Source organism: Quercus lobata, chromosome 2 (assembly GCF_001633185.2).
Source record: "Quercus lobata isolate SW786 chromosome 2, ValleyOak3.0 Primary Assembly, whole genome shotgun sequence".
Taxonomy (NCBI): Eukaryota; Viridiplantae; Streptophyta; class Magnoliopsida; order Fagales; family Fagaceae; genus Quercus; species Quercus lobata.
This window is the reverse complement of record NC_044905.1, coordinates 11,655,014-11,725,487: the sequence shown is the minus strand read 5'-3', so window position 1 is coordinate 11,725,487 and position 70,474 is coordinate 11,655,014. Positions and strand designations below refer to the sequence as shown.

The 70,474-nt window shown below is 34.6% G+C and overlaps 4 protein-coding genes, 2 non-coding genes and 1 pseudogene across 8 annotated transcripts; 3 read left to right on the top strand and 4 right to left on the bottom strand.

Annotated features, from left to right (window-relative positions):
• Positions 1–19,392: 19,392 nt before the first annotated feature.
• Positions 19,393–28,404, top strand: LOC115975045 (putative E3 ubiquitin-protein ligase LIN-1). The gene is given in 17 exon segments (XM_031095681.1): positions 19,393–20,339; positions 20,456–20,519; positions 20,664–20,781; positions 20,784–21,070; positions 21,142–21,217; positions 21,303–21,320; positions 21,415–22,636; positions 22,638–22,676; positions 23,285–23,429; positions 23,544–23,801; positions 23,897–24,427; positions 24,517–24,636; positions 24,762–24,893; positions 25,495–25,617; positions 25,705–25,815; positions 25,924–26,067; positions 26,179–28,404. Coding segments are annotated over 17 exon segments (4,620 nt in total). The 3' UTR covers positions 26,464–28,404.
• On the bottom strand, positions 28,084–28,155 carry LOC115978529. Its single transcript, XR_004088798.1, has one exon. It is a non-coding gene; the product is annotated as a small nucleolar RNA Z105 (small nucleolar RNA).
• On the bottom strand, positions 28,245–28,345 carry LOC115978447. Its single transcript, XR_004088731.1, has one exon. It is a non-coding gene; the product is annotated as a small nucleolar RNA Z161/Z228 (small nucleolar RNA).
• A 10,258-nt stretch (positions 28,405–38,662) lies between the features above and the next one.
• Positions 38,663–45,570, top strand: LOC115974499 (BRISC and BRCA1-A complex member 2). Of its 3 annotated transcripts, XM_031094892.1 has the most exons (14): positions 38,669–38,878; positions 38,987–39,077; positions 39,157–39,349; positions 39,451–39,541; positions 40,498–40,545; positions 42,540–42,575; positions 42,705–42,803; positions 42,900–43,030; positions 43,116–43,164; positions 43,245–43,334; positions 43,421–43,474; positions 44,441–44,506; positions 45,088–45,185; positions 45,264–45,570. In XM_031094892.1, the coding sequence occupies exons 1-14, from the start codon at positions 38,801–38,803 to the stop codon at positions 45,328–45,330; spliced, it is 1,191 nt and encodes a 396-aa protein (XP_030950752.1). In that variant the 5' UTR covers positions 38,669–38,800; the 3' UTR covers positions 45,331–45,570. The 3 variants fall into 3 exon arrangements, with proteins under 3 accessions (XP_030950754.1, XP_030950752.1, XP_030950753.1); XM_031094894.1 differs by lacking the exon at positions 45,264–45,570 and having other exon boundaries at positions 38,663–38,878; positions 44,427–44,506; positions 45,088–45,177; XM_031094893.1 differs by lacking the exon at positions 40,498–40,545 and having other exon boundaries at positions 38,672–38,878.
• A 1,505-nt stretch (positions 45,571–47,075) lies between these two features.
• Positions 47,076–50,206, top strand: LOC115974498 (tubulin beta chain). Its single transcript, XM_031094891.1, has 3 exons — positions 47,076–47,611; positions 48,900–49,169; positions 49,260–50,206. Exons 1-3 carry the CDS (start codon positions 47,212–47,214, stop codon positions 49,937–49,939), a joined length of 1,350 nt encoding a protein of 449 aa, XP_030950751.1. The 5' UTR covers positions 47,076–47,211; the 3' UTR covers positions 49,940–50,206.
• Positions 50,207–51,048: 842 nt separating this feature from the next.
• Positions 51,049–51,155, bottom strand: LOC115978494 (annotated as a pseudogene).
• Positions 51,156–59,728: 8,573 nt separating this feature from the next.
• Positions 59,729–61,395, bottom strand: LOC115977735. The gene is made up of 4 exons (XM_031099755.1): positions 60,882–61,395; positions 60,623–60,685; positions 60,395–60,469; positions 59,729–60,260 (listed from the first exon to the last, which is right to left on the bottom strand). Exons 1-4 carry the CDS (start codon positions 61,266–61,268, stop codon positions 59,802–59,804), a joined length of 984 nt encoding a protein of 327 aa, XP_030955615.1. The 5' UTR covers positions 61,269–61,395; the 3' UTR covers positions 59,729–59,801.
• Positions 61,396–70,474: the final 9,079 nt, after the last annotated feature.

Genomic DNA, 70,474 nt, shown 5'->3' with positions numbered 1-70,474 from the left:
TGTTTAATCACTACATTTAGCCAAATAAGAATAGCTTTGCTCTTTACCGGGAATATACTAGGGTTCAATTTTAAGTTTTGTAAAAGTTCTTGCTTATGAAATTGGAGTATTGTAGACTTGTAGTGGTCCTATTAGATTAACTTGGAACAAAATTTAAAATAATTTTGTCAACGGATCTTGTGTCAAATATGTGCTTGATCAGATTGTTTATATCATATCTTGTTTAGAAAATTATCAAAAAAGTCAATCATGTGATGTTGGAGTTGCTGTAAAAGATAAAACAAATGACAACTAGAATGATTGAGAAATGTATTGAGTGAAAATTTGTAGTTTTTCTAATATGTCGATTTGTCTACAATTTTATCTTACTCTTATAGTGACGATTTGTGTTATAATTCAAACATTATTATTTTCTAGGGGTGGCCATGGAACATGTACCCCAATATGATGGGTTTATGATTTCTTATTAGTCACATTTTGCAAAAAATTTCACACTTAGGGTGTGTTTGGATACCACTTATTTTGCTGAAAACTGAAAACATTGTAACAAAATAATTTTTAAATGTGTGAATAGTGCTGTGAGACCAATTTTTAATGAAAGTTTTGTTAAAAAAAGAGGTTTGTAGGTCCCGTAAACAATGCATAGGACCCACTGGAAAAGCCACCACAACCACAAAAACGTGCTTCTCAAAAAAAAAAAAAAAAAACAAATGTAGACGCATTTCATCGGTATCCAAACGGGTACTTACTCTTTTTTTTTTTTTTTATTCAGTGGATAGATATGCATAACAGAATTTTGATGATTATTCTTATTATTAGGCTAAGATATTAATCAATTTTTGGTGAAAGCGAGGTTTAAACTCCATATCTATTATTTAATAATAAGAGACTTTATCAATTGAGTTAATTAGAACCCACTACACATTCTTTTTCTTCTTCTTCTTCTTTTTATTTATTTTTTTATGACAATGCCATGGTGAAATTTTCTATACTTATAGAAGAGTTGTTTCTTAAAAGGGCTTGAGTTGGTTTTGTTTTAAAATTTTATAATCCAATAGAATTTGAGATGGGTTGTTAGGTGCCTTATAACTCAATTGGTTGGTACCTTTTGGTGTTTCCAATAGAGATAACTAGGGTTCAAATCCTCTCTCCGCCAACTACTGAATTATCCATAAAAAAAGAAAAAGATAGGTTTGGGTTTTAAGAGTTGACATCCTAAATTGACTTGAATATATAAATCAACTAAACATAGGCATTCAGGATTCAAATCCCCCCCTTCACCAACTATCGAATTATCCCAAAAAAAAAAAAAAAGAGATGGGTGTGGGTTTTAGGGATTGATATCTTAAATTGACTTGATTATATAAATCAACTAATCGCTAAACATGCCATTCCTAAAAAAATTTCACACATATATAATACATTTTAATTCATAAGCATTAGTAATAAATAAAAAGTCAAAATAAAAAATTTGTACAAAATAACTCTCCTAATTTAATTAGATTTTATCTAGAGACTATCAACCCTAATTCAGGGTTCAAATCCTCCCTCCCCCAACTATCGAATTATTCAAAAATAAATAAATATGAGATGGGTTTGGGTTTTAAGGGTTGATATCCCAAATTGACTTGATTATACAATTTAACTAAGGACAAAACTTAGGTATAGTACCTTAGGTGTTGTTCCTTAGGTTTCCCTTTTAAGATTCAGCCATATGGTTACTTAACTAAAAAATACACTTCCTTCCCATGAGAAAAAATCCACATGACAAAATCTTAAAAGGGGAACCTAAGGAACAGCACTTAAGTACTGTACCTAAGTCTTGCTCTTTAACTAATTGATAACCATGCAATCCTCACAAGCTTTGACACATATATAACACATATTTAATTCATAAGTATTAGTAATAAAAAAAAGTCAAATTAAATAATTTGAACAAAATAAATCTGCTAATTTAATTAGATTTTATCTAGAGTCTATCAAACCTAATTTAATGATAATTTGTTTAATGTTAGGTTATTTATTGAAAAAGACTATGAGTTCTAATTAATTTAAAGGCAAGAGTGAATTTACAGAGTGTAAATTTGATTAATTATCATTTTAGTTTATTAAGTTAAAAAATTATAATTTTAGTTCATTAAGTTAAAAAATTATAATTTTAGTTCATTAAGTTTTAAAAAATTGCCATTTTAGCCCACTAAAATAACTGAGTTATCAAAGTTAATGGACTAAAATGAAAATTAATCAAAGTTGTAAGGAGTAAAGTGTATTTTTTTTTCCTAATTTAAACTAATATCGCTTAATACTATTTGTAACTTTAAAAGCCTAATTAATATGAAATGACATCATTTACCACTATTAATTGTATTTAAACTCAATATATATATATATATATATTTATATATATTTATATATGACAACACTAAAAGAAGTAGTCACCAACATATGCAATGCACAGGAAAGTTTGATAAAATAATATTTTATCTTGAAAATTTGATTTTCTCTCACTTTCATTTTGTATACAAATATGAAATTTGACAATTACAATAGTTATTAATAAAAGTTTATTTTGAATATGTTTATGTATAAAATAATAAATATGAAATTTGATAATTATGATAATAGATATTTATTATGATTATATCTTTATATGGAACTATTAAATATATAATTATTGTAATTATGAATAGATATTTATTATGTTGTGTTTGCATATAAAACTATTTATTCTATTATTTTAAAGAAATATGACGTGAAAATATTCTTGTAAGGACCAGAAAAACTGGCGGCCCAAGCCCACTTAGAATAGTGGCTAGATCAGTTCAACCATGGCCCGAAACAATAAATTTGTAAGAGAGGGAAACAAACAACAAGAGGAAGGCTCTGCGGAGGATGAAAATAAGGAAGAAAAAGAAGATGTAATTAAATGGATGAGCTAATTTCTCAATACAAACTGGCCTGAGGAGGCCACAATTATACAAGAAATGTTACTGTTCGCTCTCCTCTCCTAGTGTTCTTGTTTTTTTTTTTTTTTTTTTTTTTTCTATATCTTGATACTTGTGTCTCGATCCCTTTCTCTATAAACCCTCTTTTTCTTGTATACTCCTCCCTCCCTCGCATCTCAACCTTCCATTTTTACCTAACAAATCTCCCCTCATGACACTTGTCTCTTTTTACATCTGAAGAAGGTGGTAGAAGGAGTCTGCTTAGCTGTGACTTACACTGTTCAGGTCACTTTCTCATCAGTGCAGCTAATAAAACTGTTGCCCACCATTTAATGTGGAGGCAACAGGTTACTCCAAACTAGAAACTTCCCCTATGATCACTGATTCTCTTTTTTCAGATCCTTCTTCCCACTTGGAGCACCTCAGAGTCCTTTGACTCACCCCTTCCTCTCCTCGAGCGACCTTCCTCCTCAGGCCCATGGCATCCCTACACCAATACATACATACATACATATATATATATATATATATGTGTGTGTGTGTGTGTGTGTGTGTGTGTGTGTGTGTGTGTAAATATATATATATATATATATATATATAAAAGTAATGGTGAAATGGAAAAACTATAAGTTTTCAAAAGTTTATTTAGTAATATTAGAAGAGGCCAATAAAAAGTCAAAAACTCTTTATATGTAACTCTAAATATAAAATTAAAAAATATAGTAAAATAATGATATAAAAAATGAGCTTTTAAAAACTTATGTCCTCTTATTATATAAAGAAAGTTTAAAAAAAAAAAAATCAAAGACTTTTGTTGCGGGACGCAAAGGAATAAAAGGTGATGGTGAACCACCTCCTATTAAAACCCGACAGGGCTACATCCGTAGCAGGACAAAGGAGAGGAAAGCAACCTTCCTTACGGCAAAATGTTTTCTTTGCCTGACTCAATGGCGACTCTAGAAATTTTTTTAGGGGGGTCATTTAGAAATTGAAATTAAAAAAAATTAATAAAAAATAAAACCTAAATATATTTAGTTATCAACCCAAAAAAAAAAAAAAAAAAAACAAAACAAAACGGTCGCAAATACATAAAATGTTACAATATCCTTTTATGAGTTTTCATATTTTGAAATTATTACATGATAATTCATTATCAATCGTTATTATCTATTTTCAATGTAGGTAGATATGACCATTTTATTTTATTGAGTTTTTATAATATTTTTGTTTTTATGCAATTGTCACTATCTATTTGTCATCGTTTTTATAAAAATATTTTAAACTAAATGGCAAAACCCATCCCACTTGTACTGTACGAATTATTGAATAACACAACCACACATCCATACATCAATAATACACTAAGTGTTTGCTTAACTAATCAAATGCTTGAATCTCTCTCATGAATCTCATCGAATCTCTCTTCTCTATTTGATTATCTTGATATCTTTAATTCTAAGAGTAAAGAGTGAGTGCTTGTTAGTTGTGTGCATGTGTTTGATTGCATTATTATTATTTTTTGTTATAAAGTAATTTGTGTGAATTGTGATGTGTGTGAATATGTGCATGTATAGTGTAAATATAATATAACTTAATATAATTTAATAATCAGGAAATACAGAGGGTTTGATACATGTATGTGTATTGTTATCATGTTATAATAATTTTTTGTTATAACGTTGGTGATTTGAGGAAAAGAAAATAGTAAAGTCAATATGTGATCAGGGTGTACAAGATTTAAGCCACGGTGTGTAAAAATATTTTTAATGATAGATTAAACAGGTTAAAATAATATTATATATATATATGTATATATTGTGGGGGCCATTTAGTTAGGAGGTACTGTTAAGGCTGTACTAATTGGGCCTAAGGCCCAATCCGAGAACTTTGGACCATCCAAGGATGTTTGGATGAAATTGTAAGGGGAACGGAGTAAAGAGAAGAATAGAGATAATAAGAGATAAGTCCAACGAATGTCCGAGGATAAAAGCCATCTCGGTAACAAGTGTTCGAGGTCAGTAAGACTACCATATCATCATGGACCTTCTTCGAAGTTACATCACAACTAAGGGTTGAACATTGGACCAGGGTTAAGAAAAGAAAGGTAAACAAATATCTTCAAAATCTGCTACCTTCGTATTAAATGCCTCTCAACCAACTCTCTGACCGCATTAATGTGGAAGTGATGTCTAAACAGTGATCAAGCAGCCTTACAGCTACTGGTTGATGGTTCTGGGAGGTGCTGGATGGGACAGGAAAGAGTTCCCCGAATCTAACCTACGCGTGTGTGGTAAGGATGACACCAAAATTGTAGTATATAACATGGGAAGATGTACTAAAAAAAAGGATCAGAAAAAATCAAGTAATTTTGAGAAGAAGATTGCGAACTCTTCTATAATCTTATTGTTCAACAAGATAATATCATATAAACACCTCGAGGACAGATTTTCTCATCTTACTTGTGCTTAACAGTCTTAAATTACCAAATTTAATCGTTTTTCTTCTGGAATAGATCTAGTTATTTCATCCACGCTCTACAAATTTATTGTTTGGGCCGCTTTGGCTAGAACCCAATCCTATTTTGGGTCCAATCCAATTTCAGTCCTTACATATACATACATACATATATATATATATATATTAATAAAAAATCAAGTTCATTTGAACCCCTTGAAATACATCTAGCGCAGCCATGTCGCCAGTCCTTGCTTTCAACAAATACATTTAGAATATGTAGCACAATACATCATTGTCATTTGGGTCAAGAGTGAGGAATGGAGGAGAGAAGTGAGGCGTATATATGTTCTAAAAAGGTTTGCCTTTATAGAACTCCTTTTTTGTGTAAAATATTTATGGTATTTTCAGATTTTTGGCATGGCTAAAAAACTTGGTTAGAGCGTAAAAGATTTTTTACGCTCAAAGAAGATAAAGCATTTAGAATAGCTAGAAATACAAGAGACTCAAGCCTTTTTGGTTTCCCTCTCCTCACAATTTCGATCTATTTCATGACAACCCCCTTCTGATGATTTTCGTTTTCCGGTGGCCACTACAAAAAAAGGGTTCTAACTCCTATAGCCGCGTTTACAAACTTGGCCTAAACAGCACAGCAATAGATCAGCTTTGATCCGCGTTTATAACAGTGAAAACGCGGCTATAGGTTTAAAAAAAAAAAAAAAAAATTTCAGGTGTTTTTTTTCCCCAAAAAATTCAAAATCAAACACAAACCCAGAAAATTAAAAATCAAACACAACATAATCACAATACAAACACACCTAGAAAATTCAAAATCAAACACAATGTGCTCCAAAATATAAGAACACAAACCCATGAATCTCCTCTCATTCAACAAAACCAACCCAAATCTAACACTAATTCCATTCAAGGAACACAAAAGCACAAGCTCAGAAACACAAAAGAACACAAACCCATTTAAACATAAGCACAATATCAGCAACACAATAGCACAAATTCAAGCACAGATCCAAAAAATTCAAAATCAAAACTCAAATCCAAATCAAGACATAGACACAAATATTGCTAGAATATCCACTTCATTCAAAATTTTCTGCATCTCCTCCATTTTCCTAATAACTAAACACACACACACACACACACACACACACACACACAAAAAAAGACCTAGATCTATAGACAAATCAGATTGCTTGAGATGAAAAAAAAAAAAGTAGTTGCTGCAAAGAAACAAAGAAAAAAAAAAGAGTTACCGAAATGTGAAGAACGAAGAAAGAAAAAGGAAAAAAAAAAGTAACCCAGATGTGAAGAAGGAAGAAAGAAAAAGGAAAAAAAGAAAAAAAGAAAAAGAGAAAAGAGCTACCCAGATGTGAAAAAAACAAAAAAGAGTTACCCAGATGTGAAGAAGGACAAATGAAAAAGAAAAAGAAAGAAGAACCTGAAAAATAGTAACGGTGGAATGAGTGAAGAAAGAAAAGATGAAGGCATATGTGGGAAGCTGAAATTTTTTTTTTTTTTTTTTTAAACGCGGCTATAGGTCGCCCTGTAAAAAAATTTATGCCACTGGACCTATAGCTGCGTTTTTTGTGTTTTAAAACACAGCTAAAGGTTACTTATAGCCACATTTTAAAAAACGCAGCTATAGTTCATGCTTAAAAAATTTATTTGACTGGGCCTATAGCCGCGTTTTTTAACCTTAAAAAAATTATTTGACTGGACCTATAGCCGCGTTTTTTGTAAACGCGGCTAAAAAAACACACCAGGGCTTTTGTTTCACAAATACCTTAATTATCTTCTTTGGCTATCTTCAATTTCCCTATTTATCAATCTTGCTCATTTTGGTTGTTAAAATTTGTTGAAAAAATTTACATCACGCAGAAAAATATGAAAGTACGAAATTTCACCTTTTCACAATTCCTTTTGATTGTTCATATTCATTGATCCTTTCCTTCACCAGAAAATTAAAGGACACAAAAATATACACAAACTTGTGGATTCCATTCAAATCAGAATACAGTTACACAATTAGTCCATTACAAATAGAAACTACAAATCAAAAACAAAAATTATGATATTTCTCTAAACTATATTTGTTTTTTTTTTTTAGCAATTCTGTTTATTGGTATTAGTAATATCCGCCCCTTACATAAAAAACCAGCAGGGGATCAAATTATGGAGTTCCATTTGCTCTAAGAACTGGCTTCGTGTTCAAACCTATTAGATTCACGTATATTCTTGGGCCACGGTATCAGAAGAAAATTTGAAAAAATCAAAAATTAAAATTTACCTTTATGCATCGTGTTAGCATGGCATTATAGTTCCATCTAATAGCAACTGATATTTTAACTTTGATTAAAAATTGAATACTTACACAGACATTTTCTGCTTTACACAGCAAATTATAGTGGTCTGAAGAACCCCAAACATTTTACCTTCTCTTAAAATATCTTCCCTATACCAAAAATGTAGGAGCAAACATAATGTGGCTATAATCACGTTTAAAACAAATCTACAATGATATATATTCGATCAGAAAGATTAGAATAGTATAAAGGATTGATGTGTTTGAACCACAAAGGAGCTCAAAAAAAAAAACTGTAACTATGGCAAGCTTTACTTCTTGCAAACCCATTTTCACAGCCTTCGCAATAAGAAACAATAAACCCCAAATCCCAAATCAAAAACACACAAACAGAGCACACATTACTCTCATTCACATCTACATACATACATGGCCACATGCCCAGAAGAATAGCAATACCCAAACCCATGGCCAAACAACCATAAACACATGCACACACGCAACACAACCGAGAGAGAGATCGCAAAAGGAAAAGAGAGGTTCTGACCTATGATGGCTAAGAGAAAGAGATTCTCAGCGGCGGCGGTGGCGTCGATTAGAGGCGGCGTGGTGTTGAGAGTGATAGAGAGCGAGGGTTTGTTTGAGAGTGAGAGTGATAGATCGATCTGAATAGGGATTAGGGATTTTTTCTTCAATATATATACCAAGGCCTAAAGCTGCGTTTTTACATATAAACGCAGCTCTAGGTGCTTCTATGGTTGTGTTTGCCAAACACGGCTTTAGGTATTTCTGTGGCTGTGTTTGCCAAACACAGCTTTAGGACAAAGCCTAAAGCTGCATTTTTACTCACAAACGCAGCTCCAAACACCCCCATAAAGCCATGTTTTCCAAATGCGGATTTAGGACATTTTTTTTTTAAAAAAAAAAATCTCCTAAATGGGTCTATAGCTGCGTTTTAAAAACGCGACTATAGCCCTTCTCACATAAACGCAGCTGGAACATCACTAAACGCAACTCCAGATCAGCTCTGGAGCCACGTTTAGTAAACGCAGCTCGGTGGAGCTGCGTTTTTATTAAACGCGGCTTAAACCCGCGTTTTTTGTAGTGTTTTGGTGGTGGTTATGCTTTGTTATATCCTCTGTAGGTTGGAATAGATTAGAGATACTATTGTTTTTGAATATTTTTTTGTAGTAATTTCCAACAAATAGTATAAAATATTTTCAACCAAAAATAAATTTTTTAAAGATTTTTTTCCCCTATGGAAAAAATACGTTGTTGTTTTCTTCCTCCATATATTTGGTTATACTCTAAAAATGATCTTGAAAAAATATGTTGGGTCATACGTTAGCTTTAATTGGCAAGTTTTTAGACTCGGGTTTATGAGAGGGAGTTGAATTCAAAGCTCCTTCATTTTTTGGTGCTTTAAGAAGGCTACCATTTTGTTCCCTAGTGAAAGTACAACAGTAGTACCACTGCACATCCTTGGTGCGGTGGTCACTCCACAAGTATAAATGCTTGTGGGGTGTGGGGGGTAAGGGTCGATGTTCAAGTCTATAGAAGGGAGTTTCACACACATATACACTTAGATTAGGGTTGAGTATAAATTCTATCTTGTAAAAAAAAAAAAAAAAAAGTACAGTAGTAGTAAAAATAGGTAGAGGAGGCGATTTGAGTTGGCATTTTCCATCAAAGTGTGACCGTAGTGACCAAAGGAGTTAATCTTGTACCGAAGGTTGTACTGGTTTGACCAGTGGAACGATATATTTTGGTACCAGTCAATACCAATGTACCGTTTTGGGTTTACCGCTATTATATATATTATAATAAAAATAAAAGTTTACCATAAAACAATACCTCAATTCATAACAAATTATTCATGATTTTAGACTTTATACTTTAGCATACTAAGAAAAATAATAATACTAATAAGTTAATGCAAATAAGTTATCATTCTATCCTTACAAAAATTCAAAAATTACAAAACTGAAATTAAAAAAAGAAAAAAGAAAAAAAAAAAAAGAAGCTTATTTATGTATCAGGCAGTACGGTCGGTACTAGCCAAAACACCCGCAATCGGCCAATATGGCCGGTATTTTAACTGATATGAAACGTTGACATTTCGGTACTGGTACATCTACTAGTACGGTACATACCGGCAGTTCACCTAGCCCCATCGAGAACACTAGTGAGCATGAGTCGAGAGCATAGAGTTATTTCCTAGGCACTTCCCATTGCGGGATTTGAACCTTGGACCTCCACCTCCTAAACCCTTAAGAGTGAACCCATAATTACTAGACCAACCACCCCGATAATGTAGTAAATGATAGTCATGATTGAGCAATGTGGGAAAGTAATATAAAGATTTATGGCAAGTGTTGGCGGTAGATTTAGAAAACCGAAATGGTTGGAATAGTATAAGGAAATTTATAGTATAAAAAAGTAAGGGTCATGCTAACGAGTGCCCTTAGGGCACTGGTTAAGAATCCAGTTAAAGAAAGTTTTGACATCACTTTTATGAGAAATGAAAAAAGCTGTCAAAACATTAATTGTTTTTTTTTTTCCCATAAAAATTTTCTTTAATTGGATTCTTAACCAGTACCCTAGGGGCACTCGTTAGCATTTCCCAAAAAGTAATAATATAAGAAAAATAGATTGCATGAATTGATAATAAAAATTAAAATAAAAAGAAAGAAAGAAAGAAAAAGGTGTTTGAGAGTCTTAACTTAGGTTGAATTTGAGACTCGTTGTTGCATCTTCAAACTGGAACTAACCATATTTGCGAACATAATGCAAAGTAAGAAAGATGTGATAATCAATACAAAAGCATAATTGTAAAAGACAATATGAGTAAGTGGGGAGAGGAGCCATGACTAGTTGGTACAAATCAAAGTGTGAAAAGATTATGTTTTTTTTTGGTGTCTTAATTGGATGCTTTAACATTAGTCTAGTGTAGTACAAAACATAATTGCAAGAAAGACAATGATGTTTAGGGGATAAGATTATGGTCTTAGATTCGTGAGAGTGGCAAAGAAATGACAATCAAATGGTGTTGCTTGATTAAGTAGAATCACTTTCAAACTCATAAATTAGGCTTTGTTTGGTTTGGATACTTGGACTAGGGGGGGGGACCATTGATGAAACTGCAGGGATGGAGGGATACTTGGACTTGGGGGGGCAATGGTCCCCCCCTAATATATTTTTTTAAAAATAATATATACATAGGTACTAATTTTAGTTGTTTTATAAAATCACATTTTGTCCCCCTTAACATTATCATTGATTCTTTTAAGAGTACTACTCTAGCCACAAACTTTTCTATAACATTTTTACAAACTGTTGAGGTAGTAAATTTTTATTGGTTTGCATCTGGACCTATCACTTACATCACATTTTTACTTACTAATAACCACTCATCACATTAATAATTTGTAAAAAAGTTTATAATTCTAGCATTTTCCTCTTTTTAAAGGTCAGATCTAAAATCTAAAGCAAAATAAACAAGCCCAAAAAAATTATTCAACAAAAAAATTACCAATAGTAAAGCTAAAAACAATTAAACTCAATCAATCAATTTTACCAAAAACAAACAACCCGACCCTTTAAAAAAATTTGTCCATACTTGGATGCACATATAAAAAAAATTAAAAAAATAAAATAAAAACCATTAGTTGTTAAGTAATCGAGCCAAAAGCTAAAGCCGCTGCACGCAACCAAAAGCAAAACTATCTCTCCTAATTTTAAGTCTTGGCTCCGTCTTTGGATGAAAGTTGATTTTCAAAATATATTTTCTATATTTACAGGTGTTTGAAGAGATGAAAAATATTGGTTAATTGGAAATTATTTTACGCTTTCATTTTTTGTAAACCACTGTTCGTTTCAACCAAAACTTATTAACCAAACCTCTATCTCTCACCAAAATATTACAAAAGCCAATTGATAAGTAAACGTGTATTACAAGCACAACTCTAAACAAAATATTACAAGCCAACCTGTTAAAAACAAAGGAAAATGTTTTTAAATTTTTTTTAAAAAAAAAAAGGTAAATAAGAGAAGGCCTTTTTTTGAACTATTTATTCCTTAATAAGAACAAATAGACATTTTTTTAATGGTGGACCAAAATTTTATACACCAATTGATAAGTAAACATATAAACGATAAAGCATTACGTATACTTCATCTTCTTTACTTGAGATATAATCAATGCAAATATAAATATACCTGGAACTTTAATTAAAAAGAAAAGAAAAGAAAAGAATAAAATAAATAAAAGACTTCCGAAGATTCCTGTATCATGTAATGAGGATATACCTTACCGATGACCAATGCGGTCAGAACCGGATTTATAATATTGTTCCTTGAGTGGTCGGAGAGAAAGAGATGGGTGCTACTGGTCAGAATTGTAGTACGTCAAATTATTTCTATAATTCAACCCCTCTATAATGACCCATTGTTGTTGGCTGACATGTTTGTACGACATTAAAATGTCAATTCACCCAAAAATATTTGGATTTAATTGACATATTATGATGTTTTTAAGGTAGAAATTTTGGATTCAAATATCTCATATTTGTTATAATTATTAAATTAATTATATTTTAATTGACACATTCGAATATTTTCAAAGACAAAATTTTGAGTTCAAATATCTCGTCCTTGTTATAATTATTAAATTAAAAGTATTTTGATTGACACGTTCAAATGCTTTTAAAAAAGAAATTTCGAATTCAAATCTCTCATTTTTGTTATAATTATTAAATTAAAAGCATTTTTCTGATTCACACAATCAAATGTTTTCAAGGAAGAAATCTCGGGTTCAAATCACTCATCTTTGCTATAATTATTAAATTAAAAGCCGTCAAAATTGTAGTAGGATGTTCTATATCTCTCTCCGTATATATAAAAATGCTCAAATGTTCACTGTTCCGCTTAAAAGGATCTAAGTCTATTTCTCAGTTAGATCCAACAGTAAATATGATAATGCCACATTGTCATCTTTAAGGGTTGTTTGGTGGTTAAAACTTTGACGTTGGATTTGTCATTTTGTTATTTGTTTCCTAGTAAACTATCTAGCCACGGGGATACTCTCGTGGCATACTCTCTTTGAAATGGTTAATGGTAATGGAAATGGAAGATTCATGCTACTTATTATTTTGTCCCTTTGGCCTATGCTCATAGGCAGTGGATTTCGATCAAGGAGGTCAAAGTACGAATCAATTTTAAAAAAATAGTAAATAAATAAATGACAAAATTTAGTTACAATTTTCAAAATTAGTTGTAGTCTTAGGCTACAAACTTATTTAATATTTTTTTATTAGAGCCTTTAGAGGTAGAGATGGAGTCAAAACTTTGAGTTAGGGGGGCGGCTTTGTTGTTGGCTGAATGTGATAGTTTTAACTTCTGACTTTGCTACTAATTACTAATTAGGCTTAGCTATTGAGTTTGTTTTGTTTTGTTTTTTTTTTTTTTTTTTTGTAGGTAAGAACAAAATTATTTTGGTTTATAATTTTTTAAAGGACAATGTTATTTATTTTGGATAAAATTTGTTAGTGTGGGGCCCAAATGATTTATGGGCCAGGCGCATCTACCCGGGGAGAATCCAAAGGCCCAAACCGAGGAAGGCTATGGCCCAAGCTCGACAAAATAGCCTATGGATACCGCCGAGGACAGCTCAGTCCTCGGCAAACCCAAAGTCCCCCCTGAAAGAGGGGTAAAAACGGTATAAGACTGAAACTTGGAAGAAAGATCTAAAATATCCAGGGAAAACTGCCCTTACTGCCATTCAATGCTCTGAACCTGACAGAGCCGCATTCTTTGGCTTTTACAACCACCCCCAACGACTTTGAATATGGGCTGATGGGACAAGTATCAATCTTGGAAAGGTTGACCCTATACGTGGACGAAGGACAATGAACGCAGGCAAATATAAAAGGAAAAATAAGTAACCTAAAGAAGAGGCGGGGAAAAATGGCCAAAAACCAAAGCCTCCCAGCCCACCTCCAGGAGAAAGACTCCAGGGGTGAAGGAAAACTTAACCTTGCATGAACACCGCGAAAAACCCACCGCCTGTCGATCAAGGCCTAGCCTTCCAAACCCACGCTCTACAAATGATATTGTTTGGGCCTTTTTACGTGCGAACCCGACACCGTTAAGGTCCGCCACGAATCGCGTCCTTACAGTTAGTTGAGCTTAAATTTTTTTTTTTTTTAAGTTTTGCTATTGATAATTTTTGTTGTTAAGCTATTTTTTAGTTTTACTAACTTTTTTATAAATTACTGATATTATAAGTTATTACTAGTAGGTAAAAAAATGATGTGAGTGGTGGGCCCATTATGCAAACTAATAAGAATTTGCTACAAAACAATTTATAAAAATATTGTAAAAAGTTTGTGAGTATAACATTACACTTAAAAGAATCAATGATATTACCCCCTAGTCCAATGATACCTTCGTCCCTAATTGGAGGTGAATTTTGACAAATCCACTATTGGATTACATCTTCTTCTTATATCCTCTATGTTTGTAAAATTTCAAGAAAATTAAAAATTAATAGCTATGTCATCAATAAATTTATTAAATTGCAAGCTTTTGTAATTTAAACTTATACACAAAATATAAGCTTATATATCATATAGTAAATAATATCTGATTGACACAAAATTTAACATTACATTAAAAGCGTAAAAAACATGCGATTCAACGGTTAGATTTTCAAAATATGTTGTAATATTTATTTTATTGAGTGAGTTTGTAGAGTTAAGTTACAACTAATTTTGTAACTAAACTTTATCCATAAATAAATATCCAAACTATGTATTAACTATACATATAAAAGACACAAAAATAACTAATTTTTAATACATTGAAATGCAATTATATATTAAAATGAAATCTAATGATTGTTTTTGTAAGGGCATTGTTTTGATTCCTAAGCCCAAATGATGAATGGGTTAAGGCCCAAATAGCCCCACACAATGAATTTGTAGAGAGTGGGCTTAAAAGCTAGACCTCAATAAACCAAACAATGCGCACAATGGATCAAAGATATTAAGACAGCAAAAAAAAAGACAGGTTCAAAGCAAGGAAATCATTCCTTGGCAAAGTCCGAGGAAAATGATTCTTGAATTTAGCTCTTTTGGACTTGGATACAGTTTTAGCTCTAGTTACTACAGTGTGTTCTCTACAGATTTTTCCGATCCTCTCTCCCTAGAGGGTCTCTTACATTATATAGCTCCTTTTAGATGATCTTGGCCTTCTATTTGTTGATCGTCCAGGCCCCTACTTGAGTGCTTGTCCCATCAGACTCCTTCCTAAGCCCCTTGTGAGTTGGGGCAGCCAATACAGTATTGTTCAGAGGTCTTCTCCACATAAATGAAGCCAGGAGGTTTGGTGGATGCATTAAATGTGGTGGTAGCCACCATCCCTCCAGTCATGTCAGGGCTAACCCCTTTCCTGAAGCTCTTTTTCTACGGTATGACCTCCTCTGGTAACGTGCCACTGATGTAGCCTTACTGTCCGAGCATGTGGTCTGCTCGACACGATAATGGACTCATCGGCCATGGATACGACACGTGGCACAGGTTCCTTATTTAAATTCTTGTGCCTCACAGTTTTAAATTTTAAAAAATAAGTGATTTCATAATGAATGTTGCAAGAATTTTCCTTCCAATTTATAAAAATCAAAGAATCCATTAAAAACTTATCTTCTATTTTGACCTTACCTTTTGACAACATTCAGAACTGAAAATTGTCACTTTGTAGTGGCAAAAAAACTAGAAGAGTAAGCACAAGTATATCCACTTTATAAACAAGTTGGTAGAATTTTGATTTTCTAGTCCTCAAAACCATTAACACAAACAAGAAATACTGACAATTTTTTAAAAATCTAGATGTTGAACAACATTTTGCACATATTGATGAAGTTCCATTTCCAACAGCCTTTGTAAATAAAACTCATTCACTAAAAACAATACCATTAAAAAGAATAATTTATCTCTTGAGTATCTATTATATTTTTTCTTTTTGACATATTTTATAGAAAAATTAATTGGTTATAATTATTTTATTTGTCAAATATTATTAAGAAAATATGAAAAACATAAAGAAAAATGCCCTGACACCTCTTGAACTTTAATGCAGTGGCTATTACAATTCTTAAACTTTTAATTTGGCCAATTTACTTCTTGAACTTCACACGTTTTCTAAATAGATATTTCTATCACTTTGATATTAAATACTTAACAAAGTAAAGTAAGGGGTAAAGAGAAAAAAGAAAAGAAAATAAGGTGGTAGAAATTTCAATCAAAGAAGGGGGAAAAAGCATTACTATTCTTTGTGCAATAAGTTGTTGTTTTTTGTGAAAATTTGAGTATAAAATTATCAAAAAAGGATTTGAGTCTAGAGGAGTCAATTTTTTCCCCCTAAAAATATATATAAAATTTACCTCTTTATTAAAAATAAAATAAGATAGATTATATATATATTATTTTTATTTTTTGTTCTATCACTTTGATATTAAATACTTAACAAAGTAAAGTAAGGGGTAAAGAGAAAAAAGAAAAGAAAATAAGGTGGTAGAAATTTCAATTAAAGAAGGGGGAAAAAGTATTACTATTCTTTGTGCAATAAGTTGTTGTTTTTTGTGAAAATTTGAGTATAAAATTATCAAAAAAGGATTTGAGTCTAGAGGAGTCAATTTTTTCCCCCTAAAAATATATATAAAATTTACCTCTTTATTAAAAATAAAATAAGATAGATTACATTAAAAACACCAAAATCAAATTGTCAAATGAATTACATGCTGCAGACTCTTTTGGACTCAAATTCTGGCAGAACAATCCGGGCATAAATTTGTTTTCAAAGTCGGCTAGTAACTTTCATTCCTTAGACCGGAGTAGAAAAATTAATCAAACCAAATAAGTCAAACTTGGCTGACACAAAAAATGACTTTAAATGGGTGAATTCTAGTGATTCAACCCCAGGACAATGTTTTTGAAAGAACTGTACTTCATATTCAATTCAACCTATACCTAATAAATTAAATACATTGCACATAACTACATGATCTCCCTCAAAGGCCCTCCTTTCATGGGTCAATTTACACCATGCATTTGTAAGTTTGTCACTAATTAGAATGCCACTCACTGTAAAAGTGCCTTACGATTAAAATCGTAACTAGCATAGCAAGAAGAAGGTAACACACAAAGATAAGAGAATATGGATACTGCAAGCAAATATTGCCCATACAACTACAACTAGTTTTTTTTTGGTAGTTTACTTTACATCATTAGAAGAACGACTTATAGAAGATTGACATTTCCGCGTTGTTAGCTCACTAGAAAAGTGTTGAAAAGTGTCGTACTTAATTGCTTCATTTTTCATGCTTTTGCGGAAAGTTTCGTAATTGCACGGATACTTCCTGATTTTTCAACAAGACATCCCAGGCAAAAGTTAATTAATGTTTTTTTTTTGAAAATGCTAACTAATGCTCTTAAAATATTGATTATTAATCTATTTAAAAAAAAATTTATGAAAAAAAAATTAATATTTTGACAATTTTTTTCATTTTTCATAAAAGTAGTGTCAAAATTTTCTAAAATAGATTGTTAACCAATGCTCTAAGAGCACTTATTAGCATAAGCCTTCTTTTCTTTGGAAGGAAAGATAAAAGTTAACTAATGTTATAAGGATATTGATTTAGGGAATGGTTTTAGAAGCTTTTTATGAGAAGATAAAAAAATAAATGATTTTTTTTATAGCTTTTTACATTTAGAAATGTTATGTTCACGACTTTTTTTTTTTTTTTTTTAGTTTTCTATAATATTATAATGAAAAAGTAACTAATATCCCAAGAACATTGATTTAGAAAATACTTTTAAAAACTTTTTATGAGTTAATAAAAAAGTAACTAATTTTTTTAATCGTTTTTTATATTGAGAAATGTTATATTCACAACAATTTTTTAATAGTTTTTTATATTATTATAAGGAAAAAGTTAACTAATATCCTAAGTGCATTGATTTAGGAAATATTTCTAAAAACTTTTTATGGGAAAATAAAAAAGCAACCAATTTTTTTTTTGATAAATTTTTATATTGAGAGATGTTACATCCACAATATTTATTTGATAAATTTTTATATTATTATAAGGAAAAATTTAACTAATGTCCTAAGGGCATTGGTTTAGGAAATACTTTTAAATGCCTTTTATGGGGAAAAAAAAAAGCAACTGATTTTTTTTAAATTGTTTTTTATATTGAAAAATGTTATATCCATAACATTTTCACAATAAAATTTTAAGTGTCTGGTTGTTGTTGGCTGTTATGGGTGGGTAAAAAAATAATTTAATTATAAATTAAAATTAAAATTAATAACCACTTATCTCCCAAATTGAAATGTGGTTTTGTTCGGCCTGGCCAAATTTCATGGGCTTCCCAACCAAGTTACAGGTCCAACAAAATCAACTGGACCACAAGCATTGCAAATAGGCCCAAGTGACTTGATTGGCAATGTTAATGGGCTCAATCTCACTCACCTTCCCGCCAAAAGAAAGTTGATGAAACCGCACACCAAATAAAGGGCATTTTCGTCCCTCTGGAACACGATTACAGTTAAACTTTGACCTGTTTCTAGTGTTGTTATTTTAGACATAACCAAAGATTTAAGCCAAAAGCTAAATGCTCTTTCTTTGTCCATTTATCTTTTAATAAGATGCTCTCTTGTCCTTTACTAAACGACTATTCAAACCCCCCATTATATTCAATTATTTCATACGTGCATTTTTTTTATACTGCTAGGAAGCTATTTAAAACTCATAAACGTCACACTATTTGAATAGCGTATAGTAATATACAAAAAAATGTTCAGTCTGCTTGTTTGCCTTAATCAACACTCCAAAAATGGCCAAAGCCGGCACAGCTTATACAATCTCCAAAAGCCGGCTTTCTCACTCTTTCTTGTAAATTTGTTAGTCTTGGAAATTCAACAGCAATGATATTAATTGCCTAGAAAAATATTGGTTATTGGCCAATCCATACGACCATAGCAGACTAGCTGTGCTGGTTCTTCAATACAGTAAGCACTTTTCTCCCTGTGTTTTTTTTTCCACGTTCATTTTGAGTTTTCTATTATGGGATTCAGTCAATTTGCTGTTATTGATATCTATAGATTAGTAATTATTTTTATGCACTTCTTACTGTGCGGAGACTATACTTTAGAGTTGCTCAATATATCTTTCGAATACTGGTTAAGCGATTAAATTCACCGTCGTAATAGTTGTAATTTATCATGTTATCAGAGCAATAATTTGAGTTTTTGCAACAATTGGCAATTTATCATCAACATGGTCTCCAATAAGGTTTATGAGGTTTTGGTGATGCTAGAATATGTTAACAGTTTTGTTGTTGAATTGATGAGATATTTTCATTCTTTTCCTCAAGGCTATCACAATCATTTAATGTAGAGCTTTTTTTTACATAAGTGTTTTAGTTTTCTAAATGCCTGAGTTAATCTTAAACATGTGACAAGGAGAAAAATATGAAGTTGTTACAGTCCCCTTTCCTACACTTTCTTAGCAATCAAGAAAAACCATTTGCAAACTGAGTTTCATGCTTTAGTTGTTCATATATTAAGTTTGGGAATTTGTTTGTCCAGATTGTCTTCACAAGACAAAAAAAAATGAACATGGATTATAGGTTTGCAATGGACCAGAAGGATATGGTTAGGTTATTGGTTGCCAGTGTTGATAATTTCACCCAAGAGCGGTTGATTAATAAAGAACAGAGAACCCAACACAAAGAACAGTGTGCAGAGAGATTGGCAGCTGAAGATGTAAGCTGTGACAAAGACACAGAGGTTCGGTATTCGGATCAAGCAGTATTAGCAAATTTGGACTGGGGAATTGAAGCCCTTGAAGAAGCTATCAACACTTCAAATATGGAAACTAGGCTTGCAAGATTGGAGTATGCTGAGAAGATGTTGCAAGTGTGTGCCTTATTGAACTCTAATCAGAAAACTGCTGGTGTTCCTAATTTCTACCTCTCTGCTTGGGCTCATCTCAACCTTGCATACATGTGGAAATTGCGGAACAATGTTCATAATGCAGCTCTTCATATGCTTGAGATGTTCATCATAGACCCTTTCTTCTCGCGGATTGATTTTGCTCCTGAAATTTGGAAAGTCCTGTTTCTTTCACACATGAGCTCCATTGTTGGATGGTATTCAGAGGAAAGGCATAGGCTAATGATGGAAGTAATTCCTGACTGCGCGGATATGTCCTATACAGCTGATTTGGATCGATACTTCAATGAGTCTTTGATGTTTTCCATGGGGCCAGAAAAATTGGAAAAATTGCAGAAGCTAGATCAGCTTTATGGAGAATCATTGGATGAGAATACGCGGCTTTTTGCTAAATACTATAAGGATTGCATGAACTCTGATTCAAACTCGAGCAAGAAGGTGGTTCCAATGTTGCCCATTGCGGAGCCACCAATGACCCCTTTGCATGAAGTCAGCCACTCAATTCCAGATTATGTAAAATTTGGTCCTATCTTGCCTAAGAGTGCTGGGTTTTCCCCAATTATTAAATCTAAGTTTGGTGAAAGAGAAACAAGAGAAGCAAGCAGGTGAGTAAAATTCAAATCTTACTAATACACTAATTAAATAACTTGCTATTGATTTTTCTGGAGAGAATGATTTGAGGCTCTTATTTACTTACATCTTTTGGTGATTTGGCTCCAAGCAGATTAAATCTAGGTTCTACTGCGTCCCAGAATCTGAAGGAGTCCACTAGATGGGATCCTCAGGTGAATATGGAAATTAGAGCAGTAAAATTCACAATGCCATGAGGAAGCTTAATTTTGGGTTTATATCCATATATTTTAAAGTTCTCTACTTGGGCATTTTAGTCTTGGAATAACATCAAGCTTCATTCTTGCTTACTATGCCAGGAGGGGTTGCTTGATGAGAATGAAGATCAAGATGAAGATGACTCTGAATATGAGCCTGATGATGGTTATGTGGATTCTCATTCTGATGATATACCTAGCAAAAGGGCATCTCCTAGTGGCATGAAGTGGCTGAGGAAAAGGAAACTGGGCCTAAAGCACAGACATCTAAAATGAAGAACCAAATACATTCTGCTACATTCTTTTCTCCTATGGATTTCCCTACATCTCCTTCTCCAACTATTTTATCTCCAAAACCAGATGTGCAATTTAAAAAAGAAAACCCTGTTGTGTTACGCTTATTATCCTGCCATATCCCAGATTCATCTGTTTCCAGCTCGTTGCCTTCATCTCCACCTGTGAGGAATGATCACAGCTTCAACTCAGCAGACTCTGATGGTGAAGTCATGGTAGGTTTCAGATTGAAGATGTACTTTTATTCAATTTTTTGAGCAGTGCTAATTAACTCTTTGCAATGTAGGGAAAGCTGAAATTTTGAAGAAAAATCAATAGCAGAACACGGAGTTTTGACAGTGAGAATAGCCAAGTATTAGAATATAGGTATCATCACTTTGTTTCCTTTTTATCATTATTTTGGGAATTCTCTAGTATTTGTACTTTTCTTTTAGCTTTAAAATCGACCAACATCTCTCCTACAAGGCTTGATTAAAGACATTATCATTCTATGATTTCTGTCCCCTTAAAATATTTGAATTCCTTTGCACTATGCAGTACTATTCAAGAAGTTGATGAGGTCATGAGGGAAGCCAGAGCTACATCTCTCTCCCAATATCTGAGAAGCTGACTACTCGAACAAGACCACCTCAGGATTTTGTTTGCCCCATCACAAGCCAGATATTTTTTGACCCTGTTACCCTTGAAACAGGCCAGACATATGAAAGAAAAGCAATCCAAGAATGGCTTGAAAGAGGAAATGTAACATGCCCCATTACACGGCAACCTCTCTCTGCCAGTATACTGCCCAAAACAAACTATGTTTTGAAGAGACTAATATCATCTTGGAAAGAACAGTATCCTGATCTTGCTCAAGAATTTTCATACTCCGAAACACCGAGAGATTCATTTAGATCCTCCACAAAAGAAATCCGCTTGGCCTCCACTCTATACAAAACAAGTGATATATCCTGTGATAAGAGCATAGATGACTATCTTAACTATAGGAAGAAAAGATTTATGCGTGCAGCAGTATCTACATCACCAACCAGTGTAATATCCCAAGCAGCAGTAGAAGCAATTATCAATAATTTAAAACCCTATGGTTCTTGTCTCTCTACTTCAGACAGTTTACAAGAATGTGAAGCAGCTGTGTTGGCAATAGCCAGATTATGGAAGGAATCAAAGGCTGATCCTGGGGTTCAGTCTTTTTTATCCAATCCAACAATTGTAAACGGGTTTGTGGAAATAATGTCAGCTTCTCTGAGCAGAGAAGTTCTCAGAACATCAATTTACATACTCTCAGAGCTAGTATTTGCAGATGAAGGTGTTGGGAATACTCTAACAAGTGTAGATTCTGATTTTGATTGCCTAGCTGCTCTGCTAAAGAATGGGCTATCTGAGGCTGCTGTTCTTATATACCAGCTGACCCCAGCATTTGCTCAGCTTTCAGCTCATGACCTTGTATCCTCCCTTGTCCTGACAGTTCTGAACAAATCTGAAGATTTAGATGATATTCAGTTTGTAATGGAGCCCAAGGATGCTGCCATAGCATTGCTTGAGCAGATTCTAATGGGAGGGGATGAATGCAGCAGGTCCCTCAGTGCCTTGAGTGTTATTTCTGCAAATGGAATTCCAGCCTTGGTCAAGTGTTTGGATAGATTGGAAGGAAGGAGATCCATTGTTTCCATACTTTTATGTTGCATGCAAGCTGAAAAAGGTTGCCGGTGCTTGATAGCAAATAGAATTGAATTGTCACCTGTTCTAGAATTATTTCATGCTGGAAATGAAAGTGTAAGAGGCGTGTGTAGATTTTCTCTCAGAGCTCGTTCAGTTACACAGGTACACTTCGCATATTAAATCTTCACTTCTCATTTATGATAAATCTGAAGACTGAAGTACACAATTTTTCTTACTTTGCAAATCCTTCTAATGATTAAAGCTACCAAATTTTGAAATAACAAAACTAAACACAAAACCTTTGAACTTGATTTCATGTTAACCTAAGAAGGACAAGTCTCAAAACCTGTGAGTGTGTGTGTCTGGTGTCATTCATTCCAAATAGATGTTTATTCATGTAAAGAATTTTGATAGCAACTACATTGCAATTGCATTGATCAAACTAAAGTTGCTATTGTACCTTTCCCCATAAGAAGGTAAAAGTAAGGTCTTAGGTTAAAGAATCATTAAGTGCATAACTTACTTATATAAAAACAAAGTTGCAATAGTACCTAGATACAGTATTTTCACCAGGAGTTATTTGGAGTTAGTTTCTAAAATGATTCCAATCGTACTTCTAAATGGTTCAGTGTATTAGACACTGCACACAAATTTACATGTGTGCTTCTTTTTATGGAGCACATGTACCTTTTGATTTATTTTTCCTTTCCTTGCTTAGTACCCTGCCTAACACCCTCAATGAAGATTCTATTCTTTCTATGCTGTCACAGGAGGACATTCCGCAACCAGATATTGCAGATAATTAAAGATGAAGGAGCATTTAGTACCATGCACACCTTTCTTGTGTATCTTCAAATGGCTCCTGCAAAGCAGCAACCGGCCATTGCTGCTCTTCTTCTTCAGCTTGATCTCTTGGTTTGCTTTGATTCTCTGAAATCAACATTAATAGTGTTAAATTTTTAAATAATGTTCCTAACATACACCACTATTACATCTAACTATAAATTCCACTGATTATCACTTTTCCAGGTTGAGCCACGGGAGATGAGCGTGTATAGGGAAGAAGCTATAGATATATTAATTGAAGCCCTCCGGAGAAAGGAATTTTCTGATTCTCAAATGATGGCTCTAGATGCTTTAATATCTCTATCTGGGCGTCTAACTTCCTCAGGGAAGTCCTATACCAAAGCCTGGTTACTCAAGATTGCAGGGTTTGATCAACCTTACCATGCCTTGATGAAGGCAGAACAGCTGAGAAAAGATGACAATGATTTGATGGAAATAATGGTTTGCATATGTCTGGTTTTTGGTTTGTCATAGAGCATATTACTCATTATATTCAACCTTGTATCTATCCTGAATCTTATATACTTACTATATAGGAAGAGGAAGAGGAAGCTGCAAGCTCTTGAAGCTCTTGGGAGAGAAGGGTAGCTTTTGTACTTTGCAACCATGAGAATGGCTCAATATTCAAAGCCTTGGAGGAATGTCTCAAGAGTGATTCCTTAGAAATGGCAAGGTCATGCCTTGACCTTGCTACATGGCTCACGTACATGCTTTCTACTCTTCCTCATACTGGTGTAAGAGATGCTGCTCGCAAGTCCTTGCTTGATGAATTTATAAATGTCCTCCAATCATCCAAGAACCTAGAGGAAAAGATTTTAGTGACCCTTGCTATGAAAACTTTTGTCAGTGATCCATGTAAGTACAATGCATCAGAGGTAATGCTTACACAGAACGTTTTCATGCCTCTTCAAATAAAAATGAACTCAAACTCTCTAAATTTAGCTGCACTTGAAGCACTGGGGGTTTATGCTAAATGCATCTACAGAACTTTTAGAAAGCTTAAGAGGAATTCATTGGTCGTCAGAGATATAATGCAAACCTTGATGAATTTACCATCTGTAGATGCAGTAAGTGGCGTGGAGGAGCATTCATGTCCTTGATTTAAAATAATATAGACAATTAGATAACTAAATCCTACTAATGTTGTGTTTTTTAGACAGAGTTATGGAGTTGTTCTGAAATGGTTGAGTTAGATTCAAGCGCAAATGGTGAGGTTCTGTCTTTGCCTCATCTAAATGATCGACTTTTAAGCAGCCATTCTGATGGAACCATAAAGGTTTGCACCTAAACAGAACATATTCAATCTTTTCATACCTGCTCAAGGATACATGCACAACTGCAATTATGTGGGGTTGTTTATTTCCTTCTGCCACAGCTAAGGCCACAATATCTTTCTTGTAGGTGTGGGATGTTGGAAAAAGGTTACCAAGGTTGGTTCAAGAAGTTCGTGAACATACAAAGGCTATCACATGCCTCTATGTACCATCTTCAGGTGACAAACTATATAGTGGTTCCTTTGACAAAACAATTCGGGTAAGCCATCACAAGTTTTCTTTTTTAAGAAAAATCGGTTTTGCATGCTTGTTTTGGCTATTTTAGTTGAAATGGGAATATGGTGGAACATTATTCACACACCAATGACCTCTATTACATAGGAAAGAAGTAGCTCAGAAATTGGAACTGATAATGATAGCCTTCAAATAATCAAATACCCTTTGGTGAGAAAATTATACATTACTCCCAAGTCCAAGAGTATAATAATTTCATACTCTCTCATCTCATATGAATAGTGTGTCCCACTATAAATTTAATTTAACTAGCATTTCTTAGAGTTTTTAATGGAGACATTTGGAGTTTGAATCCCCCCTCGCCCACTTAATATGTATAAAAAAACATATATAAGAGCTTCTTTTTTTCTTTGTTTCGATTGATTTGTTCTTGTTACTACACATTTTTTCATAATAAATAACATTAGTGACTAGATGATTCCAACAAAATGGTGAAGGCAAAAAACCACATGTTCCTATGTTTTATGTATTAGACATATGCTAAACAAACTTTCCTGCAAAATATAGCTACATGTTTGCTGTGTTAATTTCACTAAACAATTGTTTTATGTATTTCTTGACTACAGGTCTGGTCATGTAAACCTGAGGAAATTCACTGTATTCAAGTTCATGATGTGAAAGAGGCAGTATACGACTTGACAGCCAATTCTAAAGTGGCATGCTATATTTCTCATGGAACTGGGGTCAAGGCAAGTGCTAAGTGTTTTATTTAAACAGCTAGGACAAATATGCAGCCCATAACAAAAAGAGATTTGCTGACATTTGTGTTATCACAGGTGTATAACTGGTCTGGGACTCCAAAGCATATAAATTTCAACAAATATGTGAAATGCCTTGCCATGACTGGGGACAAACTATATTGCGGTTGTTCTAGTTACGGTATCCAGGTAAACTTCACAAAATCACAAAACATTGCAATCACGAAACACATCAATGTTAGATAACAGTCACAAAAGCTTATTAATAATTTGAAAGAAAAAACATATATATGGCAGGAGGTTGATTTGTGCAATTACACAACAAACACATTCTACTCTGGTACAAGAAAATTGTTAGGAAAACAAGTCATACATTCCTTGCATGTTCATAAAGACCTCCTCTTTGCTGGTGGGTCTTCAGTTGATGCTATAGCTGGAACGGTATGCAACTCTCACATCATTGTTATTATCAAGCATAATTAGCAATGACAGTTTGGTAGCAGAACTGATATTGTGCCTTTTTTTTTTTTTTGCTTGTTTTGCATATGGAAGGTGTTTTCGCTTTCCACCAAGGCAGTAATTGGATCATTCCCTACAGGATTTGATATTCAACGCATAGCCGTCACCAGTGACTTCATTTATACAGCCACAAAATGTGGGTTCATTGAGGTTTGGGTGAAAGAAAAAGTTAGAAAAGTTGCTTCTATCAAAATGGCTGGTGGTGGACATGCAAAAATTACATCATTAACATCAGATATAAATGAATTAATGCTTTTTGCTGCTTCCTCTGATGGCAGAATCCAGGTTAGTACACAAAACCATAAATTAACAAAATAAGACTCAGATTTTTGTGGTCATCACTCATTTCTGCTTTCAATTGTGGTTGCAGGTTTGGCCTCTAGACTAGGCTTGTGGTAAAAATGAGCGTAGACTATGTTCCTCTTGTAAATTAAATGTTCGTAACTTCTCTTTCTTTTTCCACACCTAGTATGTTTAAGAATTCATTTATGTCGAATTCAAGATTGTTGAAAAGAGAGAGAGGAACACTGTTAATGCAACCTATGTACACTACATTTTCTGTACAATTTGCTATACAGGAATGCCCATATAGACATAAAGTTGATCTAGGAAGATCCTTGATTGGGCTAAAATAAAAGACAATAATGGGTCCTTGATTTTAGTCTCAATTAAGGATATTATCCTAAATATAGCAAATACATGACAAATACTATACATGTGATATACTAACAAGTAACATCTCTGCTCAAAGTCAAGGTGGTGCAGAGGAAGCCATCTTAAGTTTGGAGATAAAGCCAAGAGTCTTGTAACTCAATAGAGACATTCTACTTCTAGCCCTTTCAATGGAGACACTTAAGACTCAAATCCCACATCCCATTATTTCTATCAAATTTTCAATAAATAAAAAAAATTGGAGCAAGTATCTATTAAACACCAATTGTTTTTAAAGAAGATAATATAAAGATACGACACACAGATTTGGTCAAGAGGTGGAAAACCAAATGATAACCTCTCTAAGGAAAAGACTACAATTGGATGGGGACACAACAGTCTAAGAAAATCCTCTAAATAAGGAACAATTACAATAGTCAATAACTCACAAAACTTTTGTAGCTTACAGTTCCTACTTCCTATGCAATCTCTGCAAACGCTCCTTTGGAATTCTTATGTAGTAATTTCTTCCAAGAACTCTTTGTTTGCCACAAAGCCAGAACATCTGGCACTTGGTCATTGGAACATTTCTAATAAGATGGAGTGAGTGCCTAAAACCTTTTCATCATGTCACTTTGCCTCCAAGCTAATATCGAGTGATGTAAATCAATAATAATTATCTTAGAATGTAATTAGGATAAAAATACTTTATTTTTTAATTTTTTTAGATTGTGACTAGGAGATGAAGCATTGTATTGTATCTATCTTATGTGTTGAAACGATGTATATTCATTCATTTTTATGATCTTGATTCTTTTCCTGAAACTGATTTTGGTTCTTCTTTGCTTGATTTAGATTTAAAGATCTCACATAATAGCTAATATCTGTTAATGTCTACTTAGAATTATGGTCATTGTTGTTCTTAATTCGAATGGGTTAAACTAAAAACTAAATGGGAATAATCTTGGCTCTCTGCTACCACTATGGGATTTACTTTACAAACTTGATTTTTGAACTTGAGAGCTCCCTTGTTCCAATTAGCCGACTTCTTTATAAACAAGTAAAGAGGCACTCAGAATGAAAAGGACTTTATGCTTGATTATTGAGAATTTCATAGATTTTCAATCTCACACTTTCAAAATATTCCTCACAGTGCCTCATTATTTATATATAACACAGATTTAAATCAAAAACAAAAAAAAAAAAAAACACAAACCTAAAAACAAAAAAAAAAAAAAGAGTGACGAAGGTTGAGATTTTCGAAATCTGATGAGAGAGGCAAGCAATTCAGAATGAGTAGGAGGATATATATCCTGTCATGAATTTAATCGGACAATGATCAATTCATCATCATTGTGCCCCACTCATAATTATGAATAAAATCGAGAATAAAAAACAAACGATTATATAAAGAATAAAGTAACAAGGGAAGAAAACACAGAGAAAGAAACCATCAGAAGTATTGGATTATTGCATCAACTCCGACACTTTAAAAAGTGTCTCAGACGACCGTCGTGAGAATTTTAAATCCAAATTCATCACTTGATTTCACTAATTCATACAAAACACACTAAAAGATAAAGAGATAGTAAGAGAAAGAAAACTACGGCTTCTGATAAGAAATCTATTTGTTTGGAGGCAGAAAGCGATCTCTATTTAAAGGGCACGGGCTAAGTCATTAGGGTTTCTGTAATTTATTTGACGATTCTACCCTCCTCAATCAATCGGGTAAGAATTAGGTTATTAAGTATCCACTAAAGCCCACTTCAAGATAAAAAGCCCGGCCCAATATTTGTACCAAGCGGCAGGTTTAACCGCAGCTACGACGCCGTTTTCCAAATAAAAACAGGCGAGCTGAGTTGCTAACTTGCAAGATATCGTCCTCAATTGGATTTTACCTAAATTTTTATTTCATTTGCATTAGTAGCCACTTCATTAATTTTTTTTTTTTTTTTTATTGAGTGCCACATGTATTTAGTTTGTCCATTATTTATGTAACCTAACAAAAAAATTAAATTAATTGAATAATTTGCATAATAAAAATGACTGATATTATTTTATTAGATGAATTAAACCTGAATGACAAGCAATGCTATTAAACTCAGCCCAACCTAGCCGGTCGAGCCAGTAATCTGGCGACCCCACACATAGACCGGTCTGGGTCATCAATTAGATTAGATGTGCACAAGATCTGGTAATATCCAGCAGGTTTTAAGCAAATCATGTGATCTAACTGGATTTTAATGACTCAGCTGGGTTTGTGAATTGTGCAAAATTACATCAATAAGTCTATCCCATTGACTTTTTTATTGTTTAATGTGTAATAATATAGTAATTTAAATAAGAGAAAACCTAAAGAGATATAAAAAAAAAAAAAAATGAGCCATTCTCTCACTTCTTTACCAATTCACACTACTCTACCCATCACTTTTCATAGTTTCAGTTTCCCAAACATGCAACTCTACATCAAATTTTTGCTATGAACATTGTAAAGTGGTGGGCCTTGCTTGTAGTGTTAGGCTGCTTCCTGCTGCACTAGGTCCAAGTTTTCTGGATAAGAGAGTTGGGACCCGTCCAACTGCAACTCAATTTGGTCCGGCTTATGCGCAAACTATGCCTTGTTTGCCAGGAACATGCTTGCGGTAGGCAGAGCTGTTTCAGATAAGTTGTGGCTGACAGACATGGTAATAACAACAAAAATAAAGTATCCTGGCTACTTAATAGAAAATGACCAAATGATCCCTATTCAAGAAACATAATCACAGCAATAATAATTACTTTTAAAAAAAAAAAAAAAAAAAAAAAAAAAAAAAAAAAAAAAAACAAAGGGAACAAATGGTAATATATGGGTTAATCAGATATAAAAAATAAATAAAAAATAAAAATCGTTCTCTCACTTCTCTGCTGATTCACACTACTCTACCCATCACTTTTCATAATTTCAGTTTCCCAAACATGCAACTCTGCATCAATTTTTTGCTATGAACATATTACTTTTCAGTTTCACGTAGTTGTTTAAACCTTATTCTCTCTTCTTTTGTTTACGGTTTTTTTTTTTTTTTGTCATATTTATTTATTGCTTTAAGTTTAAGTCTTTAACAATTTTTTTTTCTCTTCTTTATCTACATCATTTGAGATTTTCTTTTTTTAATTTTATTTTAATATGCAGAATTTAAAGACATGTAATAAAATTTTATTTAGCAAAAACTTTGTTGCAATTGTATAACATTGGTTTATTATGCTTGTGAATTTTATAGAATTTTTAATGATAAACCTTATTTTGAATTATAATAGCAGGTTTAATTTAGGCATATGCCTTTTTTTTTTTTTATAGTTAATTTACATATTTAAGTTATGATTTCTCAAATTTTTATATATACACTCTATTTGTTTCAGCATAAACGTTTTCTCGAAAATTGTTCATTTTCCAAAGAGCATTTTTTAGTGTTTGGTAACAACCTTGAAAACGAGATTGAGAATGTTTTCTGGTGTTTGGTATGCAAATTTTTATTTTTATTTTTTATATTTCTTGTGTAATTTAAAGCATGTGTTTTTATATAAACCAATTAATGTAATCAATATAAATAAAATAAACCAAGAATGAATTTGGTTTTCATACTAAAATTTTGACAATAGATGCAATTAAAATTAGTTATCAAATTTTCATGATTTCTACCACTCATCTTGCTCATATATATGGATAGTAACGTCCATACATACATATCAAGTACTCTTTCTCATTGATTTATCCCTTATAAGGTAAAAGGAAGAAAGCTATCTTTCCAATGTGGGACAAAAGAATTCAAGCCAAAGGCAAAGCAAGGCAATCAAGCCAAAAAAGCCAAAGCCAAAGCCAAATGCAAAAATTCTTGAGTACCTACAATATATATATATAAATATATATATATATATATATATATATCAATCACACACACACACACACACACACACACACATATATATATATCAACCATTTGTCTATATACATAAAATTGACATGGGAATACATCTTTAATAAATACAGATAGCAATAGTCTCTCTTCATTCTAATTGAATATGACCATGTCCATCAAGGGAAGAGGAAGTCGTGCTCTCTCAAGGGAAGAGGAAGCTGAACTCTTGAGAAGCAAGAAGAAGGTAAAGGATGTCAATCACGCTGATTTCAGAGAAGGGGCCAATGAGAATGGCTCCTATCCCACGGAATAACAATGCTTGGGTTTCACCTAACAAGTCTTTCAAGGAAAAGTTGGTAGGAGAAATACCAGGAGCTTATGCTCAAGCCTTCGATTTCTACGATCAAATGGAGGATGATGTTGATTCCGATGAAGAAGTTTATGGTTTACGCAAAGGTTTAGCGGCAATAAAGCTATCTAAGGAAACTAAACTGCGTATAAGGGGGTCGTGGTCGAAAGCTTTGATTGTCAAACTTTACGGAAGGAAAATAGGTTTCACCTACATGCAAAACAAATTCCAACAACTATAGAAACCCAGTGGGAGACTAGACTGAGTTTTTCTTAACGAGGTTCTCAATGAAGGAGGACTTAGACACAGTTTTGAGAAAAGGGCCATGGTTCATAGGAGAGCATTATCTCTCCATAAGGTTGTGGGAACCGTTTTTCAATTCGGATGCAGCTAATGTTTCATCAATAGCGGTTTGGGTCAGATTACATCGTTTGCCTATTGAACTCTATGAGGCAGAAGTACTTAAACAAATCGGGGAAGCCATTGGGAAAGTTTTGAGAGTCGATACTCATACCGCCATGGAAGCTCGGGGTAAGTATACTAGGCTATGCATACAGGTAGATGCGAATAAACCGCTCATCAATACTGTGCTCATTGGGAAATTTGAGCAAGCAGTGGTGTACAAGGGCATCAATAAGCTCTGTTTCGTGTGCGGCAGGATTGGTCACAAAAAGGAAGCGTGCCCATATACAGTCCGGTGTACTGAGCCATCGCTAGAGAAGGAATTGTCGCCGGAGAAGGAGTTGTCTAGTACTAAGGCGCATAGTACTAGCCCATGAAGAATGCATGACACTGACTGGCACGAGGCTGGCAGTGACGTGGCTAAGAGTAGTGGACCGGCGCATGAAAAGGACAAGTACGGACCATGGATGGTGGTTACACGTAGGAGAGGAGGACAAAAGGGGACCACAAAGGGAATGGAGCAGTTGGACCCCACGAAATCAGGCCAGAGCTCAAAACAGAAAGATTCTTTGGTAAGGAATAAGGCCAGCATTGAGAATAAAGGTTGGAAGGAGATTTCTGAGATGGGCTTTACACCCAAAACCAATTTGGACATGGCTGGGCAGGATCTGTTGTCCTTGGGCCCGAATCTGAAGTTTGGGGGTTTAATGGATAAGAATGGGCTTCCTTCTGAAGCCCACGATAGTCCTTCAGTAAAGGCAAAAAAAGCCTTGGCCAGGAGTAGGGCATTAACCCATTTGAATAAAGAAGTCGCTAATAGCAGCAAGGTAACATCCCCAGCCACACAAGCTGTGTCTCTTCTCGGTAACAATGGAAGAGATGCAAGCTCGTTGTTCCAATTTTCAACAGTAGCACACACCGATCCGAGCACTCTTTGTAAAGGCGAGGTGGAGAGAACACATCAAGTCGATCTGGGCATTCAAAGTCAAGATAAGCTCAATCACCCAAGTTCTACTATTGGCGGTAGCAGAATTCTTGAGGTGGCCGATGACTGTGTTGGGGTGGATATTGCAAAATCTGAAGGAGGCTTGGAAGCTAAATATTCCTCAGATAGACCCATTGAAAGGAAGGATGAAGAATCTGCGGTGGGCGGTCCGGATGATTCCAGGGAAAGGAAGGATGGTGAAGAGAATGAAGAAGATAATTTGAATGAGGCACTGGCATCTTCTCTTGAGTTGTATTTTATTCCTATCCACTTTGTAATTATGAATATAATAATTTGGAACAGCAGGGGTGTGCTGAAGCCCAATTTTCAGCATCATGTAAGAGAGCTGGCTCAGAATCATAATCCGGCCATATTAGTAATTATAGAGACTAAGCTTGGTGGAGCTCGTGTGAAGGAAATAACGGATAGGCTTCCTTTTGATGGCGCCATCCATACCGAAACAATTGGGTTCGCAGGAGGCCTTTGACTGCTTTGGAATGCTGATATTGTGGAGGTGGTTCATTTGGCAAATACAGAGCAAGAAATCCATGTGGAAGTGAAGGTACTTGCTACTAAACTCTCTTGGATTTTTTCTGCTGTTTATGCTAGTTTTAGGAATGCTGAAAGACATATTTTGTGGGAAAATTTAATTAAAGTAGCTGATCTTCATAATAAATCGTGGGTGATAGCTGGGGATTTTAATGAACCCTTGTTGGATGAAGATAAGTTTGGAGGAAGGCCTGTCAGCATATATAGATCCCTTTTATTCAAAGATTGTCTTGATAAGTGCAATATGGTGGATTTGGGATTCTCGGGTCCCAGATACACGTGGACTAATAGAAGGGAGTTGAATAACCTCATTCAAGAGAGAATAGATAGGTTTTTCATGAATCCTAGTTGGTGCCTCTTGTATCCAGAAGCTAGAGTCTCCCATCTCACTCGTTGCCATTCTGATCATTGTCCTGTTCTTCTTGAAACTGTTCCTAGACAGACCAATTTCCTTAATAGGCCTTTTAGATTCCAAAGCTTCTAGTTGTCCGACCCTTCTTTTCCTCAAGTGGTGACTAAGGCTTGGAATCGGGATGAAAATCTTTCAGCTTCTATTGTAAGATTCACAAAAGATGCGATGATATGGAATAAAAATCAGTTTGGAAATATTTTTGAGAAGAAAAGGAGATTAATGGCTAGACTTAATGGAATCCAGCGGGTTTTAGCTTCCAACCCCCAATCATCCCTAATTGATTTGGAAAATCAGCTTCATAAAGAATTGGATGTAGTGCTGAATTAAGAGGTGGAGTTGTGGGCCTTAAAATCTAGAATTAATTGGATGGTGATGGGAGACCGTAATACTTCATTCTACCACATTTCTGCTCTTGCTAGGAGGAAAATGAACACAATTACCATGGTTAAAAACGAGGTAGGGGACTGGTTAACGGAGGAAAGAGAAGTAATGAACCATTTTAGAGAGGGGTTCATCAGGCTGTATACTACCAGCCAAGTCAAGGCTGCTCGGAATCATAACCTCCGAGAGGGATGGTAAAGTAGACTCATGGAGGAGGAGAAGCACAGTTTAGATCAGTCGGTGATAGATGCTAAGATAGTCACTGCCTTGTGGTCTCTTAAGGCATTCAAGTCTCTAGGTCTTGATGGACTTCATGCTAGTTTTTTCCAGAGATTCTGGTCCACGGTGGGGGATTCAGTTAAAGAGGAGATTAGGAAGGCTTTCCTATGCAGGAAAATTCCTAACTATTTAAATAACACAAGTATTGTCCTTATTCATAAGATCCAAAGCCCAGAATCCATTAGTAGCTATAGACCTATTAGTTTGTGCAATTCGGTATACAAAATCGTCACTAAAATTATAGTGGGGAGGTTGAGACCTTATTTGGATAAATTAATAGGTCCTTGCCAATCGGCTTTTGTTCCGGGAAGAAGAGGAGTGGATAATGCTATTATTGTTCAAGAATTGATCCACATTATGGGTAAAGCCAAGGGCAAAGGAGGATATATGGCTTTGAAAATTAATATAGAAAAAGCCTATGATAAATTGGAGTGGAGTTTCATTAAGGATATGTTGATCCGGTTTTATCTTCCAAGGAATTTAATTGAGCTTATTATGAGCTGCATCTCTTCGGTTTCCACCTCTTTACTCTTTAATGGAGGGGCTCTAGAGCCTTTTCATCCTACTAGAGGGATTAGGCAAGACGATCTGTTATCTCCGTACATCTTTATATGTGTATGGACTATTTGGGGCAACTAATTCAGGAAAGGTGTGAAGATAAGTCTTGGATTCCTATTAAAGATTCCCGAAAAGGGCCAACCTTCTCGCATCTATTTTTTGTAGATGATCTTGTCCTCTTTGCCAAGGCAAACATGGAAAATTGTCTTGTAATTAGAGAAGTGTTGGATGAATTTTGCAGCCAATCTGGTCAGGCCTTAAGTGAAGCTAAATCCAAGGTTTTCTTTGCTCCAAATGTGGACCGTAGTGATAGAGAAGCTTTGAGTGACATCCTCGGTTTTCAGTCTACTCCTAATCTAGGAAAGTACCTTGGCTTTCCCATTAAGCATAGTGGTGCATCAAATCAGGATTTTAACTTTGTGTTGGAAAGGGTGAAGAAGAAACTTGCAGGGTGGAAAGCAAACCTCCTCTCCATGGCCGGGAGGTTAGTTCTGATCCAAGCAGCCACTTCTACCATCCCAGCTTATGTTATGCAATGCAACCAACTCCCAGGAAAGATTTTAGAAGGCATAGACCAAGTAAACCGAAACTTCTTGTGGAATTCTTCAACCAATAAGAAGAGTATGCACTGGGTGGGATGGAAAAAGGTCACTACCCCTAAGGATGTAGGTGGGTTGAGTATCCAAGCTGCAAAGGGTAGGAACACGGCTCTTCTTGCTAAATTAAATTGGAGATTTCACACGGAGAAAGATTCTCAATGGGCTAAAGTGTTGAGACTGAAATATTGTTCTAATCGGCGTTTAAATTCTAGAAATGAAGCTAGGTTACCTTGTTCTCGTACTTGGAGGAGTATGAAGAAAGGGGAAGCTGTTTTCAAGAAAGGAATCACTTGGGTTCCGAGGTATAATAGCAACCTTAGCTTTTGGCATGACAGTTGGACCAAGGTAGGTATCTTAAGAAATATCATCCAAGGCACCCTAACCACCAAGTCTAATTTACTAGAAATTAAAGATGTTGCTAGTTTGGAAGGATGGAATTGGAACTTGCTGCAAATGGAGATTCCTAAGGATGTTAAAAGAGAGATTCAAGCTACTCCTTTCTCGTGTGTAGCAAGAAATCAAGACAAATGAGCTTGGAAACCTTCTCCCAAAGGTTCTTTTGATCTTAGCAGTGCTTATCTCTTAGCCAGCGATCCTCTCTCTGATCCGGCCTTTCAAGGGAAATGGATTTGGAAGCTAGATACATTGCCGAGAATTAAAACCTTCATTTGGAAGTGCATGCACCAGAGTATAGGGGTCAGAGATTGCTTACAAGCTAGGGGGTTGCAAGTTGATAATTTTTGTCCCCACTGTCATAATAGGCCAGAATCCATCCTTCACGCCCTTCGGGATTGCCATGTCCTCAAGACTATTTGGCATCAGCTAGGAATTAGCTACCTGGACACAGGTTTCTTCTCGGCTAACATTCAAGACTGGCTCATGTCTAATTGTAGGGATAAAGGTGTTCGAAGTTCAGGTAAAGCTCCTTGGAACCAAATTTTTATGTTTGCTATTTGGACTATTTAGAAGGGCAAGAACCAACTGGTATTTGAGAACAAGAATTTGAAGTCTAGTATTGCCAAAGACATCATCTACCAAGCTTTAGAATACTTTCACTGTGCTGGTAAGCCGCTGGTGACAAAACGAAAAATCTTGAAATAGGTGCGCTGGGAAAAACCTTGTAATGGTTGGTTGAAATTAAACACTGATGGGTCGTCCTTGGGAAACCCGGGTTTGGCTGGTGGTGGAGGATTTCTTTGAGATGAGAATGGCAGCTGGATTGGGGGGTTTTCTAGAAGGATTGGCATAGCAAATAGCTTCACAGCTGAGTTATGGGCTCTGCGGGATGGCCTCTTTTTATGCCGGCAATTGAAGGTGCAAGCTGTGGCTATTGAGTTAGATGCAAGTGCCATAGTGGACGCATTTACTCACCAATCTGCAACTAACACTATTGTGTCTTCAATTATGGATGACTGTAAGCTCTTGATGAACCAAATCCCTCAAGCAACTATAACACATGTCTATAGGGAAGCAAACAAAAGTGCTGACTGGCTTGCAAGTTTCAGGCTAAACTTAGATTCTGATTTTGTGTTGTGGACTGGTTCGCCTGTGGACTTTATTTCTGTTCTAGAGGCTGATAGCCGTGATTTGTATAGCAACAGACAGTGTGTTGATCCTGGTTTTGTTCCTTAGTTTTTATGTTATTCCTTTTTCTACCAAAAAAAGTACAAATAGCAATAACTTTTAATTCTCTATTCTTTTTACTAGTACACTAATTGTTTACGAAAAAGTACTCTCGAAGTATCATAAATGCGTATTCCCTTCTCTCACATGAATGGTGGGTCCCACCATGAATTTAATTAGTGGGATCTACCATTTATGTGAGAGAAGGTAGTACGCATTTATGATACTCCATGAGTACACAATAATTTCCCGTTGTTTGCTATGGTTAACCACAAGTCTTTAATATTACTCAAAATTATGTATTCATATAATGTATCTACATAATATATTATCACTGCATAGTATTTACATAATGTATCTACCAACAAATACAATTACTCTAAACAATTTTCATTTATTATATAACAATATTATTAATTTACCGTAAAAATTATCCTATGTAAAAGCAATTTAAAGCCGTATAGGCACTATGTTTAAAATTTTCATCTTTTACTTCATTCATTCTTACTTCTTCTTTTTTATTTTTTATATATTTTTTAGCGCTTTCATATGCAAAAACGAATTACTTGGAATCCATCAAACCAAAAATTTCTTAGAGAAAAAAATAAAATCAAGTTTGAAATTCAAAGTAAAGAATTTGGATTTTGGTTGAGAGGAATGAAATAATTACTAAGCAATGAGGGAAAAAAATATAATTAAAGAACTATGTTATAAAGGGAAAGAGAAACATGGAGAGAGAGAGAGAGAGAGAGAGAGAGAGAGAGAGAGAGAGAGAGAGAGAGAGAGAGAGAGAGAGAGAGAGAGAGAGAGAGATTGTTTTTCAAAAAAAAAAAAAATTTGGAAAACAACTTATAGAAAACAAGCCTTATTTTTATCAGGATTTTCCATTAACTAAAGATAGTTTTTCGTTGACCAGTTTTTTCTGTGCTACCAAACATCGAAAAATGTGGAAAACTATCTTTACAGAAAGTTTTCCAGCGAAACAAACAGAGCGATATTTAATTTTTAAAATCTTTTTATTTGACCCTATGGTTAGAGATGGCAATTTTGTTCTGCTCCACTTAACTCGCCCCTCTCTGCTTCACCCCACGTGGATTTTCCTCACCCCGTAAAAGTAGTGGAACGAGGATGGGTAAAATTTTAGTCCCACACCACGGGTCGGAATGGGGATGGGTTTAGATTTTTTAGATCCACCCTACCACGCCCCTCCCCATCCCCACCCTGCCTCGTGTTGCTAAATGGTTATAATTGTAAAATTTTTATATCCTAAAACCCTACTATTTAAACAAATATATCAATATTAGCTCATTTTATTCTATCAAATATACTTCTTTGCCTTTATTTTATTATGTGTTATACTATGAGATTTTTTTTTTATTGTCTTGTTAAACACTTGGATATATTATTCAATTTTTTCTAAAAATTGATTTGATTTGATGAAATAAATTTAGTTGTAATTTCAATTATATTTTTATTAATGAAATAAGTTTAATTAAAAAAATGTATCAGTTGTAGAGAAAATTAATAAAAAGTAGAGATTTACGGGGTGGGGCGGGGCTTTAGGGGGCCCCAAATGGCGGGGATGAGATGAGAAAGTTTTTTCTATCATGCGAGGCAGGGCGGGACAAAGATAGGGCAAGACAAAACTATACAGGGTAGGGACGAAGACCCCATCCTTCGGCCATGTCCTGCCTCATTGCCATCCCTACCTATGGTTTGACCATTGAGCTACTAGTTAAAATAGAACTTTTAAAATCCAAATTCTAAAATATCAATGTGTAAAATTCAAAAACTCCCAAACATTAAAGCCTAAAATTCAAATAACTCAAACTTTATGGGTTTGCAATTTAGTAAAAATAAACAAATCTCAACGGCGGCGTTTCGCCATATATCCGATTTAACCGCTTATCGCTGCCGTGATCGATTGCCAAAAGGCACAAAACCCCTCTCTCTCTCTCTATACGAGCGACGACAATGGCTTCCGATGGAGTTCCTCCTATAATCGCTGCTCAGCTCAACTACCTTCTCTCTCACTTTCCCCTCAGTGTTAAGGTAACACTCTTCATCCTTCCCTTCCATTTTCTCGGAAACCAAACAGAGTTTAAAAAAAAAAAAAAAAAAAAAACCTAGATCATACAAATTCATTTTATTCCTTCGCAGATTGAACATTTGTGGTCCGGTAGCAAGTTCTCCACTGGAGTCATTGACCGCTTCACAATAGTCATTCCCTATTGCCTTGACTTCATAAAATGTCAGTGAGATCTGGTACTTCCAAGTACTTCACTATTTTCTTCTTCGTAACCTAAATTTAGATTTGGTTGAACTTGTAGGGGATTTTATATACAATTCAGAATCGCCAATTTCTGCGCCGGATGTTATATTTGGAGCCGAAGATGAAAATTTTCTTTCATTTCTGGCAAGGAATGATGGAGTTGAAGGTAATGCAAATTCGGCGAAGAATTGTTTATCTGATTGGAATGGCAAGGACCCTACGCGGCTTATGGTTCTTCTTCAACAGCTTAGGTCAGTGATTTCTGTGATTAGTGTTTTTAATTTTTTGAGAGTTCATGTGGTTTAGCTAGTTAGGTTGAAATTTGAAATGCAATTGTTTTTTGGTTTTTTAGGGATCAATATATGAACTATCAGAGAAAGCGTGTTGATGAAGTCGATGATGATAGGTTGAAATTTGAAGTTAGCACTATTGCGTTTAGGGAGGTAATGTACAGTTTTGATTTGAATGCTATAGATATGAGAAATAATGTTAATAGTTTTGATGGGAAATATACGATATGTATGAATAATCGATTCTAAATTTGTGATGAATGTTATGGGATTATCGCAGTTGTACTTCAGGGGCTGGAATTAGTGGTTTACTTCTACTTTTTTTAGTTGGTAATATTTTGAGTTCATTATTAAGGATCTATGCTTGTGTTTCTGACTTTGAGTAAGAAGCATAGGTGATCGCTTGCAATTGCATTTCCTATTTATGTTTTGAATTTGAAAACTTGAAGGCATCCTTTTCTGCCTTTTTCAAGGTATTATATGGAAGAAACAAGGTGGATATGGTGTAAATAAGCCATATTAGATTGGGAAATGAGAATGGGTGTTGAAGAGGAAAATGGTGAACAATGGCTTCATTTGTAACTTGACATATGATACGGCAGTGGTGTTGTGGTCAAGAATGGGGAAGGAGCCAAGGGTAATTATTTTTTCCTAATCGTGATGCTATAAATGTACAAGGAATCAGTTATTTATTGAACACATAAGCTAAAGTCTGGGTCATTAACAGGGTCTATTCTTCTCTCTCTTCATGCTCTCTGAGTGGATGTTCAAAAATATGAAAATGAAGAAATAGGATTGTTGGGAATCACGGACTGGTCATGTAGGCTTGGCATGTGACCTTCCTGCTTGCTACATGGAGTGTTTTTTTTTTTTTTTTTTGGTGGAGGGTGGTGGGGGTGTTGTGTGGAAATACTAAAAGGAAAAATAAAATAGAGTGGGTTTTTTGGTATAAGATGGGAGTGTGACACCAATCATGTGAATTGGACCTTGTCTATATTAGTGAACCATGCTGATGTTGCTTCTCTGTCCATAGAAAGCTGATAAAAGGTTTACTTATGAGCAATTTTTTTTAACATGTGGTCTGGAACTTATTTCTTTTTCTTTAATAGGATACTTTCTTACTATTCTGGCAGTGGATCCAACTATTTTTTAGCCATGTGAGGGTTCTTTATTAATCTCTTTGTTAATTGTGTTAAAGTAATTTGTAATTATCAAATTTCTGCTTCTTTTTTTTTTCTCCCCCATAATTTGGTTTTCAACAACATCAAAGCCATAGTCCCAAATGTTATGTGATTGGCTTATGGATTCTGAACAAACTAATTGGGATCGTTCAAATGTTATCTTCTCCGTCATTTTGTCCTATTCAAAAGCATACTCTCTCTTTTCATTTCTTCCACTTGAATGAAATCATTCTTCCTCACCAGTACATTAATCAATCTCTTTTGCACATGACCAAATTGTATCAAGTGACTCTCTTTCTTTTCATCAATGGTAGCTGCCCTTATATTTATCTTAGTCTAAACTATTAACATGTATTCTTTTCCATCAATTATCCTATCCAAAATCATCCTCTCACACCTCCTTTTTTTCCTACTACTTCTACTAGTGTTTTTTAGTTCTTCCCTAACTCTTTTCATTCTCAAGACTTACATCAAATCACTCTTCCTCATTGGTACTTTAATCACTCTCATTTGCACTTGACCAAACCATCTCAAGTGATTCTCCCTTATCTTTTCATCAATGGGAGTGACCCCATCTTTAATTGAAGTTATTCGTTTGTATCTTTCCTTGTATTTCCACTTGTCCATTTTAGCATTTTCATTTTAGCTGCACTCATTTTTTGAAAATGTTGTTTCTTAGTAGCTCATCATTTGATACCATATAGCATGTCTGGTCTTATAGTAGTCTTGTAAAACTTTTCCTTTAACTTAATAAATATTCTATGATCACACAATACTGAGGATGCCCTTCTCCATTTCATCCACAATGCTTGTATACTATGGTTCACATTATCTTCAATCTCAAGCTCTCCACATTCTTGTGAATTGTTAATCCAAAATATCAAAGGTATTTACTTTTTGGTATCCCTGTACATAGGGGTTTTTAGTAACAAGATAAATGAAGATGGAACTATAAAATTACACTCCATGTACTTTGTTTTAGACTTACTAAACCCAAAACTTCTAGAATCTAAAGTTTCCCTCTAGATTTACAAGTTGGCATTGACTTCATGTCTAGTTCATTCACTAAAGCTCTATTGCCAGCAAAAAGAAAAAACACCATGGGACTTTATCTTGAATCGATCTAGTAAGTTCATCATAACCAATTCAAATCAATATAGACTTTAAAGCTGAACACAAACCTATCATTAATGCCACACATATTCTCATACATATCATTAATCAACTTGATATACTTTAGCTTAATATATTTTGGAGGAACTCCTTTTTTTCCTAAAACCTACTACATAACCTCCCTAGGTACTCTAGCATATGCTTTTCTTTTTTATATCAATTAAAACATCTTTATAGGCTTCTTCCATGTTTTGCTATTAAATGTCTAAGTAAGAAATTGCTTCCATGGTAGACTATCCTGGCATAAAACCAAATTTAGTATTTGATATTGTTGTTCCATGTAATGACCCAAGAAAAAGAGCTAGCCATATCTGTGCTATACCTCAAAAGGACTTGTCTAGTCACAATTGAGGCGCCTCATAGTTGTAAATAAAACCCAGATCTACCTGGGATATGCTCGATGTGGGACACGACACACACCCACACAACACACACTCATTCAATATCCAATCAATCTGGGGTGTCACAGATTCATAAGTTTAATTTCACAATAATTTGGACAGTTTTGAATATCCCTGATAATTTGATTTCTTTTGTTTTATTTTTATGGTTTCTAATGATGTTATTTTTTGTTTGTGTGATTAGCATTTCTATATTTGTGTGTTCCCATTCCATTTTATCGACTTCAATGGCACAAAATTTAAAAGTTTGATGGGCTCGGTTAAGTTCTTCTATATGTGCTGTCTTCATTTAGTCACCAATTTTTACTGTTTAAACCCCATTGTTCTATAGATTATGTCTTGAATGGAAAATTCAGCACTTGGAATTTTGCCTTAACGCCCATTACTATCCTACAGGGAATTGAAATGCATTTGAGTTCTGGTGCTGAAAAGGTATCAATTTTAAAGAACATGTTCACATTTTTTCTAATTTAGTCTATGAGCTGATCCATGGTGATTTTAAATACTTCTTATAGCTTTTTATTATATTTGTGGTTTTTATGCCTTTGACTTTTAGCGTAGCCAGAGGAGGTGAAGTTTGCAGTGCCTCTTACAGAAATGAACATTGATAAGATGGTGCACGGGTGCCCTTGGAGACATTCACCAAAGATATACTTGCAGGTTTTATTTTTCTTTCATTTTATCCTTATCTTTTTCTTGGCTCTTAATGTTTTTCTTTAGCATCTTGAACTTTTGTCTTCTTTTTGATTGATGAAGGTTATCTACCCTGTTGGGAGAAAATATGTATCTGCTTCTTCAGCACCTCGTCTGAAATTACTATCTACCTCTGACTTGAAGTCTATCTTTTCTATTGAAGATTTCAAACTTCCTCCATGGTTGGATGGAATGTATGTTATCATATCATTCTGCCTTCATACAAGGATGTGTGTCAACATATCATCATGTTCATAGTTTTTTTTTTCTCCTCCATAGGTGCATGGCAGAATATCTTCCCCATCTGGAAGAATCTCTTGAGAAACAGGTCAGCTGCATAGTCTTCATCTAGTGAGATAGTTTGCACTTAAAGCATGAATTCATCATATAGTTGTTTTTTTGTTGAAGATCTTGGAGGCAGTTTCACTTATTGATGTTAGAAGGCGCTTTATTGAGTCATTAGCCCCTCTGTTCGGAAGGCCGTTAGAAGCTGATCCGGTATGCATACCAGGCGTTATAATGTTTTGCAAAATTGTTTGAACCATTAAGACTTATTAGTTGGTTATCATTACTTTTCTTGACAGATCTTTTGCAGAAAGGCAACATTTCTTGCTGGCTCTGGGGCATTTACATTCCTGGTATAATATGATTTCCTCATTTTATGCTTATATTATCCCATTAAGCCTTGAGGCCACACTGCGTGGCAAGGAGTTGATAAATGAATTATTCAAATTTTTTACCATAATAATTGCAAACTTCATGACTAATGCAATAGGTTGTGTGTAGTTTCATACACTAGATCTTCAGTTGAAATAAGGTCAAGTTCTGCAAAGCAAGTTGACCACACATTTAGCCTAGGGGAAAATGCAGATAGACAAAGATTAAGTTACAGAACATGTTTAGCATTACCTTGTAGAAAATTATTGGATGGTCTTCTTCATTTGCCTGTGTTGTATCTGCCTTGTTTCTAGTCATTTTTTGGCCATCCGTTTTACCAAAAAAGAAAGGTACTCTATATGCACTTAGCAACTAGTTGTTTTCCTAATTTTCTGTAGTTATTGCAATGGACTTTCAGTAAATTTCAATCCATTTATATTTTTGAGATTTTGAGTCTGTACTGTTGTATACTCAACAATTGTTGACATTTTGGAAATATTTTTTTAATGGCTTATGAATTGTATTTAAACCGTCTTTCCTGTCATTCTTCATAGATATGTGAGAAGCCTGTGGCTATTGTTGGACTATGGCACTATCATCTGTATGAGGGCACTAGGCAGACAAATATTTTTTGCAAATTCAGTGGTGTTAAACCTATTTTCTAACACAGTGAAAGGATTCATATCAGTTAAATGAATGATAGTAATTTTAGATTCCTCTATGACTAGGGTATCATCTTATTTAAGCATAAATTGGATTGTGCCAGAAAACATCTAGTCATGTAGCAAACTCTTGTATTGGTATACAATTCTTTATTTTCTACTGTGGGTATTTTTATTTTCAAAGGGTTTTGGTATGAAACTTGTTTTATTTTGTGATGATTGATTCTATAGATTAATTTTTGTTATTTGCACGTGAACAAACTCCTCAAAGTCCTGTTACTGTAGGTTCACTTCAGCATTTCAACTCAGTTTCCAAAGCAGCAACCAGGTTTGATGCTTCAAAGTTCTCAGGTATAAGTTTTTCCCCTAATACAGCCATACATTTTAATGTAGCTATAAGAATGTGCACAGCCATACATCTTATCCAATTACATTGCCTGTTAATGGAATTGTTAAACCCCAAGTGCTGAATTATGCCACTTGTATGATTTCATAAACATTTGAATGGTATATGGTTTGGTGGTATCTTCATTAGCCCTACCGGCTTCTTTTTTGTTCATAGCAATAGGTAATTCCTATTTGCAACATATGTGCTAATGAGCTCTATCCCAAATGACACGTTCTCCCCTTCGTAGAAGCCACAGTTGTAAAATTTAATACAGGGAGAAGTGTCTGACTTTTAAATCATGCACTTTCACATTTTGATTCTGTTGTTTTTCCATTTAGATCACTGTGCAAATAATATCAATAAGCTATTGAGTTTATCCAAAACAAAAGATCGATAAACTTTATAAGGAACCACTGGGCCTTTAAAGCTTAAAGAATGTATTAGGCCAATGTGTATCTGTATTGTTAGAGAAGGCTTTTCATCGGTGACCAATTAATGGTCTTCAAATCATCTCACTGATTAGCTTATGTCAATGTAATTGTAGCATATGAACTCCCACGGTGTACCAGCCAAGTCACCTCTTATTACTGAGTATCCATGGAGTCCAAGATGGGAAACATCAGTAATGGCTGAGAAAATCTTGTGAGTTATTTCAATTACTTTTGGTTCTAGCATTTGCTTTTCCATGCATAATTTTGCTGACATGAATAATTTTTTTAGTGAGTTTTTGGTGGATGAGGCTTTGAACTTCAAGAGGTACTGCAACGAGGCTCAACTACAACACTAGTGTGTAGTTACTGTTCTTTAAGCTCACTATCACTCTATTTGTGTAAAGTTTCTCCGTTGATATTCTTGTTTAATATGATCATATATTAAAGCTGTTGATGCTTATGTATAAGTTACTTCCAGTGCATGATGACCTGATTGTTTCTTTAGCTTGTTGAGGACCAAATTTAACGTGCCTTGCGTACAATGGAATGCCTATCAAAGTGAATGTCAGTGATGGAATCTAGAATAAGAATCTAAATTTCAGAGTTTTCTTGTGATTACTCTGATCTGTCTGATGCTATGAACCAATAGAAAATGCTGATATAAAAGAAAACCCAATCTTCATTGCTGGAACTAAATAATGAACCCTTCTGGCAATTGGTTGTTGAGATTCCTTGATAAGTGAGTTCTTAATTCTCACATGGTTCTTGCAAAGCATTGGGTTTTCAAGCAGCAAATGGAGATTAATAATTTCTTGAAACATAAATTCATTGCGTAAAACAGTGAAGCTTTTTAGGCTAACTGAAAACAGAACTGCCCAGTACTGATTGTATCTGCAATAAGTAAATTTTGGATTTCAATGGGATTCTAGCTTATCTGCAAGCTGGTCTTTCTAGCAGTTACTACTTGCAATTGCGAGCTTGCGCGAAGGAACGGGCAATCATGTTTTGCAATGCCAATAATTGAGATCCAGCAATTGTTCAAGAATACATTTAAAACAAACAAACAAACACAGGCAGGAGATCCACATGTAGTGTTTTTATTATTTTTATTTTTCCCCTCTTTATTAATATATGTAGATAAAATAATCAACCTTTGGAAATAAATTTAAAACAGTAAAAAAAAAAAAAAAAAAAAATGGTAGGTGTTTACATTGTTGTCAATACGCTCTTGTGTTCGATTGACGTCTTAATTCACAATCAATAGTTTCAATACCTCGAAAGTCTCAAACCATCTCGATCAATACTATTCGCATTGCTGGTTTCAAACTGTTTCAGTCGGCTTTTGAATACTATTAGTTGCGATAGCTATGTCATGTGAAACAAAATTAATTGAATGAAATTGCTAATTTTGTAAACTCTAAGAAAACTAATTTTAAGTTATCACTTGGTGGATTGAAAGTACAGACTGAGTTGAAATTCTATCCTTGAATACATCACAATTTTCATACCAATAAGAAAACTAAGACGTTTACCCTTGAGTATTGACATTTTGGGTAATGTCTAATTTTTGATGAATCGTGATTTTGTGTGATTACCCTTCAATCATATTCAGTTTACACAAATTGCTCTCAGACTAATTGAAATAAAGAGTAATTCTAGAACAACATAACCGAACTAGAAGTATTATATTCACAAAATTTTTACAATATTTTCATCAATAAATATTAAATTATTAATAACAACTCATATTTTAAAATTTGTTGTAAAAATGTGATCTGCATTCCATTTACCTAACCGAACCGCAAGCAATATCCGATTCAGTAGCAGTAACAAAAAAGTGACGCACCGAATTCAACGGAAGAACAGGTTAAAAACGGTGGGACCCAGTCTTTTAACGTGCGCGCGAGACCCAAAACAAGCAAAGAAAAAAAAGAGAGAGTTAGTTGGGAAGTTCGTACACTGTGGCCGTCACTCACAGTCACACACCCACACACAAAACCCATACAACCAATTTCAGAGAAGTTTTAACCCACTTCAAAAAAATAAAATAAATATAAATATCCCGCTCTCTCTCTCTCTCTCTCTCAAATTATTACCATCCTAACCTCCGAATATATCTGTCTCTTTCTTTCTTCTTCAATATTAATACACACCACACCCACTCTCTTTCTCTCATAGCCTCATCCTCCACTCAATTTTCAACTACCAAACCCTAAATTTTCTTCTTTTTCCCAACAATGAGAGAGATCCTTCACATTCAAGGAGGCCAATGCGGCAACCAAATCGGCTCCAAGTTCTGGGAGGTTATCTGCGACGAGCACGGCATCGATCCCACGGGTCGGTACAAGGGAGACGGGTCGTCGGATCTTCAACTGGAGCGAATCAATGTGTACTACAACGAGGCCTCCGGCGGTCGCTACGTGCCCCGGGCGGTTCTCATGGATCTCGAACCCGGAACCATGGACAGCATCAGATCCGGCCCGTTTGGACAGATCTTCCGCCCCGATAACTTCGTTTTCGGACAGTCCGGCGCCGGAAACAACTGGGCCAAAGGTCATTACACTGAGGGAGCTGAGTTGATCGACTCCGTTCTCGACGTTGTTCGTAAAGAGGCCGAGAACTGTGATTGCTTGCAAGGTTTTCATTCTCTCTCTCTCTCATTTCGCTTCGCTTCAATTTTCACATATATACATAGAAATTTGTAGATCGTCTAATAAGTAATTACTGCATCTGATATTACTAGAAATGGTAATGAAGGATGAGAGTGATATTGCTTTGTCCTTTTTTGTTTTCTCACTTGTTTTTTATTCTTCAATGTGCTTGCTATATGAATTCATATACATATGTGTGTGTTCTTGAAATTAAGAAGAAGAAAAAAAAAAGGCTCACAGTGGATCTGATAGTCAATGCTTTATTGTTTAGCATTATTGTGGTAACTGTTCGATTTGCTTAGTTTTGTACTAATTTATGATTGATGACGATGATGAGGCTTAGTTGTTAGGGGGCCTGCTTTTTTGTCTGGCGTGGAGAACATGACTTTTTGGTGGTTTGTATAATCCAATAGGAAGATCTATTAATATTTTTTTTTTTTTTGATTATTATCAATGATTGTGATGGCCTAATTAGATTTTTTATGCTGGCCGACATTGCTTAATTAGCAAAAAAAATAATTTACAGAAGCAGTAAATTTTATGGCACTCATTCGATTAGCCTCGTGGGTCCTTGTTTACAATGAAAAGGAGGAATCACATAATTAGGATTATGGGATATTAGCAATGTTAAAAGGAACATAAAGTGAAATTATAACATCTGCTTTATTTACTGGGATGCACATACAGTCATACACCCACCTTTATTGATGAAATGAATTAAAGTGCATCTGGATCTACATTTGAGTTAGTACATAGAAAAAGGATTTTGAGATGACAAAAGTGATAATTGTGTTTGATTGTTACTGTTTTGAACATTAACGATTCATAATTAGTGATAATTTTGTCTCTTGTTGGCAAATAATGGCCTCTTAAAATTGTGTATTTTACAAGACACTCTTATATGTAGTGAACATCTTTCAATCAAGATGACACTGTGCATTATACCTTTTGAGTATACTGTTTGATGATAGCAACAACCTATAATATTTTCTGTAAATATACGAAGCATGACAACTTCAAGCTTTAGACCCGAAGATGTAATTGTAGCAAATTTGAGTTGTAACCTTGGATAGGTTTTATTTTTCTTGTATCCATAACCTTAAGGGGTAGCATTTGGTTGGTGATCACGCTCATGAAGCAGAGGTCACTAGTTTAAATCTCTTTCCCTGCTTAAGAAAAAAGACAAGTTCATTGGCTGGTAAATGGTGTTAATATTAGTTGCTGTATACTAAATTTGCTGGTTAAACTTAAACTGTTGTTTTTATTTTGGCCAGGTTTCCAGGTTTGTCACTCACTTGGAGGAGGTACAGGGTCTGGCATGGGAACCCTCCTGATATCAAAGATTAGAGAAGAGTACCCAGATAGGATGATGCTTACATTTTCCGTTTTCCCATCTCCAAAGGTCTCTGACACTGTTGTGGAGCCATACAATGCCACCCTCTCAGTTCACCAGTTGGTGGAGAACGCCGATGAGTGCATGGTTCTTGATAATGAAGCACTTTATGACATTTGCTTCAGGACACTAAAGCTCAGCACTCCAAGCTGTAAGTATCAAATTGATTTTTGGATTCAATGTCAATATTAAGCACTACCACAGTATTTAAGCTTTCCTTTTTGTACCTCTGGTTTTGTAGTTGGTGACCTTAACCATTTGATCTCTGCAACTATGAGTGGGGTAACATGTTGTCTGAGGTTCCCTGGCCAGCTGAACTCCGACCTTCGGAAGCTTGCTGTTAATCTGATCCCCTTCCCACGTCTTCACTTTTTCATGGTGGGTTTTGCACCACTCACCTCTCGTGGGTCCCAGCAGTACATCTCCCTCACTGTCCCAGAGCTGACTCAACAAATGTGGGATTCCAAGAACATGATGTGTGCTGCTGACCCCCGTCATGGCCGCTACCTGACAGCCTCAGCAATGTTCAGGGGAAAGATGAGCACCAAAGAGGTCGATGAACAGATGATCAATGTGCAGAACAAGAATTCATCATACTTTGTGGAGTGGATTCCTAATAACGTGAAGTCAAGTGTGTGTGATATTCCACCAATGGGTCTGAAAATGGCATCCACTTTTATTGGTAACTCCACATCAATCCAGGAGATGTTCAGAAGGGTGAGTGAGCAATTCACTGCTATGTTCCGCCGCAAGGCTTTCTTGCATTGGTATACAGGTGAAGGGATGGACGAGATGGAGTTCACAGAGGCTGAGAGCAACATGAATGATTTGGTGGCTGAGTACCAGCAGTACCAGGATGCAACAGCTGATGATGAGGGTGAGTATGAGGAGGAAGGGTTAGAAGAAAATTATGAGGACTAATAAGTGAAACAACTGTGGCAAGTACCTTATAAGCAGAATGAATTTTGATGTGATCAGCTCCCTCTTTACCCGCTGATCTACTACTGGTGTGGCTATCAATGTTTCTCCTTTTTGTTAATTGTTTTGTTTCTCTATCCATGTTCACCCTTTGTCATTACTCAATTGTTTGATTTCGTATTGTATGATGATATATTGATATTGTTGGTTGGTTTTTTCAAGTGTATCAATAAAAATTGTCATATTGCCAAACTCCATTTATAGTGGCCAGTTCGTGATTATTTGTTATCCTTAGAAATGCACTCCATAGTCTCAAGTTTGAGGTGAACCAGAAACAAAATGGAAGTAGTATAGTTCATAAAAACATTTTGTAGTCGGTACTCAGTAGGTGCCTGTAGCTTTGCCATTGTCCAGACATAAGATTGAAAAATTATGAATTTCAATTTTTTTTTTTTTGATATACTGGATGCTAGGAAGTGTCTACTTTAATCAACATGTTAAACTGTCATTGCTTAACCATATGTGCATGAGCATAGATAGGGATGACGTGGGGTTAAACTATGAGTATTATACACTTGGGCTAAACAAGATCAAAGCGGTTCTAAATGTTGGGCAGGCTGGGCAACCACTCCAAGAGAAAAGGACATTTGATCAGGCTGGGCAACAATATTGTCAGTGAATACAACAAGGCAGCCTTCTACACCACACACCTGTAGGATATATTGTTGAGGGGTTGCTGTATAAACCTGTTTCATAAGATGATTTTTGAATTTTCACGCCAACCGGCCAACCCTTTTATAAGTCTTAAGACTCTAAGGGAAGGCCCAGAATAGCATCAAAGCCCATATACGTTTTAGCCTGGCAAGGATTTGAATTCTTGACCACAAACATCTGGCGTTGAACGGTCTTAATTTGGGTTTACAGCTGAAAATGGACAAAGCAACTAAAAAGAAGACTCAAAAAACAAACTAGTATCATTTTAAGTGCTTGAGCCGATGGATGCACCTATGGCCTATGTAGCCAATTGCAAATCAATGAAACTATAAACAACACCGGCAGCTACCTTAAAATTTGCTAGGAAAAAAAATGGTAAGCAATTGAGTTATAAAATGGGTTTCAGACATCCAAGGAAGGATTGAGCAGCACAAGCTCTCAAGCCAGGCAAAGGCGAAAGCTCTTAGATGGACATTGCGAATGTTTTGAGACACTCAAACAAGCCTTTGGATTTGTCATAATCAGCATCAATATTGCAAATGCACCTAATGTTGTATTTATCCTTTATTTTTACGTGGCCTAACAGTCGTTTTAAATGAGAATGTGGGCTTCTATTATCTCTCTTTGTTTTTTGGCCCATAATAGGATGGACCAATATTATGAACAAGAGGAAGCCTCTACTTTCACCCTTTATAAAGTAGCAATTGGCTCGTTGAATTGTTATATCTCAATCTCTCTTCATCGAGTGTTAGGACTCAGGATAGATAGTAGTTCTCCTCTCACACAAGCGAGCACTTTTCTCTTGCGTAGCCACCATTGTTTGACAAATCAAGGGTTCTTTTTTAAGATTTCTATGAGGGCACATCATCAATCTGATTTCTTCACAATAACATCCTACATGTGATTTCAGAAAGTGTATTTGATTAAATTTTTTGAGTAAATCATAGCTTTCTTGTATATTATTAGCATAAGATTTACATGTTGCACGTTTGGCATTAGAAAAGTCTGAATGACAAATTATTAGTAGTGTGATGGGAAGAAAGAAAACCATGTGATAGACTACGAGACAATATGACAAACCACTGTTCACCAGATAGACCCTCCAAAGACAATTATGACAAATCATTGTTCACCAGCATGTGTGAATAGCTTCCAGACAGATTTAGACAAAAAGTCACTCCTTGTGATAGACTATGAGACAATATCCTGACTGATTCCCATTCTACAAGTGTCTACCGACAGATTAACTTGAGTTAACTTTACTTACTCAAGTTACTTTTGAAGACAAACCATGATTTATTTCATCTATAAAAGGATAGATGTAGAAGACGAAAGAGAGGTCAAGAATTTAGGTCTATTTCTATCAATACTTTCATTATCTGATGATTCAATAATATCTAATACTATTATATTTTTTTCTATATCACTATTTATATTTCTTCTTTCTAATGGTGAATTTAAAGTTTATATCTTTTTAGTTAATTTGTTAAATTATTATCTTGTGTCTGTCATAGATCTTTCAATTGATTTTAGTTTCTTGTCAATTTCTTTCTTTAGTCTATCATTTTTTTTTGGACTATTATGTCTCTATTTTTTATTGACTAAGTCTATTAGATTGTCTTTTTCAATTTCTTTCATTATTATACATTTTTCTCTTTTTATATCTATCATGTTTAACTTCTTCCGTATTGCTTCCATAGAACTACTATTATCTTGTCTTTCTGTCTCTTTTCTTACTATTCATTTCTTTATTATACATTTTTCTCTTTCTATATCTTTTATATCATTTTTTTTTCCTGTACTATGTGCATAGAACTAGGGGCTAGGGAGTTTAAAACCATTAAAAACACTTTCATATTTTATAATCGGAAAGAAGACCTCGGGCATCCAAGGAAGGAAGCATTTGGATTTGTCAGCAGTGAACATTATGTAACAAACTAAGTACCATAGACAGTCAAAACCAAAGATAGTCTAGCGAATTTAGCTTCAGAACTCACGGCAGAATATATGTTTTAGCTATTTAGAATAAAAATTCCAAAAACCGAAGAGTTTGGATGCTACTTTAAATGGGCTTAGAAAAATTGTTTTAAGACTTTAAAAAATACTAGTAGTAATCATTTGAAACTTAAGTTCTTTAGGACTTGACCTTGGCCCAACGTATCTAGTAGTGGGCAAGGTTTCTGCAAACGCTGTATTTAATAAGACTTAAGTTATAATTACACAACGACTGGGTTTTACCGAATACCCGTGAGTGAAATGGGCCAGATTGGCCCATGTGTTAAGGTTGACCGTAGATTGAGAACCAATTTTCCAGAAACATTTTTTTAAATCCAGGATTGTAATCTCTACGATTTAGATGATTTTTTATTTTGTGAGTCAATCAAAGATAAATTAATTAACGTTGGAAAAAAAAAGTGAACAAATATCTTAAAACTACTCAAAAAATAATAGTATTTTTTTTTAACTTTTTAAAAATGATCTATTATCCATTAACTTTTCAAGAACGATTTTTTTTTTTTCTTTTTTATAAGACATAAATTTTATTAATTCAAACCAGAAGAAATCATATCCAAACGCCAATTATGATCAGGAGTTTACAGATGCCTATAAACAGCGATGTAGAATTAAACAATGAAAATTGGAAAGTAACCAAAATCAACAACAAAAGAGAGGAGAGAAAGTAGAGTCTATAATATAACGGCAATTTGAGATTTAGTATCATGAAAAGCCCAAAATAAGTTCATTAGAAAACATCTTCAAGTTTTAAAACGCTGCACAACTTGTGAGAGAAATCAGAAAAATCTACGAACCCAAAATTAAGGTGAACAATTACAATTTCTTCAAAAATTGATTTATTTTCAATAAAATTAAAGGGAATGAAGAAATCAAAGAAAAATAAATATGAGATGGAAAATAAATCAAAGGGACAGCATCAGAGTCATGGAAGTATAAGATTGGAACATCGCTCACATTAAAAAAATGTAGAGCTTCTCGAAATCCAACATAAAAATTCCTCATCCTTTGCAAACCCTTGATTGTAACAATCACAGAGAGAGTGAAACCCTAATATAATAGTATTTGACCATGGAACCAGGTTGAATTGTGTTTGTGTCTTAGGTGGAACTGGCAGCTGCAGACTGCAGTGATGGTATCTTATGCTTCTATGAGTTTATATACAAAACAAAAGGGACAGCGTACTAGGGTTTTGAGTGTTTGGGAATTGGGACTACCTAGTACCATGGTTAACATAAAGTTCAAGGGTTGGGTTAAATCTCGAACTGACTTTAACTAAACAAAGGGGTTAAGGTTTGGTTAAATCACGAACTCATTTGGATCTTCGGTCAAGGTTTGATGTACCTGGAGATTTGTCATTTTGATGCTTACGTGCTATCAAAGTGGTTGGCTAACACGAACCAATCAGAGCATCTAGAATTCTAGGCTTAAACTTAAATGCATGGTGTGACACGTACGCACCTTCGATGATTTGTGGGAGTGTGCATTTATGCCAACTTTTTGGCACCTTGAATGGTATTCGGACTCGTGACGCCGAGGGCAGAAAGGTAAAAGAGGAAGATATTGTTATTTTTGGTCCACTATTTTAACGAAAACGAAAATTGATTTTTTTTTGGAAATGGTTTTACATGAATTTTTTTTTGAAGGGAAATTCAATAAAATTTCATTAAAGATAAAACAGAGTGCATGAGGTAATTGGTGATCTAAAATGATTAAACATTTTTTTTAATTTGATTTTTTTGACGGATGAATGAGGTTTTATTGTTACATGATTATAACAATTGTAAATAAATATGACAAAATTGGATTCGGTGTAAAATTGGGTATAGTTAAGAGATTTTTAAATTTAGAGCATTCTCATCAACAATTGCAAAAATTTTAGCATTTATAATTTGAAAACACTATTTTTTCAATTTTAACACTTCATTTTACAATATACCAAACATCGAAACTTCTATTTTTTTTACAACTTTATTTAAATATTATTTCTTTATAATTTTTTATTCCTTTTTTGTTTTTATTTTTTTCATCCTCTCTCTCTAGTCTCACTATCTCTCTCTCTCCCTCTCGATCTCACTGTCTCTCCCTCTCTCCCTCTTGATGACCCACGCCGATGAGATTGATCAAGTTGACGATCCACGCCAGTCAACTTGACGATCTATGTCGGTCACGTCGATGATCCACAAACGCAGATCCACAAACCCAAACCCATAAAATCGACGGAACACGTTAGACCATGACCCAAAACGCCAAATTCATAACCCACACAATCATTGCCGAATCTAACATCAAATCACAAACTTAAAAAAAAAAAGAAAAAAAAAAAAGAAACCATTGTGATAGAGATTAGCTTGGCTTGATGCTCTGGCCAGGGTTTCGTCAGAGAGGGAGGCAGAGACGTTGAGCAGAGGGAGAGAGAGACAGCAGAGAAATGGGAGCAAGAATGAGAGATGGAAGAAACATAAATGAGAAAGAAATAATAAGAAGAAAAGAAAGTGGGCCCCACTTGAATAAAAAAATAATATAAGTTTTTATAATTGGTGAACAGTGCGGTCTCAAATATGAGATTGCACTATTCATCAATGTCAAATATTATGGTATTTAAAACACTGATGGAGGTGGTTTTTTAGAGTTTAGTGTGTCAAATGTCAAATATTTGGCATTTGACACATTTGATGAGAATGCTCTCAAAAAAATAACATGTTAAAATGACAGCTTGAGTTGAATTGGCCTACAAATCACACAGTCGACCCAAATTTATAACTCCAATTTCTTTAACTTTTTGTTTGAATGTAATATATAATCTACTTATAAAACAACTATGATTATCAGTTTTTAAACTTTTATTTTTTATTAATCCATTCATTATACACTAGAGTTATAGAATTACAATTTTTATATCATACGAATGAGAATAGGAATTAGTATTTTTTTTTTATGAGATAAGAATTAGTATTTTTTTTATGAGATAAGAATTAGTATTTTAAGAAATAGTAAGATTTTTTTTTTTTTTTTTGAGGAATGAAATAGTAAGAGTTAGAATGGAATAACTAATCATATGGGTAATCAATATACAACAATTTTGGGGGGGAAAACATTAAAAAATAAATAAATTAGAAGTACTTTTTATAGGGAGAGACTTAATTGCATAAGAATTGAATAGTTGTCCTTGAGAGTGAAGAGTATTTCTAATCTATTATAATAATAAAAAATTGAAATTGAGAATTAATCTTGACCTTCCGTTTAAAACAAAATGTTTAAATAAGCATCCTGTCTTGTTTATCATATCAAATTAATAAACATATATTGCAATAAAGAAAAAAAAATGTAATCATTTACCTTATAAAGATGCTTATGTTCTCTTCAATCTTCACATATATCCTTAACTATATGTAGATGCTACTTGTTCATAGAAACCCTGTAATAAGTCGAAATTTAGTAAGGATTCAAAATCAAATAATATATTTTACCTACCGCATAGAGTGTGGTAGAAAGAATGATTTTCAGATCTAGAAATAGAGCTGCATAATTTCCATTATTTTATTCAATTCTCTTAACAATTTTAGAAAATTTTAAATAAAACTCTAAATAGGACATAAAATGCATGACCAAAAAAAAAAAAAACCTGCCTTTGTTTTTTTTTCCTCACCTTTTAATCTTCCATTTTAGTTTTTAGCACACAATCAATCAGAGATCCATGAACTTGCTTTCGAGTTGGAGATAATTGATTTATAGGATTAAAATTATAATGGGCTTATATATATATATATATATATTGTAAATTACAGATTAGAATCTAAATAGGAATTGCAATTTTAATAAAAATCACAAGATTTTAATTCCTACAAATCTTGCTAGATTTTCACATAATAAAAAACAAAAATGCAAAATATATGTGGGGGAAAAAAAGGATAGAGATTACCTTGTTTTCAAAATTCCAAAGCTTTGGGTTCAACTTTTACATATTTAATTTAGAGAGTTTAAAGAAAAGAAGGTTTCAAAGAAAACCTTTGAGCCACCCAACAATGATTCATGAAGGGGAGAATATCCTTTGTGGGTTTTTGTTAATTTAGCTGGTAAAGTTTCTGATAGTTGAATAAGAGATTTGGGGTTCAATTCTTGCTTACACTAAAAACCGATTGGTGTTTTGGTTTAATGATAAAGAGCTATCATCAGGAGCGGATAGTATAGATTGATACCTTCTAAAAAAAAAAAAAGAGCTTTTAATAGATACAACATCCATTAGATGTAAAGACAAGTGGCTGAGTTCATCTATGCTTTCATAACAGATATATTTTATATTATCTCTTTGTTAAAATCATATTTATCTCTTTTAGTCAAATTTTATACGGTAGAAATCAAAAAATTAAAAAAAAAAAATTAAGAAGAAGAAAAGTTGATATTAAATTATTAAGTTTTTTTGTCTATCAAACTTTATCCAAAATGAAAACTTGATAAGAACAAATAAACGGTTGATTTTGTCTTAAAAATTGCCGTAATTTGCTTTTGATTTTATCTATAAAAAGCTGCTATAATTTGGTGTAGTTACTTGATGTAATTATAGCTTCTACAAGATTGTTGTAATTTTTATTTTATTTTATACAAGATTGCTGCAATTTGGTGTAGCTATGTAACGTAACCATGCCTTCTAAACCTCATTTTTATTACATAGTATAGTAAGTATATGATATTTATATTTTTTTTGGGGAGATTTTTGGAATTTTATCAAGCGGCAAATTTAGAGTCTATGAAGCCCAGCCCAAGAAAACCCTTGTATGGTTTTGAAAAAACTGATTGATAATCGGGCCTTGTCCATTCATTCATTATATTTTATCGTGAGAATAGGAAAGATTTTACAAGAGAAATGCCTAAACCAATGATGGGATTTTGTTTTTTGGCCACCCACCCTAAGATTTAATAATCCTACCTCATCCATTCCATGATCACATCATCATTAGTTGAAAAGGCTAAATAGTAAACAGTAAAACATGAGAAGAGACAATTTTTCTTCGCAAATATTTTCACAGCTTTGAGATATTAAATTGTTGAGTAATTATTCATTACATAAGACCCATTATCATGTGAGAGAATAGAGTACCACCATATTGTACACAAAATCAGGAGTATTACATAACCAAGAGTATTGAATAATTTTTCTAATAAACTGCTGATGGAGGATAATAAAGTGGTGGATCATATGAGCATTAGTAACAACTTACAAACTCGATAATTTCGAAAAAAATTGTAAAATGATAGTGTAAGTAGTATTGCTAGAAATCAAATCATTAATCATATCAAAAGAAAAATTGTTAATCAAAATTATGTTGTAACAAAACTAAAGTCTATGTTTATAACTCTAGATAAAGACAATAGTGTAAAACAATAGGTATGATCTCTTGATAGCCAAGGAAATGATGTAGGACACGGTTTAATATTTAATTTTTGTAATTATTTAATTTTAGTATTTTTTATGTAATTTTTATTATGTTAGGTTTAGGTTATTTGTGGGTTCCAATTAACTCAACTAGTAAAATCTCTAATGGTTGAATAAGAGATTTGGGGTTCAATCCTCGCTGACACCAAAAACTGATTGGTATCTTGGTCTGATCATAAAAGCTATAATTAAGAGCAGATGTTATAGGTTGAAACCCTCTAAAAAAAAGAGTTTAGGTTATTTATTTCTTTCTTTTTAGGTGCTTTTAAATTTTAATGTTGTTTAGTCAAATTAGGGTTTTATATGCTTTCGTAACTGCCTTGGGGTTTCTAGTTGCCTTAGATTTTGTTTTTACTATTTAAACGCATTGTAGCCTTCAAAGACAATTCAGTTTTCATATTATTAATAATAAAATATAAAATTTTTGTTGAATTTTTTCTTAGGTGGATTCTTTTTTATCACATTGTGGATTTAAGCAACCCCTCTAATCCTTACTACCTAGAAAGAAACTAATAGTTTAGTTTCTGTTCATAAAAGAGAGCATCACATGTGTGTTTTTTTTAGACTGCTTGACATCAAAAAATCACTTCAAAGTTAAAACACAACAATTTCCTTCCACAGAAACTGTTAATTCAACAAAGTGTTAAATTAACAATTGCAATTTGCTCTAGTGTTCTAAAATTAACAATAATTACAATTTGCTTGGGGTTCACGACACAGCTCTAACCAATAGCAAAGTCAACTTGGATTCATTTAAGATTTATAACCACCTGCTTCCACAGACTCTGCAGCCAACATTTTTAAAACAGAACAGTACTATAGCACTATGCAATCGTTAAGTACGTCTTCTTTCACTTTTTTTCCTCCATCAATAATTTAGTAGAAACTGGCAAAAAAGGATAAAAATTCGAACAGAGAAAAAAGAAGTAATTGTGCCTTTTCGATTTTTTTTCTATAAATAATTTATTTGTTTATTTAAGGCTTAAAAGTTGTAACTATATATATATATATATATATTTTTTTTTTTTTTTACTTTCCTTTTTTGATGTCAAACCATAATTAATAGGCCAAACTAATAGAGCTTCCACACGCTATAGTAGCCTATTCAGGTATTGAAATAACCCACAACCACATTCTACTATCCATTCCACCAAATATAACCACAAGCCCCCCTCATTGTCATTGTTCCCTCAGAAAACACAACCCACACGTGTTAGAGCATTCCCAAAACTAGCAACCACCAAGAAATCATATTAGAATCTTTATGCAATTTTGGACGTGTTAAGGAATTCCAGTCAGCTCAATTACTAAAAATTTATAACATCAAATAAGAGTTTTAAGATTTGATCTCTAGTATACCAAATAACTAATTGGTGTATTGGTTAATGATATAGAACTATCATTAGAAGCCTCCGGTTATTAGGAGTGGACATAATAGATTAAAAATTTAAAACTATTTCTAAAAAAAAAAAAAAAATTCTCAGCACTTGTTATGTTTTAGGTCATCAAAATGAGTCAAATGAGAAGAAGAGATTTTCCAAAACTTTCATACCATTATATTTATAGAATAGAAATATTCCCTCAATAGAAAGGAAACTCCCAGATCTCAGCTAATTTTTACATTTTAGATACGCAATTAACCATATATATATATAATAGGGTAAATCAAAAAGCAATAAAGAAAAATAAAAACAATGTCTTATATTAGCGGCACTGGAGTTTCTTGACCCTACAGATCTGTATCCTTCTCTGTCTAGCTTGTGCTGCCATAGCCTTATATGAAATCCTGCTGGCCACTGTGAGATCAAAAGGTCCAGAAGAGCCCGCGCCAACATTGTCCTCTATAGAAACGTTAAGATCAGGAAGACTAGATGGGTCCACATCGTTCTTGACCACGTAGCCAAATCCAGGACTAGTTGGCAGAGAGGAGTGCATTTGGTTAATTGGGTGTTGAAGTTTCTCATCAATTTCTGATCTTTGAACCCTCTGATTCACAATGAACAGTTTCTGCCTAACCACACTGTGAATTTGCTGTTGATGATCTTGATTTTGAGCATTGATGAGAGAGTTGACTGTGGGTTGCACTTGAACAAAACCCTTTGCAAGCTTGAACCTTTTGCCATCTTCCAAATATGGATTTTCCTTCATATGGCCATGACAAAACTGTACAAAACAGTAAATTCGTTAATAAATCATGATTACACTAAAAGGGACCCAAGCCTAACCCCAGAAAAAGTAATGAACAGAAAAAAGTACATCTTATCAATCAGATTATCAGAAAAAGGAAATAGTAATACCTCATGTTTTCTTGCTTTCAACTCCAAATTGAAAGCCTTCAGCCCATCGTAACAACGCATTGCATTCCCTATCTCCTGTTTGGATTTCACAATGGATGTTAGAGAAACAATTGCATCAAATTTTGTTGAAACAAAAACTGAAAAAAAACAAAATTTTCATGGAAAAGACAATTTAACACCCACAAGAAAACAAAAACCTTAAAAAAAAAAAAAAAAAAAAAAACTCACCCTCTTTAGATAATCCCTGCTCTGAGTTAACCCCTCCGTAATCTCCAACCAGTCCTCTCTCTTCTACAACATCAAGAACAACCAAAGCACACACAAATCAATAAACAGAGCATATAAATGACAAACTATATATTAAAAAAAAAAAAAAAAAACCCTCAAATATAAACTTCATAGCAATTTAAACTAGGAAGAGAAAAAGAAACAGAGAGAGACATAACAAAACCCAGTAAGCAAAAGTCAAAGAAAAATTGAGACATACCCTTTTAACGATTTTGAATTTCAGAGCGTTCTTGGGCTTGTCATCAGATTCACTACTGAGAGAGAATGAAAGAGGGGTCACGGGGCTCAAAGTTCCAGCCTTGACCGCCACAGTTGCAGCCTCAGTCTTACATGTAGGACTAGAAGTAGGACCCACTTCAACACCGCCATGAGTAAACGCCGGTGAAGAAGACAAACTGAAATGAAAACAGCCCAATGATTGTCTGGGAAGTCTCTTAGATCTCCGTTTAAGGCCGACCCATGACTGAATTTGTGGGTGTGTTTTGAATTCAACGAATTGTTGATGAAACTCGAGCATGGTATTAGCAGTCTCAATCTCCTCCTCAGTGAAGCCACTGAGTAAAGCGCTTTGGCTCTGTTTTGCCATTGTTTCTTTCTTTCTTTTACTCTTTCTCTCTAAAAGACTTTCTCTGTTTCAATAAATTCACCATATAAAAAGAGGACAAGTTGCAGAGAAAAGCGGTAGAGAAAAATAGAGAGAGAAAGAAAAGGGATTGGGTTAGAAATTGAGAGAGAGAAAGAGAGCGTGTGTGTGTGTTTTTGTTGCTTGGGGACGGGGATAATTGACACGTGTCGCACATAAAATCTAGGGTTTAGTAGCGCCTGTGCACACTCACTTTTAGTTTGTTCTGTATTTTTTATTTTTGTAATGGCAATTTTTTTTTTTTTTTTTTTTTTTTGGGGAAACCAATAGATTTTAAAAAGAGCTATACTGCCCAAAGAGGCTCAATGCAAAGTTTGTTTAATTACAACCCGTAATGTCAATTTTGTCTCCCGGTCTTGTCGTATCCAAAAAAAAAAAAAAAAAAAAAAAAACCCTGGTAAGTTTTCCTTGCCTTTGTGGCTAGAATAGGGTAAGGATTTTTTTCCACGCTCTAAGGGCAGGGCAGAGATGAATTTAGTCTTTTTAGTCCCGCAACACCCCCATTTGATTATTATTAAAGACTTCATTTGTATTGTTAAGTATTTATATGTATGAATATTAAGATTTTTTGTTTTATTGTGATATTTTCTTATTAAACAGTTTAAATAATATTATTTAGTCTTTATTAAAAATTAGTTTGATTTGGTATAATAAATGTAGTTGTACTTTCACATGTTTTATATTAATAAAACAAGTTTTAAATATAAAAAAAATTTAATTTTTAAACATAAAAAATTTAATAGGTGTGAGGCAGGGTGTGATAGATTAACATGAAGTAAAATTTTGCAAGATAGGGGTAGGAATGAGGTAAGACAAAACCATATAGAGCATATGTGAAAACCCCATCCTTTGGCTCTATCCCATTGCCATCCCTAAGCTAGGTGTCTCCAGGAGGCAGCTCAACCATTAAGCCATTTAGGTAATCGCCTAAGGCCTCCTAAAATAGATTATATTATATCTATTTGTCTTCTTTATTTTTAATTAAGAGCCAAAAATTTAATAAATAAAATTATTTTTAAAATATTATACTCTTTCAAATATTCAACATTTTATTAATACATTTCATTGTGTTTGTGGTAGTTTAAAAGTGTAACATTTTTTAAGGTTGGATTCTTTTTTATAATTTGTGTATCTCTTATAAAATATTAAGTAACAATATATTTTACATTTGTGTTTAGCTGGCCCTAGACTAGGTCTTATTTTTGTAGACTATTAATTTGAGCTAGGTTTGAAAATAATTTGTTTGAAACTAAATTAATGTATTCAATAGAAATGATATTGTTAAAAATTTACAAGTTATAAAAACTTGTTATTATATATTTAAAATGCTATACACATGAAATTTTTTCATAAAAATGTGACCATATTTTGCATGAAAGACATTTAACATGCTAATAACATTGTTAATATTTAATGATTTTGGCATGATCATAATGGTGTTAGTACAAAGGAAACCAATTCAATCGTGGCTAAAGTTGTTAAAAAAATATATCAAATTGATAGCTTTTTGCAAATAAATGTTCAACAATACTACCTGTAGGGACACGATTTTTACGACATAAGGATGACGTTGGGCTCGTGTGTAATGGGCCCAAACAATACAATTTGTAGATAGTGGGTTTGGAAAGGCTTATCATTGGGCGCTGGGCAGGGGTCTGATCCGGATTTTCATGGAAATCCATGCGAAGGTGAATTTGGCCTGTAGGGTCAAACCTTACATGGAGGGGGTTTGAAAGATCCGTCTCCTCGGACTTAGTCCGAGTAGCATCTCATCCTCCCCCATGGGTAACAATGTCTGCAAGGATTTTTCCTTGTGGGTATCCCCCCCCCCTCTTCACAATGATACTCCTCCCCCTTTTATACTAGTATTTTCTCCCGTTCCTCACATACGTGTCAATTTCTCCTTATTTGGGGTGGTTACTTGTCTTATCAACCCTCACGTCAGAGTGGTTGGGGAAGAGCTGGATAGCATGGCACGAGTATGAGTTTGTCAGGCGATGGGCTCCACATTAAGGTGCTGGTAGCCTTTTCCCCTGTGCTGCTCCTGTACTGAATCTGTCCTTTTATTCGGGCGTTTTGCGAGATGTCGGGCATAGAGTCGTCCTCGGCCACATCCCTGGGCCTTCAAGGAGCTTTTATTGTGTGTCCCTGAAGATAGGGCTCCTCGGCCTGGGCTTTGGGACCTTAATGTGGAGTGGGCCGGGACTCCAATTTTCAGGCCCCACAATAGCCCCTCAAAATCCTGCTTCCCGATTTTTTAGTTGGGAAGGAGGGTTTTGGTGATGCTGAGCCCACCTCGTGATTTGCTCACATCCTTTACTCTATTACTATTTACGCTTTTCCATTTACATGGGAATCGTGTCAAAACAAGGGACGCTCCTTTATTTTCCATTCCCGCTGAGTCCTCTGATACTTCGGTACTCGAGGTGCGCCTTCACGAGGATCTTCAGATCCTACGGCTGAGGATGAGGTTGGAAATTGAGCCAAGTCTGCTTTATCCGTAGCGTTCCTTGGGAAGTCTCATAAATTAAGTGCCACCGATTTGCTCTGTGTATAAATAGGATAGGGGGGTCACTCCTCTTGCATACAAACCCTTCTGCTTCCTTCAGAAACATAATCCTTCCGCCATACTCAGTCTCCATTTCCAGTGCCATCTAGCCTCAGGGCAATATGCTTGAGGCATGGGTGGGGATGAAAGGTCTTTACCCGCTTCAGAGGCACCGAATCCTCATGATACTTAAGGTGATGTGGTACGGACAAGGATGGCACAGATTCAAGCCAGTCCTCGGTTTTGACAAGGGGAAGATGGTATTTCTCCCTCTTTCAGCCAAAATTCGAAGCAGGTTCTGGTCATGCCAGATTTTTGGCATGTCAGGAGAAAGAATTTCCACCATCAGCGCCGTCTGCCTTGTTGCAGGCAAATTTTTGCGGGGGCTCCTCAACTTCCAGCTCCCTACACCCTTTCTTCAATGGTGTAGGCCTCAAGTTGGGTTCCCTGCACCTTTTCTTCAGCGGCGCCAGCCCGAAGCCAGGTGCTCTCTGCACCTTTTCTTCAACACTGTAGGCCCCTCGTCGGGTTCTTTTGCTGCCTGAGTTATGGGCATGTAAAAGTATTGAGGAATGGTACCCTTACTCAACATCTTGGCACTGCAGCCAATCTCTCCTCTGTGCTTCTCCTTCGGCTTTATCTTTACCCTCTTGTATTTTTTCTTTTTACTTACGTAGTTAGCTTTAATGTAAGCCTATTTCAGCTTTTATTGTACACTGTACTACTCCTTTATCTTAATAAAAGATGAGTTTATTTCTTTCTAAATGCTTTTCTTTTCTGCAACAATTACTTTGTGCATGAATATTGAATATAAGCTTGCCTTTAATGATACTCGGAGCAGAAAAATGTCTTAACATAGATTTCTACTAGTTTAAACTTACGGCCATTATCAAGTGTAACAACGGTAATCCTAAATAAATTAAACTCTTGGAACTAACCGGGATAGCGGCTGAGCGCTGCGCGATGCATGCTAGACCAATGTCCGAGAACGGTAAACTCTAAATAATTCATCCGAGAGGGTAACCGAGTAGTGAGGGACCTCAATTGTGTTTATTGGTGGCATATTGCTCTAAACTGCATCAATCCCTTTGGTGTTGAGGATCCGAGGGTAGACTGGGGAATCCATTCAGTATAGGGATTAACCCAACCGTTAATGGGGAGTTCTCCTCGGATGGATTTTAAGGTTCATGTAACAGTTTTTCTTTTAGGTAGGTTTCCCCACAGGCTTGAGTCCGAGGACCATACAAGGCCTCAGTTCTGTCCAAAACTTGTACTTGGTTTCCCCAGAGGCTCGAGTCCGAGGACCATGAAAGGCCTTGGTTTTGTCCAAAACTTTTGATTTTTCTTCTGTACTTGGTTTCCCCATAGGCTTGAGTCCGAGGACCATGCAAGGCCTTGGTTCTGTCCAAAACTTTTGATTTTTCTTCTGTACTTGGTTTCCCCATAGGCTTGAGTCCGAGGACCATGCAAGGCCTTGGTTCTGTCCAAAACTTTTGATTTTTCTTCTGTACTTGGTTTCCCCAGAGGCTTGAGTCCGAGGACCATGCAAGGCCTTGGTTCTGTCCAAAACTTTTGATTTTTCTTCTGTACTTGGTTTCCCCAGAGGCTTGAGTCCGAGGACCATGCAAGGCCTTGGTTCTGTCCAAAATTTTTGATTTTTCTTCTGTACTTGGTTTCCCCAGAGGCTTGAGTCCGAGGACCATGCAAGGCCTTGGTTCTATCCAAAACTTTTGATTTTTCTTCTGTACTTGGTTTCCCCAGAGGCTTGAGTCCGAGGACCATGCAAGGCATTGGTTCTGTCCAAAACTTTTGATTTTTCTTCTGTACTTGGTTTTCTCATAGGCTTGAGTCCGAGGACCATGCAAGGCCTTGGTTCTGTCCAAAACTTTTGATTTTTCTTCTGTACTTGGTTTCCCCAGAGGCTTGAGTCCGAGGACCATGCAAGGCCTTGGTTCTGTCTAAAACTTTTGATTTTTCTTCTGTACTTGGTTTCCCCATAGGCTTGAGTCCGAGGACCATGCAAGGCATTGGTTCTGTCCAAAACTTTTGATTTTTCTTCTGTACTTGGTTTCCCCAGAGGCTTGAGTCCGAGGACCATGCAAGGCCTTGGTTCTGTCCAAAACTTTTGATTTTTCTTCTGTACTTGGTTTCCCCAGAGGCTTGAGTCCGAGGACCATGCAAGGCCTTAGTTCTGTCCAAAACTTTTAAGATTTCTTTTTCATTTATTTATGTTTCGTACGTAAGCCCCTAGACTAGGGCTGGGAGGGCTGGCTTGAGGCCAAAAGCCCCTAGAGCTGCCCGCGTCATTGGCACTGCAAGGCGTAGCCCCCAGCAGAAGTTTATGTCGGAACAACAGCTGCATGTCGCTGGAGACGGAGGAAACCCTGCGAATCTTTGCTTGCTAGAGAGTTGACTTCACCGCCACCGGTGCCAACGTGCAAGCCTTCCCACAGACGGCGCCAATTGTAGGGACACGATTTTTACGACACAAGGATGACGTTGGGCTCGTGTGTAATGGGCCCGAACAATACAATTTGTAGAGAGTGGGTTTGGAAAGGCTTATCATTGGGCGCTGGGCAGGGGTCTGATCTGGATTTTCATGGAAATCCATGCGAAGGTGAATTTGGCCTGTAGGGCCAAACCTTACATGGAGGGGGTTTGAAAGATCCGTCTCCTCGGACTTAGTCCGAGTAGCGTCTCATCCTCCCCCATGGGTAACAATGTCTGCAAGGATTTTTCCTTGTGGGTATCCCCCCCCCCCTCTTCACAATGATACTCCTCCCCCTTTTATACTAGTATTTTCTCCCGTTCCTCACATACGTGTCAGTTTCTCCTTATTTGGGGTGGTTACTCGTCTTATCAACCCTCACGTCAGGGTGGTTGGGGAAGAGCTGGATAGCATGGCACGAGTATGGGTTTGTCAGGCGATGGACTCCACATTAAGGTGCTGGCAGCCTTTTCCCCTGTGCTGCTCCTGTGCTGAATCTGTCCTTTTATTCGGGCGTTTTGCGAGATGTCGGGCATAGAGTCGTCCTCGGCCACATCCCTGGGCCTTCAAGGAGCTTTTATTGTGTGTCCCTGAAGATAGGGCTCCTCGGCCTGGGTTTTGGGCCCTTAATGTGGAGTGGGCCAGGACTCCAATTTTCAGGCCCCACACTACCATTAGAATATTGGAAGAAACTAATAAATTTTCATAAAATGGCTCACTTTAAATTACTGACTTAGTCTACAAAATGTGTTTATTTGGCCGTAGTTGTCTCCTACTTTCCTCTTTTTTTGGATACTTGAGTTCCAAAATTCCAAAACACATAATTTCTTCAAATGGATACGCTAAGGAACTAAGACATATAGAGGCTGTTTGGATCATCAATGTCCATAACTCATAACTCTGTTTCCATAACTCATAACTCAAAAATGGTGGGACCCATAGCTGAGAAGTCTATTTGGCACCACATAACTCTGTTTCCAATTTTTTGTTTCCATCACTCAATTTTCTGATTTTTAAGTTATGACTTATGGAAACTGAAAACAAATTTTAGCTGTTTTTAGTTTCCATAACTCTATTTTCAATGACATTTTTGTAATTAAACACACATAGAGGGACCCACTGTTAGGGTCAGCCGCAACTTTTGACCATTTTTTTTTTCTTTCTTCTTTCACTGGTCTCCGTTGGCTGGGTTCTTTCTTTCTTTTTCTTTTTTTCTTCTTCTTTCACTGGTCTTCGTTGGCTTTTTTTTTTTTTTTGGTTCTTTCACTGGGTTCTTTTTTTGGCTGGGTTTCTTTTGTTCTTCATTAGGTTTCTGGGTTCAGTTCTTTCTTTTTTTTTTTTCACTGGGTTCGGGTTTCTGGTTTTTTTTTTTTTTTGGGTTCTTTTTTTGGCTTGGTTTCTTTTGTTTTTCATCGAGTTTCTGGGTTCAGTTCTTTTTTTTTTTTTTTTTTTTTTCCCTTTTGGGTTCGGTGAGTTTAGGTACTGAAAAAAAAAAAAAGCTGCATCGAGTGGCAGGTATGGGGCCCACAAACAGTGTGAAAAATATTGAGTGATGGCAAGTGAGTGATGGTGCCAAACGGGTAGGGTATTTTAAAGTGATGAGTGATAAGTGACGGAAATTGAGTGATGAAAAAAAAGATCCAAACAAGGCCATAATATCTTAAATTTTTTTTTCTTGAAACGGGGCTTTGATTAATGGAAGGTTAACACGTGTTAGAAGGTAGAAATATAAGGTTTATATATCGAAGCAGAGTATGCCAGGCAATTCCTACTTTATATTTTTCTTAAATACTTGTAGTAGGTTTGATTTTGATTTTTAATTAAAAAAATATAATAATGTTGATTTTATTTGTTTTATTTTTAATTTTTAAAATAAAATAAAATTATAACGTTAATTTTGTTTTGGCCGGTTGATGGAAATTATAAATCCTAATAATAATAATAAAAAGATGTGAAAGAGGTTGGATTGAGTTTTTTTTTTTTACAATGACGGTTATTAACCCAAGCCCAAGTATTTTGAAATAAATGATTGATTATTGGGCCTTGCCTATGCATTTACATTGTTTCCCTAAGTTTTTTGGGCACTCCACTTTAAATGAAATGTGTTTTTTTTTTTTTTAAAGTGTGGATTCACTATTTTTAAGTGGGCTATTAATATAATGAAATGACAACTGTAGATGATGTACTTTAATTCAACAATAGATTTAAGATAACCCACAGGTGAATTCTAATATCCATTCCATCAAAAATTGATTGGGCCCATCATTGCTCGCTGTAAGTTTCAGAAAACACAAGCCAATGAGCTATACGTGGCTAACCATTCCCACAACTTGGACGAGTTATTTTAGGTCCTCAAAAACTCTAAATAAGCGATTTTCCAAAACTTTCAAACTATTATAAAATAGAATTATAGAAATAATCCTTCAATAAACCAAAACTGTCAGACCCCTCCGCTAATTTACATCTTAGATACGCAATGAACAGAATTTTTATGTCAGAAAATCAGCATGTAAGCAGCCAAGTTAATTAATATGTGATAGCAAAACAAAGACCTAATATGTAATTGAAGAAATTAAAAGCAATCAAAAGAAAACATTTTTGTCATCTTTGCATTCTTTGATCAATCTTGAATTTCATGTAAACATGGTGAAGAAAATAACAATATGAAGTGTTGAAGAAATTCATATGGCTTGCTAATAAAGAAATTCAAATATACACATAATTGTGTATATTTAAGGTACATAATTTTTCAAATAATTTACACAATTATATACGATGACCAATGTGCACAATTTTTAAAAAATGTACAAAATTATATACATTTAACATACACAAATTTTCAATTTTGTACATTAAATATATACAAAATTTTAAAAATTGTACCAAATTTGTACATTCAATGTATACAAATTTTTCAAAGATTGTACCCCATTATGTATATTTAATGTATCCAAAAATTCAAAGATGTACAATGTACATATTTTTTTTCAAATAATGTACACAAATTTAGAAATATAGACAATTTTTAAAAAATGTACATTTTTTTTTTTAAATTTACACACTTTTTCAAAAAATGTACACAATTTTTTCAATCAACTAACACAATTTTTCAAAAAATACAAAAAAAAAAAAAAAATCCAATGTTCAATTGGTCATTTATTTTATATATTAAATGTCATATGTATCACATTTGAGGATTTAAATGAAGTCGATCTTCCTCCAAAATAAATAGTTTATGCCCGTTAATGTAAAATTAGAACATAATTGATAAGATTAAATAGAAAAAAAAAAATCAAGAAAGAGTCAACACGATTATATATGTCAACTGTCATGGGATAATTTTTTTTAAGACAAAATTTAGTTACAAAATTAGTTGTAGTCTAAGATTACAACTTTACTTAATAAAATAAATTTTATTACATATTTTGAAAATCTAATTGTTAAATTGCATGTTTTTTACACTCTCAATACACATGTCAAATGTTGTGCCAATCGAATATTATTTATTATATAATCTACAAGCTTATATTTTATGCATAATTTTAAACTATAAAAGTTTACAATTTAATTAATTTATTGATAACATAGCTATTGATCTTTAATTTTTTTTTATAAATTTTCCAAGTATGGAGGATATAAGAAGAAAATGTAATTCATGGTGGATTTGTCAAAATTCATCTTCAATAAAAAGATATTGAGTAAGGTTGTAACATAAGGTTACAACCAATTTTGTAATTAAACTTTGTCACTTTCTTTATTTACACTTTGTGTGTGTTTGGAATTGCTTAAAAAACCAACTTTTTTTACTATTCAACTTTTTTTTGCTACTATTCATGAGTCTCATTATACTATTTCAGCTATTTTTTAGCTTTATTTACAATACTTTCAACAAAAAGTTTTCAATTTCAATTAAATAAACTATTTCCAAACAGACACTTAGAACGACAACCCAACATAACAAAACCTACATCTGCTTTTCAGGCCCAGCTATGTACCTGTTTCATCGACTGAAAAAATACTGGCGAATCAATTTTTACACTTTAATCAGCTATGTGCGAGTCAATTTCCCAAATGTCGCTGATTTGTACAGCTATGATTAACAACTGAGATTGT

Coding starts and splice junctions, on each gene's coding strand:
- LOC115974499 (XM_031094892.1), top strand. CDS start 38,801: ATGGCTTCCGATGGAGTTCCTCCTATAATCGCTGCTCAGCTCAACTAC. Junction 38,879..38,986: donor ACTTTCCCCTCAGTGTTAAG/GTAACACTCTTC, acceptor ATTCCTTCGCAG/ATTGAACATTTGTGGTCCGG. Junction 43,031..43,115: donor CCTCCATGGTTGGATGGAAT/GTATGTTATCAT, acceptor TCTCCTCCATAG/GTGCATGGCAGAATATCTTC.
- LOC115974498 (XM_031094891.1), top strand. CDS start 47,212: ATGAGAGAGATCCTTCACATTCAAGGAGGCCAATGCGGCAACCAAATC. Junction 47,612..48,899: donor GAACTGTGATTGCTTGCAAG/GTTTTCATTCTC, acceptor TATTTTGGCCAG/GTTTCCAGGTTTGTCACTCA. Junction 49,170..49,259: donor AAAGCTCAGCACTCCAAGCT/GTAAGTATCAAA, acceptor CTGGTTTTGTAG/TTGGTGACCTTAACCATTTG.
- LOC115977735 (XM_031099755.1), bottom strand. CDS start 61,268: ATGGCAAAACAGAGCCAAAGCGCTTTACTCAGTGGCTTCACTGAGGAG. Junction 60,686..60,881: donor AATTCAAAATCGTTAAAAGG/GTATGTCTCAAT, acceptor TTGATGTTGTAG/AAGAGAGAGGACTGGTTGGA. Junction 60,261..60,394: donor TGAAAGCAAGAAAACATGAG/GTATTACTATTT, acceptor TGTTTTGTACAG/TTTTGTCATGGCCATATGAA.